At 38.2% G+C, this 70,426-nt stretch overlaps 6 protein-coding genes across 10 annotated transcripts in view; 3 read left to right on the top strand and 3 right to left on the bottom strand.

The window, feature by feature from the left end:
- Nucleotides 1-298, top strand: part of LOC143849803 (Thioredoxin superfamily protein) — a 4,670-nt gene extending 4,372 nt beyond the window's left edge. The window contains exon 2 of the mRNA XM_077359009.1: nucleotides 1-298. This exon is cut by the window's left edge and continues 96 nt beyond it. Within this exon, the coding sequence (XP_077215124.1) occupies nucleotides 1-158 (158 nt within the window). The 3' untranslated portion in view covers nucleotides 159-298.
- A 1,618-nt stretch (nucleotides 299-1,916) lies between these two features.
- Nucleotides 1,917-9,352, bottom strand: LOC143860691 (sister chromatid cohesion 1 protein 3-like). 2 transcript variants are annotated; one of them, XR_013239785.1, is made up of 14 exons: nucleotides 9,199-9,352; nucleotides 8,244-8,505; nucleotides 8,112-8,158; nucleotides 7,953-8,002; nucleotides 7,783-7,850; nucleotides 7,331-7,704; nucleotides 7,066-7,177; nucleotides 6,639-6,775; nucleotides 6,066-6,541; nucleotides 5,891-5,927; nucleotides 5,656-5,698; nucleotides 5,423-5,558; nucleotides 4,182-4,338; nucleotides 1,917-2,153 (listed from the first exon to the last, which is right to left on the bottom strand). XR_013239785.1 is itself a non-coding variant. In XM_077371477.1 (14 exons), exons 1-13 carry the CDS (start codon nucleotides 9,320-9,322, stop codon nucleotides 4,240-4,242), a joined length of 1,965 nt encoding a protein of 654 aa, XP_077227592.1. In that variant the 5' UTR covers nucleotides 9,323-9,352; the 3' UTR covers nucleotides 1,917-2,153; nucleotides 4,191-4,239. The 2 variants fall into 2 exon arrangements, 1 of the variants encoding a protein (XP_077227592.1); XM_077371477.1 differs by having other exon boundaries at nucleotides 4,191-4,338.
- A 2,641-nt stretch (nucleotides 9,353-11,993) lies between these two features.
- Nucleotides 11,994-23,627, top strand: LOC143860674 (dehydrogenase FPY6-like). Of its 3 annotated transcripts, none has more exons than XM_077371455.1 (13): nucleotides 11,994-12,040; nucleotides 15,153-15,294; nucleotides 15,803-15,943; nucleotides 17,737-17,785; nucleotides 18,137-18,154; nucleotides 18,549-18,664; nucleotides 18,759-18,872; nucleotides 20,871-20,921; nucleotides 22,135-22,223; nucleotides 22,323-22,395; nucleotides 22,533-22,610; nucleotides 22,803-22,913; nucleotides 23,257-23,627. In XM_077371455.1, the coding sequence occupies exons 2-13, from the start codon at nucleotides 15,175-15,177 to the stop codon at nucleotides 23,374-23,376; spliced, it is 1,080 nt and encodes a 359-aa protein (XP_077227570.1). In that variant the 5' UTR covers nucleotides 11,994-12,040; nucleotides 15,153-15,174; the 3' UTR covers nucleotides 23,377-23,627. The 3 variants fall into 3 exon arrangements, with proteins under 3 accessions (XP_077227570.1, XP_077227576.1, XP_077227561.1); XM_077371461.1 differs by lacking the exon at nucleotides 11,994-12,040 and adding an exon at nucleotides 13,347-13,486 and having other exon boundaries at nucleotides 18,759-18,791; XM_077371446.1 differs by lacking the exon at nucleotides 11,994-12,040 and adding an exon at nucleotides 13,347-13,486 and having other exon boundaries at nucleotides 23,257-23,626.
- A 4,054-nt stretch (nucleotides 23,628-27,681) lies between these two features.
- LOC143860666 (uncharacterized) lies at nucleotides 27,682-29,591 on the bottom strand. Its single transcript, XM_077371436.1, has 3 exons — nucleotides 29,341-29,591; nucleotides 28,882-29,022; nucleotides 27,682-28,752 (listed from the first exon to the last, which is right to left on the bottom strand). The coding sequence occupies exons 1-3, from the start codon at nucleotides 29,419-29,421 to the stop codon at nucleotides 28,597-28,599; spliced, it is 378 nt and encodes a 125-aa protein (XP_077227551.1). The 5' UTR covers nucleotides 29,422-29,591; the 3' UTR covers nucleotides 27,682-28,596.
- A 1,178-nt stretch (nucleotides 29,592-30,769) lies between these two features.
- On the top strand, nucleotides 30,770-44,621 carry LOC143849780 (NAD(P)-binding Rossmann-fold superfamily protein). 2 transcript variants are annotated; one of them, XM_077358980.1, is made up of 13 exons: nucleotides 30,770-31,051; nucleotides 31,568-31,709; nucleotides 32,225-32,365; nucleotides 32,986-33,034; nucleotides 33,393-33,410; nucleotides 33,804-33,919; nucleotides 34,015-34,128; nucleotides 41,516-41,566; nucleotides 43,165-43,253; nucleotides 43,353-43,413; nucleotides 43,553-43,630; nucleotides 43,825-43,935; nucleotides 44,310-44,621. In XM_077358980.1, the coding sequence occupies exons 2-13, from the start codon at nucleotides 31,590-31,592 to the stop codon at nucleotides 44,436-44,438; spliced, it is 1,077 nt and encodes a 358-aa protein (XP_077215095.1). In that variant the 5' UTR covers nucleotides 30,770-31,051; nucleotides 31,568-31,589; the 3' UTR covers nucleotides 44,439-44,621. The 2 variants fall into 2 exon arrangements, with proteins under 2 accessions (XP_077215095.1, XP_077215086.1); XM_077358971.1 differs by having other exon boundaries at nucleotides 30,772-31,051; nucleotides 31,575-31,709.
- Nucleotides 44,622-47,012: 2,391 nt separating this feature from the next.
- Nucleotides 47,013-67,500, bottom strand: LOC143849774 (uncharacterized). Its single transcript, XM_077358958.1, has 9 exons — nucleotides 66,989-67,500; nucleotides 65,920-66,060; nucleotides 62,164-62,586; nucleotides 55,990-56,094; nucleotides 53,663-53,803; nucleotides 52,961-53,164; nucleotides 52,651-52,743; nucleotides 52,095-52,206; nucleotides 47,013-47,189 (listed from the first exon to the last, which is right to left on the bottom strand). The coding sequence occupies exons 1-9, from the start codon at nucleotides 67,454-67,456 to the stop codon at nucleotides 47,146-47,148; spliced, it is 1,731 nt and encodes a 576-aa protein (XP_077215073.1). The 5' UTR covers nucleotides 67,457-67,500; the 3' UTR covers nucleotides 47,013-47,145.
- Between the last annotated feature and the right edge of the window lie 2,926 nt (nucleotides 67,501-70,426).

Raw genomic sequence — 70,426 nt, 5'->3', positions numbered from 1 at the left:
GGAGGAATCCTAACCATCCATGGAGAGTCGATGCAAGGTTCAAACTCAGGGGAGTTCCGACGCTCATCCTGTGGGAGGATGAGTCTGTCAAAGGACTCCTTCAAGATCATGAAGCTCACATTGAAGCTAAAATAGATGCTCTCATTGCTGGCAAATGATTTTATTCACTACTTTTTTCCCCATTGCTATGCTATGTAATAAAGCAGAGTTGTCAACTTATCATGCAATGACTTGGTTTTTTAACATATTTGAACAAAGTAGACCTTCACTCGCTAAAGAAAACTATAACTCCATACCACACTACCTTGCTCTGATAATAGTACGCATTTTATTCAGCGCTTTATTAGAGCTCTTTTGGTGCCCACAAAAGTCTAAGCCTTCCACTAAACAGTGTTGTGGAACAAAATCAACACGCTAGAGAGAATCAAGAAGCGAGGCTTTAGCGTGGCAAACAGGTGCATTCTCTACCCATGGAGGAAGAGTATAGTGATCACATATTTATCCATTGTAGAGAAGCTTACAAGATCCGGATCCAAGCCTATGAATAGTTTGGATACTAATGGGTGGCATTGCACTCGATAAAAAAAATGTTTTGTTAGGTTGCACCACTGCTCGACTAGGTTCTATGGGTAAAGATTCTTTGGTGCATCGTACCATTCGTGGTTATGTGAGATTTAACTTGAAAGAAATGCTTGAATTTTTTAGGATAAGTGTCTCCCAATACTTTCTAGCTTGGAAAATCAAATTCATTATTGGGGGAGGAGGTTTCCACAAAGCCGATATTTTCTTCTTCTCAGTGGTGCCTAATGAGGGTCGTCTTCCCATTCCTAATAATGACTCCACAGAGTATCCTCAAAAGCAGGAATTGGAGGAGTGTTTAGCGAGAATTGGAGTATTTAGAGGTTGTGACGTCATCATTTACGTGTTTTCATGGCCGATTGGATTAATAGACTCCACAGAGGCCGAGGTTCAGGCTATCCAACTCGGTATGAGCATATTAGGGAGCAGATGAAGAGTAAGTTAGAGGTGGAAGATGATTCGGTAAATTCCATCCTGGGCTCAAGGTAAGAGTGTAGGTCCTTGGAGACTAGCTAGGTTTTTGGAAAAAAATTTAGTAAGGTATGAAGAAAGATTTCTTTCTTTTCTCCATGTTCCTACTAGTGCCAACAATCTTGCAAATTGATTGGTCAAATCAAGAGCCTTGCAGGATTACTTGCATGTTATGCAAGCTTTGCCCACGGACCTATTGGAATGAGTGATTAGGGGCACAACCTCGTTTAAGTACAATGAGGTGTGCATCCCAGCTCAGTTTGATCCAGAGCGTCCATTTTATGGGCCTTGCTTTGAATCTCATATGGATCAAACATTACGTGAATCATGCAATTTGAATGCCAATTAAGTAGTATTTTTTGTTGCTGAATATGTACCCATTGCCCATATGTAGTTACTGACTGACCGTTCTCTTCTCATTAGATATTGAAAGTTTTGGGGATTGTAATACCTTTTGAAAGCTTATTTAAAAAGTGTGAAACAAAGAAAGAGTGGCACATCCACAATAGACCTCACCATCTCAAACAAGGGTCCGAAAACACACTATTTTTGGGCATTTCTAACAGCAAACTAATGAAATTCCTATTAGAGATAGAAGGATTTCAACCACTACTCGGTGAATTCGAATCTAAACTTATCAGAGATTGATGGATTTCAACAACCACCCATAAATTCAGATCCAACTTACTCTTGAAGATTTGAGTTTTGGAAGGAAAAACTATGACATGAGGATTGTATTTCATGTTGCTTGAAGCCACTTTCAACTCGAACATAAATTGCTGAAGAGATCCGAACGATGGATAGGCCACTAGCATAAACCATGCTGGGTGTTACTTGAGCTTTTCACTTTTTTTAATCTAGTAGACTTTATTAAAAGGGGCAACATTGTATTTACAGTAAACGATATATAAATAATATGAACTGGTCCTTCTTGGAGAAGGCCATCAGTTCTACCAGCAAGTACGACATTTTGATAAAATAAACAGATAATTATGGTAATAAGCATACCTTCTGAAGTACTGGACTTTTCCCTTCCAGAGAGCTCTTTAAGTTAACTAAAAATTTAGTGGTGTAGCTTGTTCATATTGATGAATAGAAACCAACTGCAACACAAAGCCAAAGAAAACTTGTATCAGTCTCAAGTTCAACCAGAAACAGGTCTAACTTCTAATAGCAGAACGAAACTGGTAAATTTGAGGGAGGACCCATGAGTACCCAGTTGTGTAATGCATGGGTCACCCACTGAACCATAGGTGGCTCCCATCATTTCCACCAGTTGGGCTGCAGTGTACTTATGCTACTGCTCGACCAGATATCATTTATATACTTGCATTCATGCGTGCACCCCCAATATTTTGTATTCATGCCAGTGGATACGCAGGAATTATCCATACCATTAAAAAAAACACAGTATCTAATGTTTATACCCAATACCAATTAAAATGATGCATGGACACAGCCATTTGGATAACAATAAGATAATGGACCACCTCAACTAGGTCCTGATTGGTGGATTCCACACTTCACCTCAGGCAATGTTGCATGAGTACGGGTATGAGTGTCGAAATCCCACAGAATCCCAAAAGGGTACTGAGTGTCGGAATCAGATTCAGCTGATCTCAGAAAAAAGGATTCGTGGATTCACTAATATGTTTTAATCAATTCTAATTTTGTATCTTTGCATGATAATATGGTTATAATAAGTAACATATTAGAAATTTTAGTATGTTAGGTAAATATAATGCTTTATTTCCATATAAAAACTTTACTATTAAAATAGATAAAACTCAAAACGCGTGATAATGATAAATTTGTTATAATAGTATTTTTTTTTTTTAAATTAAAAGAGGTCTAGAAGTGTCATAGTGAATCCTGAAGTATTGGAATCCAACATGTATCTGACATAGGTACATCATCCATTCAGAACAATCCATGTAACATAGCTCTGAGGTGAGCCTACCAACTAATAACTGTTGGCTCACAATCTTAAAGTTTAATATTGTGTAACACCATGTAATCAGCACTTAGATTATTAACCAGATCATTCCTCTGCAGATCTGCATGCATGCAGCCTGTGGATATGCTTGCTTAGTCACAAAAAAGCCACTTCTTGAATGGGTGACAAAGAGACGAATTGGAATTACATAATAAACATCCTCAATAGGACGTCCTCATCGTCATTCGATACAAATACTACAAATGCCCAAATTGATTCTGACATGAAGCAGCTGTACTATCTCTTCATGCAAGAAAGAGAACTGATTCTGCTCCTATGAACGACCAGTCTTGCCACTGAATGTAAGCAAATCCCAAGGTTCTTTACCACCCAACAAATCAAATGCACATTTTATATAGAGAATTTATATGATGCCCGACCGTGAAAATCACAAGGGCTAGGTTTGACGGTCGGGCATCATATAAAAACTCTTATATATATATATATATATATATATATATATATATATGCTTTAGACAAGAAAGCAGTGAGGATCATGAGGCCTTACTGCTTATGATACACAACTCTGAAAATCTATATACTATTAGTTATAACAATGAGACGTTTCAAGCGGATATGTAAATACTCTGAAACATAGGTACCACAAAAGCTAATATCAAAATGGAGGCACAAACCCCGATATGGATCACAACTCACAAGGGACATATTCAATTTTAATAAGCCACACTAAAAGAAGCTTAGAATTCTGAACTCCAGTTCTGTTTTTCTTGCTGTCTACAGTTCTGTTTTTCTGTTTATTTATGTTTTTCTTTGTATCTCTGATGGTCCATCTCGGCCCGTCTTCTTATATATATAATCATTTCAAAAAAAAAAAAAAATTCTGAACTCCAACAAAATTGTCTTCTTAGGTCCTAAAATTATGAGAATTGGCCGTGTTGGCAAGTTAAGGCAATGGATATGGGTTTAAAATCAAACTCAATACACTGATTTCAATAGGGGTTCAGATTGGATTAGTGGTCATCAATGGAAAGGCATTCGGATCTAGGTAAGAAGCTACACAGTTCTTACAGCCTAAAAAGAAAAGCAAGCCCGTGTAGATTTTCCACAAAAAAACTAAAATCAGACATGGCATATACCCAACATATTGCTTAAAAGATGGAGGATTGTCTATTACCAGTTTCACCTTTGTATATGATGCAGCCAGCGCCTAGCAAGTTGGAAAAGGAATAACTTTAGAATTTGGCTTTCGAGAGTGCAGAGGTCAATGAAATAGTAATATCACCATAAGCTTCTTCTTGTTGCACATTGATAAGCCCATAATTCTTCAAAACCTACATTGAACCAACTATAAGCAACTAATAATCTTCTAAAGTGACAAATAGCATACTTTAATATGCTTCTATTGCAAATGGTTTGGAGAGGACCTCTAGCAAGACTTAGAGTTTTGCAATCAATAAAGTGGAATGTGGAAGTTAAAAAAAGTATGAATAGATTTCTGAATGAAGCAGACCGAAATGATTTGGAGATTTTGTGCTGAAGAAAACTATTGAAGCTAACAAGGTGACAACAAGGTGATGAGTTCTTCCAGAAAACTATTCCACTTCATAAAAATGAAATGGGAGAGCTAGGAGTGAAGACCAGTTATAATTGGTTGGTAACAAAATGAAAGATGTTTGGCTTTTGTTGCATAAAAATGAATTGGGAGAGCCAAGAATAGAAGACCAGTTATAATTGGTTGGTAATGAAATAAGAGGTGTTTGACTTCTCAGTATAGAAATATGTCAACAGGGGCATTTAGGGCAGTGAAACATTCAAACACAATAATAAGTAAAAGACTGCCAAGAGGTTGTTTCAGCAACCGTACAAACATACAACGGAATACCCATGAATAGAACAATAAAAAAAAGTTCAATGTCAGTATGACATGTTAATTTCAGGTTAGAATTCTATGAAAAAGAAGAGGCCTTTACGAAGTGGAACTCCAAATTAGAAAAGATCACTTCACTAACACAAGCCAAAGGTTACTACAACATTAAAGAAAATTTCAATTTTGGCATTTCCAATAGTTTCATTTTTTTCTCTCCCAACTTTTTATCTTGTGGGATACTGGGATTTAATGGGCCTTATAGAAAAGTGCTGTTAGTTTTTATTGATACAAGCATACAACGCAGTGTCGGTAATTTGTATTTTGAGAAACGTTTTACAAGCATGCAATTCACTTTAAGAAAAAGGAAAACAATGTACTTCGATAAACTTTTTAGGAAATAAAAGATTGAGACCATGACAGGGCCTTTTCAAACAAATGATCCGACTTATTTTAACAGTAATGCAAAACTTTAATGGGAAAAAAAAAGCATGCTAGAAATTAGCTCCAAATGACAGTATTCAAAAAGGACTAATAGCCTCAGAATTTACCAGAGTTTCGAAAAACATCCGCGCACATTGTTTCCTTGCTTTTCCTTCTAAGATCCTGTTCAAGCTTAGATTTCCTGATTGGGCTTTCGAAATTTGAGTTTCTGGGGATTTCCTTTTCAGATATTGTGCCACAGCTCTACAACAAAGGCATACATTTACTAAAAGCACACCTTAAGACCGGAAAGTGCAGTAAAACTTATTCAAACATGAAAGCTCTAAAAGAAACTGCTTACCTGGTCCTCACAGATAACGTATTAACTTCATTTTCTCCGTGCCCTATTACAAGAAGGGAATTTTAAGCACCATATTAATCCTTTGAAGTCAAAATTAAGAACAATGAAAATGTTTAAATATTCAATTTAATAGTATTTGATATAACCAAAGCAACCAAGAAAATAAACAAGATTCAGAATATATAACATCATCGAAAACAGAAACTATGACAGAATGAAATCTTTTACACTTTACCAGCTTGTGTGCCATCTGCTTCCAAAAAACTTAGCTCCTACAGAGATAAGGTTGAGAGTCAGGACCATACAGTTTTTACATACAAGAAAAAAAAAAAAAAAAAACTAGGTGTTTATTTATGAACCACTGACAAGGAAGAAACTCAGACATCAGTATTTTCAAGGAGAAATCTCACTTCTGTTAGAGGAGAATTCAGCATTTCTGGAATCTCTGGAAGACTCGTGTCCCCTATAGATACTTGCTCCCCTAAAAAAGCTAGTGGTGTTTCACGCTCAAGGTCAACTGGTTCAGTAGAGGCTGGCATCCCAGGTGTCAGTAGTATTTCAGTCTCCTGAAACTTTTCTGTTTGAGACACTGATCCCAAATTGGTGGTAGTGGGTGTGTACTCTTCTCTTCTCAATTGAGATGGCCTGAATTCAGGTACACCATTATCAACTTGGGCTTCTACAAACCGAGGGTGTTCAATTTCCATGGCATAGGCAGGCATTCCAGCAGGCAATTGTGCAAGTTGGGCCTCTGTAAGAGTGAATTCAGGTATACAATTATCAACTTGTGCGTGCTGGGGCTCTGGAAGAGTCTCTGTGGGTATTGGATCAAATTTGGAAGCGAGAAAACCTTTCTTGAGAATTTCTTGGAGATTGGTACAGATTCCTGCAAAAGATGCACATTGTGTTCACACTAAACCAGTCCCGCACTCGAATGCAAAAGCTCTGAGATATTTACTGCACAAAGAAAATCTTCTCCTCACCAGAAATTGAGGGATCGAAAAAGATTTGCTCCATTCGCGAGCTTGTGTGGGACTTCCAAACTTGTAAAGTGGAGCAAGGGAGCTTTCTTCTTTTGCGAAGCAACATACTAGCGTCTTGGAGCTGTTTTTTCATGAACCTGTAAAATCCATGTATGACTAAATGCTTGAGCAAATCGCAAATACTACAGGAGTAGAGAACTTAAAAGAGCTTGTCATAATTAGTAAACCTCAAAGAAGAAAAAGGCCTGGATTTAATTTACTTCCTAGAGAAGCCAAATATATCATAGAGTGTATTATTAATTGATTAAAGAAAACAACCCTTCTATGTTTACTAGTTGACCATAAACATATACCTAGTTCATATGAATCATATCAAGGAAGAACCTTTCGAAGGGATAAAAGTAACTAAGATATCAGAAAAACTTACTCATTGGTTAACACCAAGCATTTATCAAATAACTGTTTTCTCTTCCTTGGATTTGGTCTTTGCTCCTCCACAGGTGGACTTGGTTGTAGCAGCATTTCAGGTGACACAGGTCCTATATTATGAGAATCACGAGTTAGGAAGCCAATGAAGAAGCATGTGGTTGTCTCAACAATAATCTATAAGATAAAGGTGAGGAATTGCAAGAGTATAATGTTCCAGATTTGAAAGAATATAAAGATACATTAATTAAAGGCAAGAAACCAACCCAAAGAAACCCTGGAACCAGAACTTTCAGGTTCTCCAACAGATCTAATTGTTGGAGAAATTGGATTTGGCCGAGATAGTAAAGATGCTCCCTCAGAAACAGACAACTCTTCTATAATTGGAGAAAGGTTCTCTTTATCAATCGTGATCTGAACATAAGGTTGGTGCTGTTCAACATCTTTACCAAAATCCAGAAATTCTAAAGGGTTTTCAGAACCAGAAGGTTGTACAGCATCCCGTAAAATCTCCATATCTGGAAGCCCCTCAGGGAAATGGTCCGCATAATGGTTTGGATCATTGGATCCTTCTGCATGATTACTCGGACCAGGATCTTTAACACCCACAACACTGTCCTCCAAATGTGTAGGATATACACTGGAAGGAGCAATATTGTTAACTCAAGTTTCTCAAATAAAAAGGTGACAAGAAAATATTCAAAAATAGTGAGCTTACTCTTCTTCCATTGGATCAAAACGTAGGTTTGACGGGCCTGTCTGAGGAGAAATACCCATCCCCATGTCCTGCAAAGCATAAATAATTTCAGGGATATAATGCAGCCCCAACTACTTGGGAATTTTGAAGAACAACTACTAGCAAAGCAATTGGTAACAATCGAGTTTGACCTCATCGATAAAGAAAGCAACATATGGATTTCCTTCCCCAGGGATCTGCTCTGTATGCATGACAGAATTCAGACACTCACAAACAAGTACATACAACACGAATTGATCGAAAAAAGGAAAAATAACCTACACTGTGATCACAAAACAACAGACACGTACCTGTTATTGTAATTTGCTCAGGAGTTTTGAGATGATTATCTGGAGTCCTGAGAAATAGAAAATATACAAATATATAAACTTAGAAGTAAGATTAAACCTCATATTAATGAACCAAGCATTGGAAACTCTTACTCTGGCAGGTGCATCACGTCATTCAAATCTAACGCATCAAGTTCAAATGTCTCTGGCAGAGTTACTGCGTGGAATGGTGCATGGGTCGCATCTTCTGGTAAATTGACTTGTATAGAGGTAAAGATGGTCCTCATTTGGGTTAGAAACATGTTGCAGTCATGGTAAAGGTAGTCAACTTTTTTCGAGTATATACGAACAACACCCAGTAGAAGGTATGCAGTCAACCTCAGAGCAATTGGGACTTCTGGGAACATGATGCAGTCTAAAGAAACCTCAAGATAAATGCAAGGGTGTTATTAAACATATTGAGAGCCAGATCAGGAAAAAGAAGAACAACTCTAAAAAGAAAAAGATAACATCCAAATCCCCGGGAACAAAATTAAAGAAACTGACCAAGATCAAAATTCTGAAAATCAAACACAAAAATGCCAGAGGTAAAACTGATAAACTGATTTTTATTTTTTTTTAACAAAAATGAACAGAAACGATTCCGACTCTAACAGAATCAACCTATACAATGAAACTCTATTCATTGATAATTAATTGCAGAAGAAAAAAAATTCTCACAGGAATCCAAAAAATTATTCAAATTTTCCAACTCTAAAAATAAGACACTGAAATTAAAAAGTATATTCATTGAAAATGAATAAAAAAGCATATCCATTGATAATGATCGAATAAAACTAAAATCCACATAACCCGACTGAAATCACGAACAGTTAAATTGGACACATAATTAAACAAAAAAAAAAAATCGCATCTTGGAACGGATTCTTCCAAGACGAATTAGCCTAGTCATCAAAAAATTGAGTCTTGGTCCAGGATGGAGCAATAATCGCAATAAGATATATAAAGAAGGAAATGAAATTATGTGCATAAGAATGAGATAAACAATGAAATGAGATTCTTTGCACATATTACTACATCGAAAAGCTAAGAGGAAGAGAAATCGCACAGATGGAGGTCGAGATATCGGCGAAGGAGACATCGGATTTGCGAAGCTTGTGGTGGAGATGAGCGGCCATCCAAACCGTTCCAGGAGGGGTTTTTCTAGCCAGGAGAGTGCGAGAGTAGAACATATTTTTCTTCTTAGTATTCTCTGATTTTTGGAAAATGGAGTTGTAGAAGATGTGTAAAAGTTATTATAGAAGCAGTGAGAAGGTGAAGAAAATGTGGAATGGCGGGAAATGGCATTTGAAGGTACGAGATATTACGAAAATCTCCTTCTATATTGAGAGATTGACAAAGGCATTCCTCAATCACTTGAATTGACACAAATGTAAGTGTTAGGGGGATTTTGGTAATTTTGCCAGCAAAGAGTTGTGAAACATATTACATGTCCTGGCAATTAGGATTAATTTCTTTCCCTTGTTATCCTAATCTTTCTATGTTTTATGACTTTTAGCCCTCTTAAGTGTTCCATATAAACATTTATCGTGGCCTAATTGTAACTATCATGATCAATAGAAAATCTTGTATTCCATGGTTAGAAAGGTGGTTTTAAGGAGCTTGAAATTGCCTTGCACTTGGCATTTGAGGCATGTGTTATTTAAAAGGAGAAATTATATGATGAAAGGCCATATGAACACGTAAAGGTGGTACAACAAAAGTACCGCCCTTGATATTTTTGATCAGATATCAAGGATGGGAAGATGGATGGGTACCATACGGCCCTCCATCACATAATTTCTCATTTAAAAGCGAGAAAATGATACTTCCACCCTTTTTCGAGCTTCCCTTATAGTTGGCCCAACTATAAGGTGGATCAAGAGCCTAGGTTCATCTCATCAGTCATCAAGATGTTCTCGATAGCATTTGGCTGGCCCTATTGTTGCCATTCGGATCAGCGGATTTGATCATATCAATGAGACATAAGCACTACTTAATATGACTTTCTTTATGCATTTTTATTTTTTTTTTAAATGGCCAACATTTCCACTTTCAGTCTTTCATTAGGAATACATCCATCGATCAAAACGCAGATACGGGCAAAAACTCAAACAAAGCAGATTTTTGTCGACTAGGCACAATATGATACATCGACTCATCGAGTATTTGGTTAATACAAATTCAATTGACGCAATCATAACTCAGGAGAATCAAAGGAGTTTTTATTGATTTTGTAAGTCAGAAGTATTTTTAAACATTGTCACCCGGTGTGAACCGCCATATCCCATGTACTAATCCAACCCAAAATTGTCCTTATAATCGGATCATGCCCGGATCTAGACTATTAAGCTATGATTGAGTCTCCTCAGCTTGCCCCTAATCGGCATCCTATTCCGATTTTACATATTTGTCATTTAATTCAAAAAAATAAATGGAATTAAGGTGACACAGAGGTGAAATTAAAAAGGGGGAAAACATTAAAAGCCATTTACCATCCCAAGAGGTGGTATTTTTATTCTGTGTGGTCAGAATGAGATTTTTATTGGATTTTTTAATTTTTTTATTTTTTTTTATTTGTTCATTCAATTTCCAATACAATCATACTAAGAATTGAAATAAAATGCCAATTTCATTTCTTAGTTTCGATAATTCCAATTCTTGATTTTGATAATCCAAACACAATCAGTGTAAAATGAATGTCTCAAGAAGCATAATAAAAAGTACACATTATAGAGGCCTCAACATTATAAAATCCCAAGTAAATTTTCCAGTTTACATCATCCGAGTAGATGGGCCCCACTGTCCGCGTGTATTTGCACGCCATATAATATGGAGATGATTTTTTCGCCCCCCCCCCCCTCCCAGGATAATACACCATCCTTTTAACGTGATTTCACTGATTTTGTAATACCCAGTCCTACACCTGTCTCCATGCGAGAGAAGGTTGTAGAGGGTTAACGATAACTCTTGCTTTTAGTATCTTTTTTTATTACTGGTTTGGTAAAAAGGGCATAAGGCTGGTCAAAATTACAACTTTGCCATTATGTCCTTATAAGAAGCAGAGAACGAGTGAGGCTAAATTTGTTGTTGTATGAAGTCTCATAGGTATATCTCCAGCCCTTTTCTCCCTTAATTAGACCCCAACTAATTACAAACACGTTTGCTTCCTTAGTTATAATTTGAGCCCTACACTTCCGCCGTACATCCCCCGCCAACAAATTCGGGTAAGTTATATTATGTTTTGTATATTTTTTTTTAGTTTATTTTCTTCACTCAAATACCTAAAAGTTAATGGGTCTTTGGGCATATTAATGATCAATGAATGAATTTCTAAGATAGGATACTACAGGGGATTCATTTGTGTATTTAGCATTTGTGTATTTAGATAACTTAAGGCTCTGTTCACTTGCGTTCCCGGGGAAGCAAATCCCTGGAAAACAACATCTTTTTTCCTTGACAAGATAGAATTCTGGTGTTCACTTGCTTTCCTGAGAAAGTAACAAGTCTAGGTGGAAAATGTCAAATAATGACATGGAAATTGCCAAAAGTGATGTGGAAATGTCTCTTTTCTCGCAAGTGTGGAAAACCAAATCCCACTATTTTGGTCGGATTTGCTTTCCCGGGAAAACTAGTGAAAAAAGGTGGGCAAGCAGTTTCTCGAGAAACCTTTTCCTGTACAGTTCCTGCGTACGTGAACAGGTGCGGGAAACCTTTTCCTACACAGTTTCCTTGGATTCCTTTTCCTAATGCCACATCAGAATCCCGAGAAACCTTTTCTTTTCCTTTCCCGTGAAAACAAGTGAACAGAGCCTAAGTGAAACCTGAGATTGTAAATTTTATGTTTTTGTTTATGTGGGGTGTAGTTGAGCGTGACGGCTCACAAAAAGAGAAGGGAAAGGCCGTGGCAGGTAAGTGATGTGATGCACCTTTAGCGTGTTCTGTGTGTGCATTTCATATTAAGACAATAAAAATTTGTACTGTTTAAGCATGATGTGATAAATTGTTTCTAGCAGTAATAGTAAATTGTTTTCTATGCATTGCTGGGTATATTTGTAATTGCCATTTGTCGGTATTTGTGAATACCACTCATGGTTTGGCTCATGATGGATGATACGTGTTTGTAAGCCCGCCAATGGGATAAAAATTCGTTGGCCCCTCTTATGTCAATGGAAGTAAAATAATTGACCATGTCGACTTGTATCAGATATCAGACTGCGAGAATGCAGTGTGTTTGTTGAGGACCATGCCTATTACATGAGCATATGTTCATATTTTGCCTATTCCGATAGCATGATCAGTATTTTAATATTGTGATAGCAAAGTATTTGAGTTTGCATCCTGTGATATATACCCAGTAAACTGTAGTTTATGATTTGATAATTGTACTTGTTCTTAGTTTAAAAAACCGCATAGACCATGTTTTAGTTGTATTATGTTACTTACTGGTTTTTAAGCTGATATGCGGTTAATAAAAAAAATTCAGAACCCAAATTTGATTGTGGACTTCTTGTCATTTTGTGGATGGTGAGTATGTATAGTCGTAGAAAGACTAGTGTAGTTTGAATAGTTTAGTTGCTCTGAATACTGCTCAGGTGTATTATAAATGAACTTTTAGAATTATATGAATGTTCAAAACAGAAAGCCTTGCATGCTTGTGAAATTTATTTTGCAATTACATAGTGCCTGTCGTGCCCTTGGTTCGGGGCGTGACAGATTTGCCATAAAAAAGCGTCGAAGTCTGCCACAAATTCACATTAGGGGCGCGTATTATCATATAGTGGTGCGAAAATACCATTTCCCCATATAATATCTCCATATCCCATCTTCCTAAGAGACGTGGCGTTCCCAGCAGCCGAGTTACATCATCCAAGTAGATGGGCCCCACTGTCCGCGTGTATCTGCACGCCATATAATAGGGAGATGATTTTTTTCGCCCCCCTTATGATAATACACCCCACTTTTAACCTGATTTGCCGTAAAAAATCGTTGAAGTCTGCCCACAATTCACTTTACAAGGGGTGTATTATCCTATAGGGGGTAGGGGCGAAAAAATCATCTCCCCATATAATATCTTCATATCCCATCTTCCAAAGAGACGTGGCGTTCCAAATTTGTCATTTAAAAAAAGAAGAAGAAGTGAGACGTGGCGTTCCCTGCAGCCGAGTTACACTGAAGGGAGACGCCAAAGCGTCTTCATACCATTCTTGAAATATAACAGACCCTCCCGCGCTTCCATTAGCAAAAATGACGAAAACACCCCTGGATCTCAACATATATTTTTACACCCTCGTCTGAAACTGAAAACGGAAAATGAAGAGAAAGGTTGCCGAACGCACCCTGAGTGAGCCCAAAAAGTACGGCCATTTTTCTTGGATTTCGTACTTGTTGTTTTCTTTGATTGATCAAAGTAAATCTCTCAAACCATCTGATTAGTAATTCGATCTCTGAATTTGGATTTGGAAAGTTGGAACTCTCATTTATTTTCTATAGTGAGTTTGAAGGATTTTTCCCTTTGTTTTTTCCTTGATCTAGACATGATAGAACTCGCAATTTCGTTTGAAAATGCATGTTTTCTTTTCTTGTAATCGTAAATTACAAACAGAAATACAAGAAGAAGAATTGTTAGAATCGATTTTCTTTATTTAAGTTATTATCATATTTAGGGTTTCCTTTTCATATTTTGCTGGTTTATGTTTCTTTATTTTGCTCCTCCTATATAATGTGGATATTGTATGGCAATTCAGCAAGGAATAATCAAATTTAGTGCAATTTGCATATTGGAGGTCGAGTTTCGTTGAATTAACTCATTCTTTCCCTTTCTTTATCATCTTCTTCTCTATTTTCTTTTCTGATAGAACGGTGTTTTATCACGATTTCAATAGATATCTAAGGAAGTGTTGAAGAATTTAGGCAGTCGTGAGGAAGCCCTAGCTTATAAAAGTTCGAGGTTGAAAGTTTTATGAATGAATGATCTGATCTGATCTTAACTTTCCTATAATTTGGGGATTCTTTTACTTTTTGGCATTTTTGGCAATTTTAGTACATGAGTTCTTTCAATTTTATCGAATTGTGTCGCGTTTCTTCGGATTTGATCGGATCTGAACTTTCAGGTACCAATTGTCAAGTTCGAATTAGGTTTATGCTTCCCATAAAACTTTATTTTTCTTCTTGTTAAATATGTGGCATCATTTTCTTTGTATTTTTTTACTCCATTTCAACCAAGCAAAAACACTCACTAGTTTAGTCTCAAGCCTCGTTCTTTCTTTCTTTCTTCTTCTTCTTCTTTATTTGGTTGGTGGCCTAGTCAAATCTGTTTTGGTTTGAGTGTTAAGTGGACTATGAAATGTGATCTATCTCTGTGTTGTTATCTTCATATTCAGTTTTGTTTAGAAATTACCTTGAACGGGTCTTTATTTTCTAATTCCTTAAGGCCACGTTTGGATACCTCGTGTTTTTGTATTTAGATTTGGATTTGAGTTTTGGATACAAAATTCATCAATCATCCTCTTGCTCATGTTGTATGAGAGGGAGGGACGCCTTGCTGTTGCTGCAGCAAGGTCGAGGAGCAGCGAGGGTGAAGATAATTGCCACAAATATTGATTTCCAATAATGTCTTGCAGAACAGATTTGCAAATCATTTTTTTTTTTGGAAATGATTTCAACACAGACATATTTTGATACAAGACGCTCATGTTTCTTGTCTTTTATATTTAAAGAGCTGTAAAGGGGTTTTAGGGCCCCCAAAAATCACTTACTGACAATTAAATGCTAAAAGACAAGATACATGAGCGTCTTGTATCAAAACATAGTTGTGCTGAAATCATTTCCTTTTGTTTTTTGCTGTTGTAGCTGATTTAGAATTCTAAGGATCTGATCCAGTTCCAAATCTCAACTGCAAATGTGAAAAATCCAAACCTAAATCTTGTGGGTATCCAAACATGGCCTAATGGAAATTTTGATTATATTTTACAATCTAATTTTATGCTTCTAATATGTGGTAATTGAGCATGGAAAAAATAGGTTGAAGCAGGCTGCACCGGAGATGACGCTTCCCCAGATTGCGCTACTTGGGGCTGGTATGTGTGCCCGCACACATTATATTCCTGTTCTTAGACAGATGGCCGATATCGTGGTTATTAAGACAATTTGGAGCCATACTGAGGTATGTGATGTTATTGTACTTATGGTTCTGATCTTATTGAGTAAATTTGATGAGCTTCAAACAAAGCAGTCATTTCTCTATTACTATGTATGTAGAATTTCCAACACTAGTACTTATCAAATAGCTTATCAAAAGTCTAACAGAAATGGTAATGCTTTCTCTGACGTCATTTAATTATGAAACTAGGAGTGATAAAATGTTCAAATTTAATAAATACTGTTTTCCATCAAAGCCAAAGTTATTATAAGCATCATATTTGTCTGAGATAGGAATCCAGAAGTCACGAGTGTGCCCAGCAGCCTATTTTCTTTTCCCAATGTTCAGGGATGAATGCAACATGCCTTGAGAGTAAGCCAACTTTTGTACAAAAACAAACAAGATTTCTACTAGGTTATGCATTAACACCTTATAAGAACATTATTCACTTTCTATCAGTTTGTTGCTGAATCTTTTGTTCAATCTTGTAGTTGAATGCCTTTTATTTTATTTTCATGTGTCATTTATCTAGGAATCTGCCAGAACGGCTATGGAAGTTGCACGCGATTTTTCCCCTGAGATAGAGTGTAAGTGGGGTGACGAAGGTCTTAATGAAATTAGTCGAGATAAGTCAATACATGGAGTTGCAATTGTTCTTGCGGGACATGTTCAGGTTTGATCAACTCTAGTAATCAACTGTTGCTACAGTTTTTTATTCCTTTGAGGTTTTCCTTTTCTTCATTTCTTAGGTCGATCATGATGAACTATCTTTTTTAGCTTTGTACACATTCCATGGCATAATCACCCTCCAAAGATAGGAGAACCATTCTTTTCAAGTAATCATCTCCTGTTTCACAAGGTCTTTTTTATATAACCTGCTGTGTCACATCTTACTTTCAACTTGAGCACCGATGAACTTTAGAGATAATACAATTTATCAACTACTTGACCACCATATAAATGCTCACAAATATGGCACAGACTGGATGTCTGCTCGTTCTCAATAGCAACAAGTAGACCCAACCAAGAACGAGGTTACTAAACAATATATTTGTGATAACATTTGAAATCATAGAATGTACACACACACACACACATGAAAATTCAAATGGGCCTTCGTCAATAATCAATATATGGCAATGACTTATTGACTTGTACAAGTACAACTGTAGGTGTCACGCCCAGAACCAAGAACACGGCCAGGCTCGTGACAGCACCGCATGCCTGCAAGGGGAACCTCACAAACATGCAAGGCTTTCCATTATCATGAAACATCGAGCCATTCATCCAAAATAAACTTTAATCGAGAATCAGAGCAGTTAATGTCTCATAGTGTAACTAAATCAACTATCAAGTTTGGCTCATAACCTCAAGTCAAGTTATTACAACCCATTTTAAACTGTCCAGATCTAATGAATACTCTTACCGGAAAATAAATTAGTGCTTAAGCGAGCTAAAACTCCCAAAGCTTAAGATTGTCGGACTCCTCAGGTCCCACGCGCAGTCAAGAATCTGGACCTGTAAAAATTGGCAAATAATCCACGTGTGCTCGAAAACCGGTAAATAACACAGCTCTACCCTTGTTGGGTCTAAGCATGCAAGAATAGAAAAGCTAAACATGGAGGCAAGTCGTAGAAGAAATAATGGGTGTAGTTCTGTAGAGTCATCATCCCGAAACTCTACTTTTCGGCAGATGGGTAACACCATTCTGGATCATACATAATCATATACCACCTGGTAATCATAGTAGGCACAGAACAGAATTCTAGAAACCTCAATAGCGATAGAGTCATCAAGAATTTGAGCATAATCATGCATAGGCAAATATAGGTCTAGGTAGTATCATGGCATAGCCAGAACAAAGCTGAATCAGATCAGGACATGAAAATGCACAACCTTAGTAATCATGGGCATGCACAGAAGGCTAAGTCAGAAATCCCAGTAATAGCAGAACCGATGAAATCAGAACGGGATTAAACATAAACATGAACTGGCTTAAGCAATCCCATGGCATAGCTTTGGATTACCACACGGAATCATGGGGTACATAAAGTACCAAATATCATGGGGTACGTGAAGTACCAAATATCATTGGGTACGCGAAGTACCAATAGCGTGGGGTACACCGAGTACCAATAGCATGGGGTACACCGAGTACAATAATAGCATGGGGTACATGGAGTACCAATAGCATGGCGTCCAACCTGTTCGTCCGTTTCTCTGAATCTTGATTTCCAAGCAGCTAAAACCACTGAATTCTTGTAAGTGGAGAGGAATCGCTCCAAGTGATACTTTTCTGCCCGTTTCACCCACTCTAAAATGCAGGGAATGAGAAGCTCAAAGAATGCAACCATAATTTTTGAAAATTTCCTTTCTACTATCCTACGTCTTCATCATAGCTGTTAAATTTTGATGGGCTCCACAGTAGGAACAAAGTTCCCCTGACACATCAACTTATGTATGCAGCTTGGTATTTCTCTTAAGATGCTAAAGGCCGGGAAGCACGTCCTTCAAGGTATTTTTAACAACATTCAAAAAGAAGGCTGATTTTGCCCCCTCGTTCTCAAGGCAGTTCCCGTAAACTTCTGCAGGTTCAGATAGTTCTGCTACTGGAATTTTCTGAACTGAAATGAAAAACTCTCCTTAAAATAGAATTCTTATTATAGTTCAAGGAATTTGACCTTAAAACCATTTAGTGATGATACAACTATCAAGGCTTATAGCTGCATCCATAAAATTGCCATTCTTGGTTGCTGCCATCAGAAAAGTTTGCTTTGCACTATTTCTCTCCTTTACAGAAGTAATCAACGCGACTCTAATTTATATTTGTCTACTGTATTGCTTGATTGGCTCGATGAATCTGAAGAGAAACCAGCTGGTGGCTGTAAGTTACATTCAATTTCATTTTGCTTTATTATACATGTCTGAAGCCATGGTTTTAAATTTTGACCGAAATCCTAAATTTCGGACTGAAATCAACAAACTCCTAAATTTCGGAAATTTACCAAATTTTGTCAGAATTTTTGTTAAAATGAATTTTTTTTAAAAAAATCCAAGATTTCGCCCGAAATTACTGAAATTAAAATGAAATTTGTTTTTTTACCCAATTTCGACCAAAATTTTGGTATTTCGGCCGAAATTTCAGTATTTCAGCTGAGCTTTCGGTTTCGGCTGATTCTGAAATTGATATTTAAATCCATGTTTGAAGCTTAAATTTAAACAAAAAACGGGCTAATGAATATCATGGACTAAACCGTTTGTGTTGGTTAATTATATAGTTGTTACTGTGGCAACATCTGCACTGTCGTGCTACAAATCATATTTCACCAATATCTCTCATCAGCCAATCTGGGCTGTCGGAGAAAATTATCGGTTTGAGCCTGCTTTTGTGGAGGTGCATATCTTTGGTTCTGTTTATTTCAAGTTATAGTTCTTCTCGGCTTCATTGCTTTTATAATGAACCATCACTTCATTTCTGAATCCCTCAGTCCAGGAAACGTGTGAAGAACATTGGCGATATGGTGAGTGTCCAATTCATTGTTGAAACATCATGGACAAGTTCAATTCCTTACTTCTCAAGCTCTTGGAGGCGAAATTTCACAGTATGTGGTTTGTCCAATAATAGAATTTGAGTATTATTGTCTGGAGGGTCGTGAAGGTTGGCAGATCTACTATTGTTATTTGCATATGTTGCTCATTTCCGACTTCAATATTAATGTGCATATTTTCTATTTAGGTGATTATGAAGAGCGCTTCCGGCATGCTTCCTCTTGATTAAGACTATGCTTGGAATTTAGCTGATTATTTTTTTCCTGAAAAAGCATTTTCCCCTTTTAGTAGTTGCAAAGGCGTGTATTTAAAATAATAATAAAAATCATTTTAAGTTTCAAATAAAACTTAGGTGATTTTCTTTTCCAAAAACTTAACATGAAAGCTAAAAGAATAAAACATCATGCCTATAAAACTATAAATCACTAAAACGTGTAATTCAAATCAGTCCTTGTTAGCTTGAATTATGGAATTCTCAATTGAGGGGCTTTCTTCCATTCTCTATTTCATATAACCCCTCAATTCCCACTTCTATTTCTCGTATTGCATCTCACATTCTCTTTTAACTATGGAAACTGTGATTGAGCCCTCAAAAGATTGAGCAGTCGCATCCAAATGAATGTTCAAAGCATGGAAGCCCCCTTCCTTTGTTGGTGTTCCTTCATGAATGTCCAAGCCATTCCATACATCGATCAAAAGCTCCCATACCCCTGGGTCAAAGATGGGAACCTGCTCCATCCATCACTTCCACACTGGTCCTGGCAGCCCTCGTAGCGCTGGCCTGGCCTTGCATTCAGATCACACCTTCCCATATGCTCTCACCATGAACAACCCAATTTTTGCAAGAGGTATTCATCGCCACCAAATTCAATGGTTCTCTATCTTTCTACGATAGAGTTGATGAGAACGGTAGTTTAGGAGCTGTTGAGTGTCATCGTGCTTAAGCCCATCAAATCATTGTGCCTGAGGGTTGAGGTGCTGAGGTGGCTTAGAATGGCATACTCTACATGGAATCTTCAATGATCATAACCCCTGACCCCAACATTAAGGATGCCTTGGAGGCTATGAACGGGATGCCGGACTGAATGAAGAAGTCATTTTGGTCATTTAAGCCAAACTTAGCTTTACAGATCACCAAAGTCAGGAGGGAGCAGTCGATGAAAACTGTGTGAATTTGCATACTCCTTACTAAGCGTCTTGATTGAATGCAGTCAATTCCACCACCTTGCATAAAATTAAACTTTTTAGTTTATCACCAGAATGGTATTACTCAGCCATGAGTGTGCACATCTGATCATATATCTAAACCAGATATGGAGATCCTAGGCATTGAGCCACAAAAGTAACCAAAGAAGCGTCAACAGGTCAGGAGTCTATTCTTCATGCATGGGAGAGCTTCAAAAACAAAAGGTCAAGTGAAACATACACTATGCTAAAATTTGGAATAACGTTGTCGTAAAATACAAGTATGCAAAATAGTCACATTTTATTTTTGAATGTATACAATAGAGTCACAATCGATACTAGCATTGTTTTTGCACCAATTTTGTGCATGCTTAACGTTTGGATGGTCTGATTTCAGGTAGCAGTAGCATAGCAGACAAAAAAAATAGGAACATTAATATATACCGAAAGTTTATTATGAATAAGACAATCAATGAATTCTTGCAGACGTGAATGGCCCTAAAACAACCACTCTCAGAAACCTCAAATTATACTCCATTGGTTCAAGAATTTAGCAACGCAGTTATTTGAAGATTTAGACTTTACTAGCTAAACCGATACATTTTTCCAATGTATTTATTCCCTATATTATATCAGGAATGTGCATGAATGAGTCAATGTTTAAGCCGTTGTGAGCATCTCGGGTTATGTCATACACTCTTCCACTATGGGTGACTATAATTGGAAGTGCAACAGTTTCCCACGTCATTCTTTAATGGTTGGATTAATTACTAAGGACTTCCTCACCATGTTTAATATGTTTTGTTTTGAAGTGATCACTAATACGAAGTGGAGACTATGGCTGAATCTAGGCTTCCATTTTGCAGGGAGGTTTCATTCTAGATTTAGGGGTACGCTACATTGCAGGATTAAGAATGGTAAGCTCCCTTGTTTTTATCTCTTTTTTTTTTTTTTTTCTTTTTTGAATGGTTGTAAGCTCCCTTGTTATTGCCATGCTTTATTGTCAATTGCTTTGGACAAGTTACTTTTGGCACTTATGATGGCATATCCACCCATGGGGTTTTGGGCTGATGAACTAGTGTCGTCATAGTCCTGTGGATGACCCTTCTTGGCAGCATAATAAAGCATATGATGCTTAAAAGCTTATTATACGATGTGCATTGTAATTTGTATTCTTAAGCTGATGTGAAGAACTTTCCCAAGAATCAGTAAATATAGCTACCATTTCCTTTGACAAATACAAAAATCTCCAAGGGTTTTGCCATCAATGTAAAAGCGTAAGACTGCATGAAACTTTTAGGAGTACTTGCTCTAGTATGACCTCATCTGTATTGGCAGGATAATGACGGGGACTTTATTTGAACAACAGTTACCATTTCATTATCATGAAGACATTAGGTGTAATCCATTTTCGTGGGGGCATTAGTTGTCTCAATCTCTGTTGGTGGATTATAGGCATTTCTTTGTAAACTGTGCATTTGCATCCGTATAGCACAACAAAAGAATAATTTATGTCATGATTTGGTTGAATAGTGCAGTAACAGTCAGTAGGGTTCAAACTAGTTCGATTTGTTCAATCTCCTCTTTGATGAAGGAGGGAAAGGGTTTTTTGATTCGTTCAATTCATTCAAACTGCTTCACTTCTCCTTCCATGTCTTTTTCCTTCTCACAAGAGGATTTTGGAATGTTTCTTCTAATGCTAAAAAGAAACAGGGTATTTCAAAATAGAGTCCTATTTTCTTTTATACAAAACCTAATTAGGATAAATCGCATGAACAGTACGAATCCTATGATTTACGATCAAATCAAAAGATTCAATCGAAAATTGCAAGATTCTTACGAATTAAGATTCAATCATGGTGTTCAAATCGAAATCCATATGATTCTAATAGAAATCCATAATATTTGATTTGAGTCGTAAATTGTAAGATTTTCAAAATAATAGATGCAGCAGCTTTTACAATTATAGCTGAATTCCTTACTATCTAACTAATTCTACATTCGATAGTTTGACACCATGAGATGATAGGTAAGAATGGTAAGCTTTTTACGTGTACACTGTTTTGTTTGACATCCTTGTGAACAATTCTCTTCATGTCGAATTTGATTTTTCCTGTCACACTTAAACAGATCATTGGGTGTGAGATTACTGCAGTTTCTGCTATTTCCTCTCACGTGGATAAGACTTTGCCTACGCCAGATAACATTTGTGCTCTTCTGTAAGTTTCTAAAGAATTTATTAAGTTTCCTGAGCAAAATTGCTTTGAAGCCATTAAAAGCCCACTAGAAGTGACATAGTGGACATTTCCTATGTGTAGTCAACTGGAGAACGGTTGTGCAGGTGTGTTCGTAATGGCGTTGTCTTCTAGATCAAACAAGGTGCCAAACAAGGTGCTAAAGTGATAAATTTTCCTCAAAACCCTATATTAATGACATTGGCACCCAGATAAAATTAATATGTGATTTTTGCACGACATAAGCTTCTAAAGTTGCACTTGTTGACCATCCTATGGGTTTGGTGTTTTTAGATATACTGGAGAGTTGTTGGCTCACAGGGTACATTGCAAGTTGAACAAGTGACGATAAATGGGATGTATGGCTACATGGTAAAATAGATTTCAGCTGTTTAGTATTGCATTTTCTTATGCATTGTTTGGTTCTACAGATAGGAATTACTGAAACATCTATTTTTAATGTTGGAATGAAAATCCTGTCATTGCTTGAGTAGCATTCGAGTCTTACTGGAGTTCTTTAGAGAAATGATAATTTTGTCGCAATCTCTTGTGATGTCACTTCAGGTATCATTTTGTAAAGCCAACGGCCATTGGGAAAGAAGCTTCTCTCCATCATCTGGGTTGGACGAAGAATTAAAAGCTTTCATTAATGACATTTCGCTTGCCACCCGTAAGGTAACATAATGTTTTGAAATAAACTTGCACTTTTCATGTGGTGTGCCTTAAATCTTTCCAATTCTAGTGAAAAACCAACTTGCTGCTGACATTGTTATACAGTTATATGTTGATATTAATTAGTTCATGTGAGTGTAAAATTCTTAAAAAAAGGAGTTTTTGGAAAATGGGTTGACCTTGTCACAAATACTTTGATTCATGGGGCCATATGCTTTTAAATGACCGTGATAGTCCCAAATTATCACTTACCAAAGTACTTTAAAATTAATGAGTTTTTTTCATGTGGTTTCAGATTAGTTTAGCAAAGATTCTCACTGACATTTGATTTGAATGCCTTGAACAGGATGGTGAAGCTGAACCACGCAGTTCCTTCATTGAAGCAACCCGAGATCTCGCTGTTGTAGAAGCAATGCTTGAATCTGGTAAGAAGCACGGAGCCCAAGTTCATGTCAAAACAGTCTAAACCTTTGCAAGAACCCCCAGGGGTCCGATGTACACCAATTTTCTACTTCAAGTCCATATGTAGTGAATATTAATTCCATCATCAGATCAAAGGCACATGCATCAATCTTTTAATATTCATCTATGTTTCTGTCTAATCATGACTTTATTGTTGCCATATGAAAGAATAAGAGGAATATTATCTTCTGAAAAAGAAAAAGATATACGAAAGTTAGACCCAAAACAGGTGGCGTGTTTGATTCCATTTGTGAATTTAGACTGATATTCATTTCAAATTTGGAACCCTGCAATCTAGCGGAGAAGCTATCCCCAAAATTCCAACATATGAACAGGTCAGCCAATGGGTATGCCGATGAGGACACACTACTGTGGGTCGAAGCTGAAGCAGGACTGTCACACAGAAAGATGCTGCAGAAAGAAGAATGGTTTTTTATCTCTGAGGTTAGCGGTATCAGTCTTAATGGAAAGCACTCATGCATAAACATGTCTGATACATCGTGATTGGCTTTTTTCCTGCGTGGCATCTATGTGGCGGAAATGTCCCCCCCCCCCTCTCTCTCTCTCTCTCTCTCTCTACAAGCCTCTATATTGGTAATGACACCTCTACATCTTCCACTAATATTCTAGAGGATTGTCCCCCAACCAAACACTACTTACCACTCTTCCACTAATCTTCTACGCATCTTCCACGCTTGTCTACTTCCCTTTGACTTCTTCTACTAATCTCCCTGCCACCTTTGAGCAACCAAACAAAGCGTAGGGATTGATTACTGCAGGTCCATGTTTTATACTTTTTTAACTAGCTTTTGAAAGCTATTGCAATTCCCAAAAACTCTTAACAGCCAATTACTTAAGTTTAGACTAAGTTGTGTCATTATCAAAACATAGTCGTGCAGATATTGGTCCCCTTTTCTTTTATAGACAATTTTTTAACTTGGCAAAATCCATAACGATAAAATTATTATTTTAGAAATGGGATTTGCTAGCCATGTAAATAAGTTAAATAAGAGAGAAGAATGAAGAGCAAAAAACCAGAGATAGTATTCCATTGATTTTCCTGCTGATGCATACAACCTGATTTTAAATAAAAGAAGGCTAACAACTTTCCTACAAATAAGCCACTACTACTTATCTTAAAGAACTACTTCCTATAGATATGCCACTACTAACAAATTAAAGAAACACACACACACATAACTGACATGCTCCATCATTATCTCAACCAAACCAAATCTGGAAATCTCCAGATTGGCTGAATAACTTGAGCCTTATTAGCCAGAACCACTAACTGATCCTAAGCAATGATCTCATAACAGCCCCTCTCATTGCTTAGTTGATGTCAGCATCCTTCATCCCCAAGCTTGTCTTGAACCTGTTAAACTTCTCCACACCTAAGGATTTGGTAAAGATATCAGCCATTTCATCATCCGTTGGTACATATATCAAGTCTACCTCCTTGCTCAGGACCTTTTCTCGTATGAAATGATAATGAATCTCTGTATGCTTTGTACGGGCATGAAATGTTGGATTGGATGCCAACATTGTGGAACTGATACTGTCACTCTTGATTTGAACGCTATAATCAACCCTTTCACCAAGGTCTTTAAGCAATTGAGTCAACCAAACACTTTCACAAGTGGCCAGCATTGCAGCTCTATATTCCGCTTCTATAGATGAGAGTGCTACAGTAGGTTGTTTCTTACTTGCCCATGATACAACTCATGTGCCCAAACTGAAACAGAATCCGGATGTTGAGCGGCGCGTGGATGGATCTCCGGCCCAGTCTGCATCTCAATAACCTGAAAGCTTGATTGGAATCCCGCATTTGTAGAAGACTCCTTCATTGATCGTTCCCTTTACATATCTTAAGATATGTTTGATAGCTTCCATATGAGATTTTCTTGGGTTTTGAATGAATTGGCTCACGATTCCTACTGCACAAGCCAAATCTGGACGAGTAATTGTTAAATAGATAAGGCTACCAACAATCTCTCGGTACAAATGTGGATCATCTATGAGTGCTGCTTCATCTTTTGTCAATTTGTGATTCACTTGGTGTTGACACTGGATTGGAATCCAACATTCCAAACTTCACAAGCAGATCTAAAGCGAATTTCTTTTGCATGACTAAAATGCCATGATCATCTCATACTACTTCAATTCCAAGGAAGAATTGAAGCTCCCCCAAGTCTCTTTCATCTCAAAACTTTCAGAGAGATCATTCTTTACTTCGACAATTTTAGAATTACCCCCCAAAATAATGAAATCATCAACATATCTGGCACATATTGACAATGATTGTGGAGAATTGTTGATAAAAATGCAAGAATCAGCATGTGAGGCAATGAATCCATGGGAGTAAAAGAATTCATTGACCTTAGCAAACAAGGCTCTTGGAGCTTGTTTCAGTCCTTACAGCTCTTTTGAGAGTTTGCAAACATAACTTGGCTTTTCATGATCTTTGAATCCTTCTACTTGATCCATATAAATTTCTTTGTCAATTTCTCCATTTAAGAATGCATTTTTCACGTCCATTTGATGCAGTTTCCATCCTTTTTCAGCTGTGATTGACATGATAACTCGAATGTTTGTGATTTTGGCAACAGGGCTGAATGTCTCATCATAGTCATCACCATAGGTCCGAGAGAATCCTCTTGCACTAATCAGTAGTCCCAAAGTTATTCCCTTTTTTTTGTGCTGTGATTCAGTTTCAGCTTGGCTAACTTTCCATGTATAGTTTAGGTTGAGCACTTCTGTTTCTTGATGAAAAAATGCATCCCCTTGACACACTCTAAACATAAGATATTGTACTGAGAAATGAGTCTCATTAGGATTATTTTATTAGGATTGAGTTCTACGCTAGTCTTCTGCACTGACACCAGGCAGTAATTTTTTTTTTTGGGTCGGTAAGCTGGGATTGAACCTCCGATCTCAAGGTCAAATAACAAAGCCTTTACCAATTTAGCTAGAGGCTCAACCCCAACACCGGGCATTATTTGCTTCTTTGTTTTGTCCTTTTGACCTTCTTTGTTTATCATATATCAAAAATGATCAATGGTGCTACTTTGATCTTTGGTAACAGAACCGTCTTCTCTACAATTCCTGCGTAGAGAAACTTTTACATAAAATTTATCAAGCAATTTGGCTAATCTTACCTTTATTTCTTGTGCTTGAACCAAACAATCACCATCATAATGTCATCCTTGACCTCAGCCATTATGATCTCGAACTCAAACTTCACATGTTAGAGCCTCTAGTTGATGATAAGGGTTGATGCTGTTGACTGACGTGTCCTGCATCATTCGACTTCCCCTGGACACCATCTTCATTCCCCAACATAGTTATCAATCTTGTTTCGTAACAGATTAAACATTTTGTACCAGTAGTAAAACTGATACAGAAACCTTGAACGAAATGACTCAGTCAAAAATTCGTTCTATAACGGTTTGTTTCGCATCGTCTGAAATCGTTTAAAAAAAAAACTAAACTAAAAATGCCCTCCCACTTCTAAAAGAAATTTATCAAGGAATTTGGATAATCTTACCTTTATTTGTTTTGTAACGGATAATACATTCTGTATGAGTAGCAAAACAATCTTGTTTCGTAACGGAGAAAACATTTTGCACAAATAGGAAACCCGGTACAGAAACCAGGAACGAAATGTCTCGGTCAAAAATTTGTTCTATACCGGTCTGTTTCGTTTTATCTGAAATTGGTTTTTTTTTATTTTAAAAATGTCCTCCAGCAGCTCTTTTTTGTATTTTTACCTTTTGACCTTTTGACTATTTTATAGTCGTTTGAAGACTATTTTAAGCCGACCCCAACTAGTTTGGGACAAAGGCTTAGTTGAGTTGAGTTAAGTTGAAGAATATTTTGTGCCTTTTCTACCTCCCCAAAGAAATGAGGGCTATAAGAACCCATCAAATCTTCCATTTTCTTCACTTCTTCAACAGTACTATCATCCTCAAATCTTTATATTGTCATCATATTAAGTTTATTTGCATTCTTTTTTGTGTTTCTTCTACTTCCAAGGGGCATTTCTTCTACTTGCAAAAGGTATTTTTCTACTTCCAAAGGATTCTAATTCGAATTCTACATGAAGGTAAGACTTCAAAGTGGAGTATTATTAGCTAAGAAAGGTATTTTTCCATCGTAATCATGCAATGGAGGTATCATGCCCCTTCTGTAGCATTGTATCGAATGATATATATTTTCGTTTCTTATGATAGAAGACATCAAGTAAAAAACAAAATATTGACAGACATCAATCATCAGACTTTATTAAACTAAGAAGGAATATGGGTGATCCCGTTAACTATAACAAAATACCTCAGAACCGTTGAGGGTTGGATCATAAAATTAAGTACAAAATGCTAAAAAGAAAGTCACTTGTACACTCTTAAAAGACATTGGGCCCCATTTCAGCCTCGTGTAGGTGAACAGATCTGTTGATCTGAACAGAGCCATACGTATGGCCAAATGCTGTTAAGAACGCCTTGACTGGATGATCCTAGGCCCTTGATCCATCAGCCTCATTTAGGGTTCCGCAACGAAAAGTTAAACCATTGATTTTTGTACTCCATCTTACACATGGGATGTCCATTCGGGATAGGACCAAGACCATTTGGATCACCTAATGATGCTCTACAAGATCAATGGCCTCGATTTCACATACATGTCCACCTGTGGGGCCCAAAGATTGCCTTTTAGCAATGTAGTTACATTATAAACTGACACCTACAGACTCCGGAACAATCTATCTCCAAATCTAGATATAAATGAAAAATACACAACAACTGCAAGAATATGATTTTTTTTTTTTTTTGTTTTGAAAATGGTAGCCAATAACTGCAAGAATATGATGATATACTCATAGGGAAACTCTGTTAGCATGTACAGTCATCCATGACGTGTAATTTTTATCAATGAAAAGGTCCAATGATTTAATCCTCACTTTTACTGAACATCCTTTGATATCAGCTGCCTTCTTCACAACAGACGATTTAGAGATTCCATCCACAAATGTCTGACTCCTAAAATATGCAGCATTGCTATGTATGGAAGTTCCACTCAGTGGAGAACTATTTTGGTCCTTAAATGACTTGCAGAAGCGTCGGCCATAGTAACATCCAGATCAGAGGGAGTGGTTGGGCCAGTTTCTTTTGCTGAAACTTTCTCAGCAGTGTGTTCCAAAGAAGCCACTTTATTTTGTAGAACCCAGTCATGAACTTGTGCAGCCGGAACAGGGACGGCGGGCATGTCTGGATCTAAATTTGCAAAAAAGGGGTGCAGCCTGGCTCAACGGATTTCTTTCAGATCCATTTTCACCAAATTGAATGAGAAATCCAAGGTGCTCAAACCTTTCCAAGGTCAAAACCTACACAAAACACCAGAGTTAGTAACTCAAAATAAATGTATAACTGCATTAGAAGTCTGAATTTAAAACCACATTATGCTAGAGATCAAGGCAAAATGGGGAAAAAGTTAGGACCCTAATTTTACCAACCAGAGATTCATCTTCATTGCCTTCCAAAGGTTCTGCCAAAAGAGCAAGTATGTTTGCCAAGTGCTTCTGTAAATAGGATAACTGATGAGCCTCTTCATCGGCTTGTGATGGCATAAACCTACGACTGTTGCTGTGCACAAACTGCAAATCAAAGGGAGGCCATGTTTATATTAGGGTTAAAAGCACCCAATGAACTCGACAATAACCCAAGTCTCCTGATGAAATATGAAATTACCATTATTACTAAACATTGCAGGTTTGTAGGAAAAATCAGTTCCAAATGATTACAAAATCAAGTCACAATAACAATTAATTCCAAACATCGCTGTTGACTGCTGATTTTGCATTTTTTCTACTGTATCTGTTCTTCCTTTCTGCTTTCCATAAGTAAAATATGAAATATGAAATATGAAATATGAAATATAAAATATAAAATATGAAATATGAAATTAATGGCACCTCATCGCCTTTAAAAATGCCTTCACTCTCATCTGTCCCAAGTTTCCCAAAGTCCTCTGTCAAAATACAACTCGATGTCATTGGGTTCCACACAACTGTCTTCTCTTTTGGGTGCCTTCCATTTAAGAGCTGATCTCTGAATAGAACATCAATCTACTTAATAGAAGCACCTACTCGAACCTATGGGTTGTAATGTTTGTATCCCAGCAATTGGGCTGTCATATGTTTTGCAGTATGAGAGTATAATTATGAGATGCCCACTCAGATTGGCAGATTAGATTAGGAGGGCAATAAGAATCTTAAATAATACTTTGTAATGGTATTCAGGTCTGACAATTTTAGTCATAAATAATAATAGAAATTAAGTTCTATAATACACGAGTTACGTGCATATGAGATACTGAACAAGAATATAATACACGAGTTACGTGCATATGAGATACTGAACAAGAATATAATACAAGAGTTACGTGCATTTGAGATACTGAACAAGAAAATTTTGTCCGAATTAAGAGCCTAGAGGGTGGCACAACACGATCGAGTATTGATTGAGACACAATCGTGAGTCAAAGGAGTTTTGATTGATTTTGCAAGACCCTGCCCATGTACTAATATGACCCAAAACTGTCCGAATTCAACCCAGATTTAGGCTATTAAGCTAAGATCAAGTCTCACCCACTGACATATTGTCCCTAATCGGCATTCTATTTTTTATTCCACAACATTCTGGCATTTTATTCAAAATAAATAAATAAATGGAAATAAGGAGTGAAATATAATAATGCTTAAAAGAGAAAATTATTGGAGTCTATTTTCCATCCTAATAGGTGATTTTTTGTTTAATGTTGGTTGGAATGAAATTTTTATTGGATTGAATTTTTTATTTGATGGATGAGATTCATGACATAGTGGGGGCATAGATTTATTTCATATCGTCATGTCAGAAGGACGGCAAATGGCGAGCCTGATGCTTTGGCTCGTGCGAGGGTGACTGGACCCAATTTGGAGACTTTTGACTCTCATCCCCTCGAGGCTGTAGCGGTTTAATTATTGATGTTCCCTTCCCTTATTTCTGTTTTTTCCTTCCATCATCTGACTATTTCATCTCGTTCTATGTTTTTTTATGTCTAATATTGGGAAATGAATTCAACACAAACATGTTTTGATACAAGATGCTCATGTTTCTCGTCTTTTATATATTTAAAGAGCTGTAAAAAGGTTTTTACTGTCCCCAAAAAGCACCTGCTGACAATTAAATGCTAAAAGACAAGATACATGAGCGTCTTGTATCAAAACATGGTTGTGTCCCTCAATACAACTTTAACACTTTTTGACGTCAAATCACGCTATAAGGGGAGTGTGCAAGTAATGCAGGGAGTGAAAATATCATCTTCCCAATATAATTCCTTCATCATTCAAGAAAAAGAGATGATAAATTCACCCCCTGTAGGAATTGCTGCCCGCGAATTTCGTCAAAAAGTGTAAAAAAAACGAGGGTATGCGGCAGAGTTTAACGCTCTTTGACGTCAATTCACTCTAAAGTAGGCGAATTATCCTATGCGAATTTATATAAATGAGTTACACTTGAGGAAGACGCAAACGCGTCTTCATAGCATTCTTGAAATATAACAGATCTTAGCATATGTGTTTTTAAACACTCTTCTCATATCGGTGCCAGAAACTGAAAACGGAAAACGAGTGAGCTCAAAAGGTACCACCATTTCTGCATTTTTTCGTGCCTCCGATTTGCTTGGATTTCATAATTCTTGATTTCTTAGATTCGCATCATTTAATTGATAGAGTAAATCTCTTAAACCTATCTAATTAGAAATTCGATCTCTGAATTTGAAGTTAAAACTCTGCATTTTAGTTACTCGTAAGGAAACCCTAGCTAATAAAAGTTAGAGATTTGAAGGTTTTATGAATGATCTCATCTTTAACTTTCCTATAATTTGGGGGTTCTTTTCTTTTTAGGCATTTTAGGCCATTTTAATAAATGGGTGCTTTCCATTTTATTGAATTGTGTTGTTTTTCTTCGGATTTGATCTGATCTTTATGGACTCTGAAATGTGATCTATCTCTGTGTTGTTATATTCATTTTCAGTTTTGTTTAGAAATTACCTTTAACTAGTCTTTATTTTCTAATTCCTTAATTGGAAATTTTGATTATATTTTACAATCTAATTGTATGCTTCAAATATGTGGTAATTGGGCATGGAAAAAATGGATTGAAGCTGGCTGCACCGGAGATGACGCTTCCTCAGATTGCGCTACTTGGGGCGGGTATCTTTGTCCGCACGCAGTATATTCCTAGGCTAAGAGAGATAGCTGATATTGTAGTTATTAAGACAATTTGGAGCCGTAGTGAGGTATGTTTTATTATTGTACTTAATGGTTCTGATATTATTTAGTAAATTTGATGAGCTTCAAACAAAGGAGTCATTTCTCTATTAGAATGGATGTAGAATTTCCAACACTAGTAATTATCAAATAGCTTATCGAAATTCTAACACAAATGGTAATGCTTTCTCTGAAGTCATGTAATTATGAAACTCAGAGTGATAAAATGTTCAAATTTAATAAAGACTGTTTTTCCATCAGAGCCTAAGTTATTATAAGCATCGTATTTGTCTGAGATCGGAATCCAGAAGTCACGAGTGTGCCCAGCAGCCTATTTCCTTTTGCCAATGTTTAGGAATGAATGCAACTTGCCTTGAGAGTAGAGTTAGCCAACTTTTGTACAAAAAGAAACAACATTTCTACTAGGTTATGCATCAACACCTTATAACCACATTATTCACTTGCTATCAGTTTGTTGCTTAATCTTTTGTTCAATTTTGTAGTTAAATGCCTTAAATTTTATTTTCACTTGTCATTTATCTAGGAATCTGCCAGAACGGCCATGGAACTTGCACGTGAGTTTTCCCCTAACATAGAATGTAAGTGGGGTGACACGGGTCTTGATGACATTATTCAAGATAAGTCAATACACGGAGTTGCAATTGTTCTTGCAGGGCAAATTCAGGTTTGATCACCTCTAGTAATTCCACAGTTGCTACATTTTTTTATTCCTTTGAAGTTTTCCTATTCTTCATTTCTTAGGTCTATCATGATGAACTATCTTTTTTAGCTTTGTACACATTGCATGGTGTAATCACCCTCCAAAGATAAGAGAACCATTCTTTTCAAGTAATCATCTCCTGTTTCACAAGGGCTTTTTTCATATTACCTGCAGTATCACATCTTACTTTCAACTTGAGCACTGATGAACTTTTAAGATGATACAATTTATCAAATACATGACCCCCATAGGATGCTCACAAATATGGCACAGATTGGATGTCATACATAGATCCAATATTTAAACTTCAGGTTACATACAAAATGAGCAGAAATAATACCTCTCAGCTGGCATTAGAAATCTGGTTTTGTAAAACCCTTTAGTCCTTCGGGGCTATGTCATCCACTAAAAGTTGGACTGATAAAGAAGGACGGACAGTCCGTCGAGTACTACGTCAAAAGCAAAATCATAATTTTTTGAAATTTTCCTTTCTACTTTCCTACCTATTCATTATATCTGTTGAATTTTGATGGGCTCCACAATAGGAAGAATTTCCCTCCTAACACATCAACTTATGTGTGCAGGTTGATACTTCACTTAGGATGCTAAGGGCTGGGAAGCATGTCCTTCAAGGTATTTTTAACAACATTCAAAAAGAAGGCTGATGTTGCCACCTTCTTGTTCTCAAGGCAGTTCATTCCGTAAACTTCTTCAGGTTCAGATAGGTCTGCATCTGGAATGTTCTGAACTGAAAAGAAAAATTCTCCTTCAAAATAGTGTTCTTATTATAGTTCAAGGAATTTGACCTTAAAACCATTTAGTGATGATACGGCTATCTAGGCTTATAGTTGCATGCATAAAACTGCTATTCTTGGTTGCTGCCATAAGAAAAGTTTGTGCTGCATTATTTCTTTCCCCTGTAGAAGTAACCAATGCGACTCTAATTTGTATTTGTCTACTGTATTGCCTGATTGACGTGATGGATCTGAAGAGAAACCAGCTGCTGGCTGTAAGTTACATACTTACATTCAATTTTCATTTTGCTTTATTACACGCCTTTGAAGCCATGGTTTTAAATTTCAACTGAAATCCTAAATTTCTGGCCGAAATCAACAAACCCCAAAGTTTCGTTAAAATGCTTTTTTTTTTTTAAAATTCCAAGATTTCGGCCGAAATTTCGTTACAAAAATGAAATTTGATTTTTTTTTACCAAAATTTGGTATTTCAGCCGAATGGTTTCGGCTTTTTTTTATGAAATTTTGGTATTTCGGCCGAAATTTTGGTTTCGGCTGAGTCCGAAACTGAAACTGAAATTTAAATCCATGTCTGAAGCTTAAATTTAATAAAAAAAGGGGCTAATGGATATCATGGATTAAACCGTTTGTGTTGGTTAATTATATAGCTGTTAGTGAGGCAGAAAATGCACTGTCATGCTACAATTCATTTTGCACCAATGTCCCTCGCCAACCAATCTGGGCCGTCGGAGAAAACTATCGGTTTGAGCCTGCTTTTGTGGAGGTACAATATATTTGGTTCTGTTTATTTCGTGTTATAGTTCATCTCAGCTTTGTTGCTTTCATAATGAACCATCAGTTCATTTCTGAATCCCACAGTCCAGGAAACTTATGGATGACATTGGTGATATGATGAGTGTCCAACTCATTGTTGAAGCGTCAATGAACAGTTCAAATCCTTACTTCGCAAGCTCTTGGAGACGAAATTTCACAGTAAGTGGTTTGTCCAATAGTAGAATTGAGTATTATGTATTGTTGTCTGGATGGTCGTGAAAGTTGGCAGATCTGCTGTTGTTATTTGCATATTGTTAACTTACCAACTTTTTTTTTTGAAATGGCAATATATATTGAAAAAGGAAACTGAGAAGGTCACCAGAAATACAAAAGGGAAAAACAACAAAGGACGGCAAAAAATACAAAGGAAAACAGAGCCGAAACTTCTCACGGGGGAATAAAATCAAACCACTCCAACCCCTCTTTGTGTACTCCAGATCGAGCAAGAGAATCCGCTTCACCATTTGCTTCACGTCGAACATGCTTAAAAACCATGGACGCCCCTGAAATGAGATCAGAAATTTCCTCAAAGTAACTAAGGAATCTCCACGGGGGAACCACTTTCCCTGATAACCAACTAATAACATTTGAAGAATCCCCTTCCACAATCACCCTGTCATAAGCTTCAGCACTCAGTTGCTTTATTCCCTGATATGCCGCCCGAACTTCAGCTTCAGATGAGTCACTCCTTCCAATGGGACCTGCAAAAGCCCACGAAACCACCCCTCGAGAATACCGACATAGTCCTCGAACCCCAGCTGGGCCCGGATTACCCAAGCAGGACCCATCAAAATTTAATTTACTGAAACCTTCAGGAAGAGCTTCCCATTTTTTACTTCTCTTCTCTCGCCTCAATCCTTCAGCGCACACAATGCTCCACCCCTCCCACAGATCGAATGCTGATATAAATTTGAACAGAGGGATGTTCTTCACCTAATAAATAACCATGGTGATAATTTTGTTAAATAGCCAATACGATGACTTAGCTACTCCTTCGAAAACTCTTTGATTTCTTTCCTTCCATATGACCCACCACAAAGCAATTAAACATAATCTCCACAGCACCTTTCCTTTCTTTTTCCAGGGCGCGAAATCCCAACTCGAGAATAGATCTGCTAGAGACTTTGGAAAGACCCATAAAATACCAAACTTTTCCAGAATGAAACCCCACACCTCCCTTGTTACCTTGCAATGGATGAAAAGGTGATCAATCGATTCTCCATCTTCCAAACAAAGCGAACAATGGTCCACCAGGCACATACCCCTTTTTCTTAGAAACTCTATGGTCTGGATCCTCCCATTACACACGGCCCAGCTGAAGAAAGATACCGATGGGGGGCCATGAAACTTCCAAACCTCAGCAGAGATATGTGATCCAATAGCAGGGAGCAACTGGCAGTAAAATGATTTCACGGAAAAAAACCCAGATGAATCCCATTTCCATATCCTTTTATCCAGACCATTTTTTTTATATAACGCCCCTCAAGGAGATTAAGCATTTGAATGATGAACTGTAGTTCTCTCTCAAAGAAATTTCTTCTGAAAGAAGGATTCCAAACCACCGTATTGTTAATTCTCTCGAAGCAATCACACACCATCACATCTTTGTCCAAAGCCACCAAGAACAAAACGGGAAAAAGCACCGCCAGCGGAACAACAGAGCACCATGGATCCAACCAAATCTTTATACGATCTCCTTTATATACTTTAAACTGAATCCCAACCTCAAAGCTTTGCTTGAACCTCAAAATATTACGCCAAATGGTCCCTCCTTTCTTTCCATATTTATCATCTGAACACCAGTCACCATGTAGGAAACCATACTTACTCCCAATGATTTTTACCCATAAAGAAGAATGTTCCACACCAATACGCCACAACCATTTCCCCAAGAGAGCACGATTGAACTCTTTCAATCTCCGGATCCCTAACCCTCCATTCTTTATAGGGACACAAACCTTATCCCATTTTACTAACGGAATGCCTCCTTTATTGCTTGACCCACGCCACAAAAATCTTCGTTGAATCTGTTCAATTCTCAAGACGACACTCATCGGACAGTTAAATAGAGACAGATAGTAAACAGGTACATTAGCCAAAACCGCTTTGACTAAAACTAGTCTACCACCCTTCGAAACAAGGTTTCTTTTCCAGGTTTCCAGCCGTCGCTCTATTCTTTCTACAATAGGGGTCCAGAGCTCTTTTCTCGATTTTCCAACCCCCAAAGGGAGCCCTAAATATGATGAAGGTAGAGATTCCAACCTGCAGCCCATCACATTGGCAAAAGCAAAAGCTTGTGAGGGAGGAACATTGATGGTAAACAAACTGGATTTCTGAAAATTTGTTCTTTGACCCGTAATCAGCTCATAGCATCCTAGCGCAGCCTTCAAATTTAAAATCTTTGTCCTATCAGGTGCACAGAACAGAATGGTGTCGTCAGCAAATTGCAAAAGCGACACTTCCACTCTATCACTACCAATGATAAAGCCCTCAAACAGCCCCTTACGACTTCCTTTCACCATTAAACGATTGAGAGTTTCCTCCATAATCACGAAGAGAAAGGGGGAGAGAGGATCTCCTTGTCTTAACCCTCTGGAAGACTTGAAGAAACCTTTTGGCGACCCATTTACCAGCACGGAAAACCATGCTGAGGAGATGCAGCTCCTCACCCAACCTCTCCACCTGTTTCCGAATCCCATCCTCCCCAACAAGTAATCCAGACAATCCCAATCCACTCTATCATAGGCTTTTTCCATGTCTAGCTTACACAACACACCCCCATATCCAGAATTTGCCTCTTACTAACAAAAGCATTCTGACTATCTGAAACTACGAAAGGAAGCACTACTTTGATACGGTCAGCTAGCACCTTGGCCAAAACCTTGTACAAACATCCAACCAGGCTGATCGGACGAAAATCAGATACCTTAGAAGCTCCTTTTAACCTTAGGAATTAAGGATAAAAATGTAGCCCCTGTACCCCTATCGAGTGCCATTCCATCATAAAACTCCTTGAAGAAACGAAGGATATCACTTTTCACCGCTGGCCAACACGCTTGAAAAAAGCCTAAATAGAAGCCATCCGGGCCAGGTGCTTTATCTTTAGAGATCGAGGACAAACCTTTCTCAATTTCTTCTTCCCCAAGTGGTTGTTCCAATTTCGTGCTTGCCTCCAAATTCAGACTATTGAACTCCACTCCCTCAGGAATAGGACGTAAACTCCCATCTGAAGCATATAATGAATCATAGAACTCAACATTAGCCGAAGAAACCTTTTCCTTAGAAGTCAAAAGAATACCATTCACTGAGATAGACTCGATCCTATTCGCTCTTCTTCTAGCACTAGCCATTGCATGGAAGTAAGCTGTATTCTTATCTCCCTCCTCCAGCCATTGCACCCTGGACTTTTGTCTCCAAGATATCTCTTCCCGCAACAACAACCCTTTATGTTCCTGCTTTGCTTTCCCCAACTCTTCCCATTCTACGTCGGAACTTAACCCACACTCCTCCAGAGCTAACAATTCTTTTAACCAATTTTCCAGCCACCACTTCCTACCCTGATTCACATGATTTTGTTCCTTGGACTATTCTTTTAATTTATTCTTGACAAATCTGAGTTTTTTCCCAATCACCATATTTGCAGGACCCTCCACACTACACGAAGACCACCAATTTCCCAATCTGACCTCCAAGTTAGGATAATTAAGCCAAGCCAATTCGAATCTAAAAGGAGGAGGGCCCCACGACCCAAGACGCGAATCAAGGAAAATAGTTCCGAGACCGAATGCACCAGGGCTCTATTAAAGCTGTCAGGGACCAAGGCAAGCCATTCAGCATTAACAAGGAATCTATCAAGACGACTCCTGTTAGGACCCCTAGACCAAGTAAAAGAAGCTCCTGCTGAAGGAAGATCAATTAGCTCATATTTTGCAATAAAGTCCGCAAATGCTTGTATGTTTGCATTAGATCTCACACAACCCATTCTTTCTCCCACTTCTTTAACTTCATTGAAGTCCCCCCCCCCCCCCAATACACCAAGGCAAAGAACAAGACTCCCTAACCTTCTTCAATTCCTCCCAAAACAATCCTTTCTCAGCTCTAAGGACCGGCCCATAGACTCCTGAAAACAACCACATCGAATGGTCGTCCTCCTTTTTTAAGGCCACTGACAGAGAGAACCTACCCCTCCATTCATCTTGTTTTCTCCAAACATTTTCATTCCATGTTACTAAGATCCCACCAGAAGCTCCAGAAGATCCCACAAAAGAGAAATCCCATTCTGCCTGCACTCCCAAATCTCTGACAACTCCTCTATTTACAACCTCCATTTTTGTCTCCTGTAAACAAATAAGATCCGGTTTTAACTTTCTAACCAAGTCCTTCACTTGAATTCTCTTATCCTGATGGTTCAGGCCGCTAACTTTCCAAGAAAGAATCTTCATCACAAACCAGTTTTCACATACCGCTTCCCCCTCCTACCATTTGGGGTTCTTCTCTTCTGATCACTAGACTCCTCATCCACTTGCACTTCTCTATCGAAGTTTAAAGCCATCCTCAGCTTCTGTAATTCTCTAATTTTCCTCCTTGAAGACTCTCCAGTTCCCTTGCTCAGCGCCTCCTTATTCGCCGAATCTCTCATCTCAGCTGCTTGAATTTCAGAAATAAAATCTGCCTCGGGTCCAGCATAAATCAACCCCAATTCCTTGCTAACCTCCAGAGTATGACTCACAAAAACATCGACCTCCTCCTTTTGATAAATAACCCTTAGATTCTCACCCGGAGAGTCTTCAGATATCTCCAAAAAATCCATCATCGAAGCCCTCGCCGGAAAAGGGAGGTCAGGATGTGCACCCTTTGACAAATCCTGAGGCAATTGATTGGCTTCCACCTGACAAATTTTCTGATGTCTGGAGAAATTTCGGACCTTTTTTGGGGTACCTCTCCCAAAACCCATCACCTCCATATCATCCGATTGAAGATTTAACCGGAGCTTTGCTTCTACGGGCAGTGGAATAAAGGTACAATTGCGGAAGTTCTCCAGATCAAAATATACAAGATTATCCACTCTGATAACCAAATATGGCTTCCCTATTTCCCTGATATTCCAAGAAGCGCCGCATCCCACTATCGCAGCCACCCAAACCCCGCATCGCAGCCAACCACTAGATACGATCTGGTTAACCTGAGCACCGGCCTCCTTTAAAACTTCAACGGACAAACTCTGACCCCCTTGGAAGCTTCTCCCTTCGATTCCTTTTTCGATCGTCCTGAGGCTATCATCCTCCGCTAACTTCTCCAAAAGCTTAAGCTGTTGGAGAAAGGCGTTATTTATCTTTTATACTTTAACACTCCCCCGTACGTGTGGCCCACTTGGCAAACATGTGGCACATGTGGTCCAACTTTGGGCCGACCATCGCATGTGGATTTTTGCTATCCGGGAGGTTTGAACTCTAGACCTTTGGCTCTGATACCATGTTACGTTACCAACTTCTCCAAAAGCTCAAGCTATTGGAGAAAGGCGTTATTTATGTTTTATACTTTAACACATAGCTATTTCTGAGTTCGATATTAGGGTGCATATTTTCTATTTAGGTGATTATGAAGAGCGCTTCCGGCATGCTTCATTTTGATTAAGACTACGCTTCCAATTTAGGTGATTTTTTTTTCCCAAAAGAGTGTTTTCCCCTTTTCGTAATTGCAAAGGCACGTATTTAAAAAAACTCATTTTAAGTTTCAAACAAAACTTATGTGATTTTCTTTTCCAAAAACTGAACATGAATTCTAAGAGAATAAAACATCAAGCCTGTAAAACTATAAATCCCTAAAACATGTAATTCTAATCAGCCGTGAAGTCCTCTTTAGCTCTTACAACCCTAACCTACATCAATCCGTGCTCTCTAGCCTACTATAATCCTATCTCTTTTATACACTTCTCTATTTTTTATAACCCCTCAACTCCCACTTCTACTTCTCACATTTGCTTCTAACCGTGGAATCTGTGGTTGAGCCTTCAAAAGTTTGAGCAATCGCATCCAAATGAATGTCCAAAGCATGGAAGCACCCCTTCTTTTCTTGGTGTTACTTCATCAATGTCCAAGCTATTCCATACATTAATCAAAAGTTCCCATACCCATGGTCATAGGTGGGAACCACCTCCATCTGTCACTTCCACACTGGTCCTAGCAGCCATCAAAGCTCTGGCCGGGCCTTGCATTCAAATCACACCTTCCCATATGCTCTCACCATGAATTCAACCCAAATTTTGCAAGAGGTATTCATCACCTCCGAATTCAATGGTTCTCCATCTTTCTACGACAGAGTTGATGAGTAGGGTAGTTTTGGAGCTGATGAGTGCCATTATGCTTAAGCCCATCAAATCATTGTGCCTGAGGATGGAGGTGCTGAGGTGGCTTAGAATGACATACTCTACATGGAATCTTCAATGGGCATAACCCCTGACCCCAATATTAAGGATGCCTTGGAGGCCATGAACGAGATGCCGGACTGAATGAGAAAGTCATTTTGGTCATTTATGCCAAACTTAGCTTTACAGATCACCAAAGTCAGGAGAGAGCGGTCGTGGGAAAACTCTGGGAATTTGCATACTCCTTACTAAGCGTCTTGATTGAATACGGTCAATTCCACCAGCTTGCATAAAATGTAACTTTTTAGTTTATCACCAGAACGGTATTACACAGCCATGAGTGTGCACATTGATCATAGATCTCAACAAGATATGGAGATATTAGGGGTTGAGCTACAAAAGAAACCAAAGAAGAGTCAACATGTCAGGAGTCTATACGTCATGCATGCAAAAGTATCAACGGGATTTGGGTAGCTTCAATAACAAAAGGTCAAGTGAAACATACACTATGCTAAATTTTGGAATAATATTGTCGTAAAATATAAGTAAACATTTGAGGCACATTTTTTTTGAATCATGTATGCAATAGAGTCACAATCGATGCTAGCATTGGTTCTTCAGTTTTTTGTTCCAATTTTGTGCATGCTTAAGATTTAGATGTGCTGATTTCAGCTAGCAGTAGCATAGCAGACAAAAAATAGGAACATCAATATATACTGAAAGTTTACTATGAATAAGACAATCAATGAATTCTTGCAGACGTGAATGGCCCTAAGACAACCACTTGCAAAAATCTCAAAGCTGAAGACTTATATGATCAAATTATACTCCATTGGTTCAAGAATTTAGCAACTTAGTTTTTTTTTTTTTTTTAATGGCAATTTAGCAACGTAGTTATTTGAAGATTTATAGACTCGCTAGCTAAACCATTACATTTTTTCCAATGTATTTATCCCCTATATTCTATCAGGAATGTTCATGAATGAGTTAAAGTTTAAGTGGTTGTGAGCATCTTGGATTATGTTATACACCCTTCCACTCAGGGTGACTATAATTGGAAGTGCAACAGTTTCCCACGGTGGGATTAATTACTAAGGACTTCCTCATCATGTTTTCTCTGTTTTATCTTTGAGACGATCACCAATACAAAGCGGAGACTGAATCTAGGCTTCCATTTTGCAGGGAGGTTTCATTCTAGATATGGGAGTACACTTCATTGCAGGATTAAGGATGGTGAGCTCTCTCTCTCTCTCTCTCTCTCTCTCTCTCTCTCTCTCTCTCTCTCTCTCTCTCGCTCTCTCGCTCTCTCTCTCTCTCTCTCTCTCTCTCGCTCTCTCTCTCTCTCTCTCTCTCTCTCCTCTCTCTCTCTCCCTCCCTCCCTCCCTCCCTCCCTCCCTCCCTCTCTCTCTCTCTCCTCTCCCTCCCTCCCTCCCTCCCTCCCTCCCTCTCTCTCTCTCTCTCTCTCTCTCTCTCTCTCTCTCTCTCTCTCTCTCTCTCTCTCTCTCTCTCTCTCTCTCTCTCTCTCTCTCTCTCTCTCTCTCTCTCTCTCTCTCGAAAATTGACTTTTATTAATCATACGAGATACAAAACAGGGGACAAGATGTCCCGAACAATATATATCCCGCCCGAGTTACATAGTTAAAAAGACAGTTGACATTGATGTAAATATTAAAGGGCCACATCAACCATAATATTCCGGTACAGCATGAACAACCATTGATTCCAGCATTACTCCTTGCTCTCTTGTAACTGCCATGCGTCATTCTCAATTGCTTTGGACTAGTTAGTCTTGGCACTTATGATGGCATATCCACCCATGGGGTTTTGGGCTGATAGCTACCATTTTCTTTGACATATACACAAATCTCCAAGGGTTTTGCCATCAACATAAAAAGGTAAGACTCTGCATTTTTTTTTTTTTTTGGAATACTTGATCTAGTGTGACATCATCTGTATTGGCTTGCTAATGCTGGGACTTTATTTGAACAATAATTACCATTTCGTTATCATGAAGACATTATGAAAAGAGATGAAGTCCTTTTTTGTAGGGCATTAGTTGTCTCAATCTCTGTTGGTGGATTATAGGCATTTCTTTGAAAACTGTGCATTTGCATCTGTAAAGCACAACAAAAGAATAATTAATGTCATGATTTGTTTCTGTAGGGTTCAATAATGCAATGATCAGTAGGGTTCAAACTAGTTCGATTCGTTTGATCTCCTCTTTGATGCAGGGGGGAAAGGGTTTTCGATTCGTTCAAACCGCTTCACTTCTCCTTCCGTTTCTTTTTCCTTCTCACGAGAAGGTTTTCGAAGGCTTCTTCTAATGCAGAAGGGAAATGGGTTATTTCGAAATAAAGTCCTATTTTCATTTTTTTTGGTAGGTAAGCTAGGATCGAACCTCCGAACTTCAGGTTGAAGAACAAAGTCTTTACCATTGAGCTAGAGGCTCAATCCCTATTTTCTTTTTTACAAAACTTAATTAGGATAAATTACGTGAACCGTACAAATCGTATGATTTACGATCAAATCAAAAGGTTCAATTGAAAATCGCAAGATTCATACAAATTGAAATTCAATCCTGTGATTTAAATCGAAATCCATAATATTTGATTTGAATCATAAATTGTAAGGTTTTCAAAATAATAGATGCAGCAGCTTATATATTTATAGCTGAATTCCTTACTATCAAACTAATTCTGCATTTGATTAGTCTGACACCATGAGCTGATAGGTAAGATTGGTAAGCTTTTTACGTGTACACTGTTTTGTTTGACATCTTTTTGAACAATTCTCTTGTGTCGAATTTGATTTTTCCTGTCACACTAAAACAGATCATTGGGTGTGAGATTACTACAGTTTCTGCAATTTGCTCTCACGTGGATAAGACTTTGCCTCCACCAGATAACATCTGTGCTCTCCTGTAAGTTTCTAAAGAATGTAGTGAGTTTCCCAAGCAAAATTGCTTTGAGGCCATTACAAGCCCACTAGAAATGACATCTTGGACATTTCTTATGTGTAGTCAGCTGGAGAACGGTTGTGCAGGTGTGTTCGTAATGGCAGTGTCTTCTAGATCACCCAAGGTGCTAAAGTGATAAATTTTCCTCAAAACCCCATATTAATATGAAATTGGCACCCAGATAAAATTTATATGTGATTTTTCCACGACATAAGCTTCTAAAGTTGCACTTGTTGATCATCCTAAGGGTTTGGTGTTTTTAGACATACTGGAGAGTTGTTGGCTCAAAGGGTACATTGCAAGTTGATCGAGGGAACAAAGATGGGAAGCATGGCTACTCGGTAAAATTGATTTCAGCTGTTTATTAGTATTGCATTTTCATATGTATTGTTTTGTTCTACAGATAGGAATGAGTGAAACATCTATTTTTAATGTTGGAATGAAAATCATGTCTTTGCTTTAAGTAACAGTGAGTCTTACTGAGTTCTTGAAGGAGATGATATTTTTGTAGCAATCTCTTGTGATGTAACTGCAGGTATCATTTTATACGGCCGACGGTGATTCCCAAAGCTACTTCTATCCATTTTCCGGGGTGCACGACGAATTAAAAGCTTTCATTCATGACATTTCTCTGGCCACCCTTAAGGTAAGATAATGTTTTGAAATAAACGTGCATTTTTCATGTGGTCTGTCTGGATCTTTCCCATTCGAGTGAAAATTAAACTCATTGCTGACATTGTTATACAGTTATATATTGACATTAAAATATATGTGTACTTATATAATTTCATTTGAGTGTAAAATGCATTAAAAGGTCTTTTGGAAAATGGGTTGGCCTTGTCACAAGAACTTTGATTCATGGGGCCATATTTGTTTAAATGGAATTAATAGCCCCAAATTATCATTTACCAAAGTACGCTTACAAATTTTTTTTAATTTTTTTTTCTTTTTGTATTTTTCATGCGGCTTCTGTTAGCAAAGATTCTTTCACTGGCATTTGATTTGAATTGCGTTGAACAGGATGGAGCTAGTCATGAAGCTGAACCTCGCAGTTCCTTCATTGAAGGCGCCCGAGATGTGGCTGTTGTAGAAGCAATGCTTGAATCTGGTATGAAGCATGGAGCCCAAGTTCATGTAAAAAAATTCTGACCCTCTTTCCAAGAACCCCCCAGGTTGCGATATACACCCATTTTGTACTTCAAGAGTCCATATGTAGTGGATGTTAATTCCATCATCATCGGATCAAGAGTCCATCTTCTCAAATTTGTCTATGTTTTATTGTTTAATCATGAGTTTATTGTTGCCGTAGCAAATAAGAATGGGATTTGCTAGCGTGAAAGGCATTTCGTGGACGGTCTGCTTCATGCGATGATTATTATCAAAACATAGTTGTGCAGTATAGACAAATTTTTAACTTGACAAAAAACTTTAGGGCAGTGATAAATTCATCCCTTGAATACACCCCCTTTTAACAGAAAACGTTAAGTTTCAATGCTTTACACTTTTGGAGTTAACGCTTACTCCTCCCGCCGTTGCAGATATCCTAACAATTTCAATTAAGGGGGGCGTATTCTTCGTTCAAGGGGGTGAATTTATCACTGCCCAAAATTTAACGATAAGATTTCCGCAGAAAGCCATTTCACGGGTGACTTTTGCATGAGGAAATGGCTTTCCTTTCTTAAAAATAGTCACGAATAGAAATCAGCCAAAATCACTTAGGCCAAGAAGATTTAGATTTGGATTTCTCACATTTGCAGTTGAGATTTTGAACTGGATCAGATCGTTTAGATTTCCAAATCAGCTACAATAGTGAAAAAAATCCAATTTGCAAGTCTGTTCAGCAAGACAATAGTTGGAAATCAATATCTGTGGCAATTTCCTTCACCCTCACTGCTCCTCAACCTTGCTGCAGCAGCAGCAGCGATCTCTCTCTCTCTCTCTCTCTCTCAACATGAGCATGGGATGATTGATGTATTTTGTATCCAAAATTCAAATCCAGATCCAAATACAAATACACGAGGTATCCAAACGTGGCCTTAAGAAAAACACGTACTTTATAATGATTAATTGGAAAATTTTAACTGATAAAGGACTCATGACAATCCATAGGACGTATACGAGTCCCAAAAAATGTTTTTTTTTTCTGTCACGTTTGACTAGGGCTGCAACTCGAGCGGGGTTTTACCCGACCCGCATCGACCCGACCCGAAAGTAACCTGGGTCGGGTTCAGGTTTCATGGGTTTCGGGTCGAGCCGGGTTGAGCATTCAAAAGCCCGCATGAATCTCGGGTCGAGCCGGGTTTGAAGGGGCCCGACCCGAGTTACATAAGTTATAGTATGTACATTTTTTTCTATTGTTAGTTGCAAGTTAAAAGTGAAAACCCACGCACGCACTGTTATTGTATGTGAGTGTAATTTCTGCTTCTATGAGTTGAGTTGATTCAAGCGTTTGATTCAGCATTGTTTGATTGTAATTACAACATTGTTTGATTACGGCATTGTTTGATTCAAGTGTAATGTGAGTGTAATTACATCATTGTTTGATTCAAGTGTAATGTGAGTGTAATTTCTACTTCTATGAGTTGAGTTGCCTTGCCAAACAAGAATTTTCCTTAAAAAATTGCGTCAACGTGAAAAAACCCGACCCGACCCGAGATAATTCTCGGGTAGGGTTGGGTTCTCCAAAACCCGACCCGCCCGACCCGAGTTGCAGCCCTACGTTTGACCATACTATTTCCCTACTAGTTTAAACTCTAACGTAGAAAAAGGATCCTGGATTTCTCTACTGGTTTAAGACTTCAACATAGAAAAAAGATCCTCGATTTCTTACTACTTCAGGACTTTAGCCTAGAAAAAAAAAATCCTAGATTCAACTCAATAGGCAGGAAAAAGTAGAGGCTGTATCTAAAGAGAATAGTTTGCCCTGTGGAAAAGAAAAAGATATTGATAATGGCACAACCTTACTTATGGATGAACCAAACCCTTTCAGCAAGCAACAGCAGATCTCATAGCAGAACCACCCAAAAAAAAAAAAAAAACCTCACACTGGAGAACCAAAATGCAATTATTTTGCCAACAATATCTTGGTCAAACTCAAACCTCATTGAGCAAAATCGATACCCATAATTTCTGTCTAAAACCTTATTTGATTGAAACCGACGACCAATTGACCATACAATTTGTCTATTATGCTCAAATAAAATCAAACTAATTCAAATTCATGCAATTATCAGAAAATTGGCAATGACTTGAGAACGAGCAAAGAATGCTCCTGTGCTAATCAGTGGATGACACAATAAGCTTGGAACAGAGAAGAGTGTTACCTACTGCAGAATTATTGCTGATATTTGTATCTTCACTGGGATTTCCTTAAACAGGAAGCTCCCCAATCCCCCAAAAACAACTCGTTCTAATTTCACAAGGTCTGGAACCAAGGTGAATAAAACTTATGGGGGGAGTTGCCAACATATTCACATTGTCTTTTCGCCATCTATCTGTGATATTTGTATTTTCAGGGGGGTTAACTTAAATAAGAAGCTCCACAATCCTCAGACAACTTGAGATAAATGCACCCACGCTATTAACCACCCTCATTTTAATTGCACAAGGATCTGGACCAAGGCGAATACAAATTATGGGAGGATTTGCCAACGTATTCACATTGCTTTCTCTGCAACTATCTGTGAATATAGCTGTGTCGATATGCATTTGGAACGTGATAAATGATTCTCTGCAGCCTGCAGTCTCAAATAAGAAAACAGAGTTTGGGCAAAAAGGTAAGGAGTTGAATTACCAGAGCTTAATTTACAAACTCCAGAAGAGCTGGGATCAGAAGACCAAGTTAACACAGTACAATTCAATCGCCTTGTAAACAGTAGAGCTGACGGATATTCCCAGATGCTGCCACGTAACATAAAAATAATCCAGTTAGTGCTTTTTAAAATTTTCCCTACCATAAACAAGTTGGTATAACAAGGCACATGAACATACAGACAAGAACTTCATATTTAAGGTGAAGAATCATGGATAAGGTGCTCCTATATGGGCACCATATATGCAAGACAATCGGCATTTACATCAGACTCTAACAACAGAAAAAAAGAAAATAATTTTCATTCCACAAACATCTAAAATCTTATCCACAAAAGTGGCCAAGCGCCGAGGCTCCACGAAGTAATGAGATGCCCAAAAGATCACACTAGCTGAGTCACTTTCCACCCACAAGTCACAAATAAAATCTTCATAAAACAGCAGCAAACTTGAGAGAAGATCTCTCTCTCTCTCTCTCTCTCTCTCTCTCTCTCTCTCTCTCTCTCTCTCTCTCTCTCTCTCTCGTTAGAGTTCTTAATACCAGTTAAACCAAAAAATGCCTTAACAATCTCACCTCATCGCCTTTAACTGTCACCCTCGTATCTGCTGGATATGGATCTGTGGTCTCTACTGGTTATGCTTAAGGAACTGTAACTTAGTCAACAGGTTCTTCGTTCTTAAACTGGAAAAAGAATGCCACCACTCTCACCTGTCCCAAGTTTCCCAAAGTCCTCTTGTCAAAATTCAACTTGATGACATTGTGGGTAGCAACAGTTCCATATAACTGCCTTCTCTTTCGGGTGCCTTCCGTTTAAGATCTCTTTCATTTTCTCAGAAGATCTTCAGTGGAGATTGCTCACAATTCTATTTTCCAAGTCACCTGACCTAAGATGAGGCATTTGATTTCCAAGCGTATCTTAGTCATCAAAAATGCTTCGTCATTCAAAATCCATGGTCCAAAGGATACAACCTCTATCTCCAAGGTTCCAAGACTGCCACTCCTAAAGACGGATAAAGATCCAGGAATACGTCGAGAAACTCCTGGATTACACTCCATTCTCCTCACCACCATGTATGGAAAAATGGTTGCTTGACTCCATGGCCTCCTTGCACCTGCGCATTGATGGCCAACTTAACTTCCTTCCTTTTCAAATGCCTGAAGTGCTTTTTTCTAATGGCAAATAGATTCATTAAGGCAGAGACCGAGGAGGACTCTGGAGAGATGTACAACCAAAATAGTGATTTAAAATACAATAAGAACTAAGGAGGAAGAAAATCGAACAACTCGAGGCTTTCTTTGTGAACCACTAGACTATCTGCTTCACCATCGGCAGATCGCCTAACATGCTTACATGTCATTAATGCCATTGCAAATTTATCAAGAATTTCATCAAAGTAGGACCCAACCAAATCTCCAAGGAACCTTAGTACCCCAAAGCCATCTAATAACGTTAAGGGAATCCCCTTCCACCACAACCTTATTCATGTCCACATTATGGAGCATCTTGATACCCAGATGGATTGCATGATCATTTGCATCTACGACTCCAATGGGGCCTCTAAATGCCCATATCACTACCCCCTCTTCGTTTCTCAACAATCCTCCAATGCCAGATGGCCCAGAATTTCCCACGCTAGACCCTTTAAAGTTCAATTTTAGCATTCCTTGAACCGGTGGGACCCGCCTCTATCACTTTGGATTCATTTCTATTCCCCCCACAAATCTCTCTCCAACCATGCCATAGGTCATACGCAGATACAAATCTGAGGCATGGTAATATTTTCACCCAAGATATCGTTAACGCAATTGCTTTATTGAAAAAGAAACGTGCTCACTTAATATGACCTTTGAAGATCCTAGCATTTCTTTCTTTTCATAATACCAAAATAGTAGCTAGAAAGGAAACCTACAATAGAATCTTCCCTTTACCCTTCCATGGTGCCATCGCCCAACTATCGAATAGTTCCAAGAATTTTTCTGGGAGTACCCAAGCAATCCCGAATCTATTTAACAATCTACCTGATACCTCTGTGGCGACTTTACAATGTACGAGTAGGTGATCCACTGTCTCACCCGATTCAATGCAAAGAGCACAATAGTCAATAAACCACATGTTTCTGTCTCTCAGGAAGTCAATAGTGTAGATCCTCTTGAGAAGTGCAGCCAATCCAAACAGGCAAACTCTGGGTGGCGCTTTAATGTCCCACACTTTGGCTGCTTTGGAGGAAACGGGGCAAGGTAGAAGTTGATGATAGAATGATTTAACCGAGAAATCCCCATATGAGTTCCAGACTAAAATTCTTTTATCTTCCCCATCTAACTTAATATAGCACCTATCCAAAGTTTGCAGCAATCTTCCCACCAATTCCAATTCCCTGTCAAAAAAGTTTCTCCGAAAGGGTGGAACCCACACTATCCCATTTTCAGAACGAGAGAAACAATATTTTATCACTACTTCCTTGTTCGATGTTATAGCAAGCAACTACGGAAAAATCTCCTTCAAAGGAATATCAGTACACCATTTATCCCACCAAAATCTCACTTTTTCTCCATAATATACTCTGAATCTAACCCCTTCCAGAAACTATGCTTTAAACCACATTACGTCCCTCCATATTGTTTACCAGGTTTCCTTGTCCTCTATTTCCCAAATGCCTGAAGTGTAGATCCAATGAAATGACAGCATCCAACAAAAATCTTGCACTCTGGGAGGAATAGAAATGTGCCTTCATGAGAAAGATCTCTCCCTGACAATAAAACGTAGAAAAAGGGTTCTTACAAAGAAATTTTGATGCAAGCGAGGGGCTGATAAATAAATTAAAGCCATCAACTCATGACAAATCCCAAGATTAATTTACTTGCTAGAAATTTCTGAATGTTAATTTATTTCAGATCAAAAATTGTCCCTATCAGTCCATAAATATAAAAAATTAATAATTTAGGTTTTCCTATAAATTTTGATACAAAAACTTCAACCTTGATCTATCGATCAAGGTGCTTATCTAAAGATTGATGCCAATGTCTCTTCCAAAGCTGCCAAGTCTCCAACTGGCAGCCAATGATTGATGCCGTTTGTTCCATTGGGTCGGGGTATAGGGCATCATCTTATCACGGCCTAAAGGGGAGATTTTGAAGAACACCGTACAGTAGTTGGAGGAGTATTTGGCTAAGGTTGATTTCTCGTGGAAATTCATGAGTTGTCTTGTCATGGTTGATGGTTGGACTAACATGAAGCAAAGTTTGTTGATAAACTCTATGGTGGTTTGCCTGCCCCAAAGGAGTACTTTTCATTAAATTAGTGGATGAATCAAGGATAGTAAGGAACTCCGATGCTTTGTAATGGAGAAGTGAGCCTAATTTTTTTTTCTTTTTTTGTTGAATATTAGTAAGTTAGCCTAATTACACAGCTGCAAGGAAGAAGTTAGAGATTAAATATGACAATTTTTGTTGGTCATATGTGCAACACATTTCATAGATCTTATGCTTGAGAACTTGGTTAAAGCATATGAGTTCCCCATCATTGCCAATATCATAGAAAGAACTCGCAAAACAACCGTGTTTATAGATAACCATGGATGGGTGCTACAACCTACAAGAAACAAGTTGAAAGATCCCGAGTAGCAACTTGCTCTCGATAAGGTAATTGCTATATTTTCTTTCCAACATCAAGAAAGCTCCTTATAATATAATAGGCAGGCAGGGTATGAAAGATCCTGAGTAGCAAATTGAAAATAGTAAAACGATTGATTTTGAGTCCAATAATTGGTTTTGGACTCACGATCCGTTGTCAAAATCTAAAACGAACAGGGCGTTAGAATTATTTAGCAACACTAGATCACACTACAATGTTTATCAAAAGCATTGTGTTTAGTATGGACAGATGCTCAATAGGGAGGATAGATAGCAATCACCAATCAACTTCTAGGTATGAATTGCTACTGCGTGAGGTTTGGTCTAAGCAGGTTTAAATAAAAAAATGATGCTTCCGCGAACCGCATCAATGTACACATGGGTTTAAACTTAATATTCTCAACAGCTGGCACAGAGTACAAAAACCAGCTCCCAAAGAATAGGATTACTCTTGAAATTTCCATCACGGAAAAGTATACGAAACTCTCACACATATGTTACGGAAATTTAATATATTCAAATGTCGCCACTTTAAGAAACCCTTCACGTCCAAACATACATCATAAAACAAGTTAGTCAACGGACAATTTTTCAGAAATCAAACTAAAGGTTCTGAGATTACAGTAAACACATGGTTGATGGTTTCGGCTCTAAGAGCATCAATTTTAAGGGCATGTTTAGCTACCATGATTTTTTTTCCCTGATAAATCCGGGGTCTCCATGTAAGATGAGGGTGAAGTGGCTAAAAATCGGGAAACATAAAATAGGAAACTAGTGTCTCCGGTGATGAAAAGCGGCAAAAATCGGGAAACAGTCAATAGGATTTTGAGTACCAGTTTGACGGTATTAATGATATCTTTCCCTACAGTTTCCAGAGGCAAAGAAGTGAGAGTGACAAGAAGTCGAAATTAGGCCACATTTAGTAGAGCATACCACATCTAGGAATCACAAGATCTCAAAGCAAGAGCTGATCTCTGAACAGAACATCAATCCACAATAACTGCCAGTCATTTGAGTGGTTTGCATTGCTGTCTAGTCATTGGAGCATTGTCATTTGAGGGCATTCTCAGCTTAATAGAAGCACCTACTCAAACCCATGGGTTGTTATGTTTGTATCCCAGTAGATGGGCTGTCATATGTTTTGCAGTATGTGAGAGAATAATTATGAGGTTCCCACTCAAGTTGGCAGATTAGGAGGGCAATAAGAATCTTAAATAATATTTTGTAATCGTATTCAGGTCGGGCAATTTCAGTCATAAATACTAATACAAATTAAGTTACATAATACACGAGTTCCCTGCATATGAGATACTGAATAGGAAAATATAAATGGTTAAAGGAGAAAAAGGGAAACTGATTGATACCATATAGCCAGTCTTTGAAGTATACATGGAGGGCAGATGCTAATTCCCGTTTCCGATTCTCCTCAAGTTGCAGATCCCTCAAAGCTTCTTTGATATCATTTAAAACCAGATGCTGCCAAAAAAAATAGCATTCAATATTTCCATGGAAAAGAAACATAATCAGCATGGGACAAAACTGCCAAAGTGGAGGGACCAGCTTTGCCAGATATAGAAAAACACGCAAAGCTCTATACAATGGTTACAAATATTGTTCTCGAAAATTTATTGGGAGTATTAGCAATTTAAATTGCAGTGATACTATCAATAAATTATCGCAATAATATACAACTATATGAACCCCTCACAATAAATTCAATTCATCTGGAAACTATAGTGATACTATCATTTCCAATATCATGACATCATCAGGATAAATTCAATTCGTGGCGATAATCATCACATATGTAATGTTGAAAGCAGAAACCACAACAACTTGTGTACAATACGTAATGTTATTTAGTGAAGCATAATAAAAGAAGTAAAACAGCATCCTTATCTGCACAATCAAGCCACATACATTTTTCCTCTGGGATGCGATATAAATTTCAGGCAGTGGGAACGGGTTCTGTTTTGTCAACTGGGCTGATTCACCTCCAAACCAGTTAGGGATCTACACGATGACATTAAGAGAGAGTATGTGAGATAAATTCACAGAAGGTGACAGGACATGTAATCTTGAAAGTTGAGAGAAAACAATTACATTTGATCCCTTCCAAGAGATTTAATTAAAGGAATAGATAGACCCAAGAAGAAAATGGTAAGCAAAGCAGAAAGTATGACCTAATTAGTAATCACCAGTAGAGTGACCAAACAAAGTATGAGCATACCAAAAAATCAGTGAACTGATCAGGATCAAGGCATGTAGATGACTCAGCTTGAACATCAGAAACCCCTGCAGGATGAGATAATGAATCATGTGGATCAACCATTCCCAGCACCAGGGGTTGATCCCATCTGTTGACAGTTGCATCAATCCCGACTTGAGTCATGTGCTCCTCTAATTGTGAATAAAATGTATTGTATGGTGCCACCTGATGAAAAATTTACTCATAAATTTTCAATCTTTGGATGATGATGATCAGATAAGATGATAAAAATAATCATTGGCCTAAGCAAACTAGCAAAATTTATATAGAGAAGAACATGTGAATGAAATATCTATCACTTAGGAAGTTCGAAACTGAGATAGCAAGCATCTAGACTCTAGAGCAAAGCCATTTACCTTATATGTTTTGCAGGAACCAGCTCAAGAGGTTTTTAGTGCCATAAACATAAGAATGATAGACAACATGTAAAACTTATGAAAACTTGACACAGTAAGAGTGACTGACATGACTATTAACTGATGCTTGAAAAGGGGGAGTAAAGGACACTTATCCAGAGCGACAATCAATAATACCATAACACATGAATTATTGTCAGATCCAAAATAACATTTGATGTCATTATGAGGAATAAAAGTATAAAACACAAGTGCAGGCAAGTAAGGTCAAAAGCATTTTACATAAAAGTTAAAACAGTACTCTAACCTGCAGTTTATGGTTATCACCGAGAATAAGTGGTCGCTGATTAACCCCCAAGAAAAACACACATTCGCGACAGTTGGCAATGCAGATGCGTTTTGCAGCTGTTATCACGTGTACCCGTTCACAGTGCTCCACTCTTACAGACTGAAAGTACATGAAATGTGCATATCATGCATTAAGATCCAACTAGAAGCTAACAACATGCACGATACATCACATATTAAATCTAAGCGAATGCTTAAGATATTGATCAATATCATGCATTAGTAGCCATCAATTTATTCAATAACTTAGTAACATTAACATCTTTGTACAAGGCAATTATTTTAGGTAAAGAAATAATGTGACCATTGCATGAATCAAATTCATATGATATTTAACTGACATTTGGTTGCCAAGCAAATCAATCACCCACCATAGTGATCTAGATAAACTAGTACAGCTGAACGTCAGTAATTGAACATCATTACAATCTAAGTCTGATTGTCGCAAACCATCTCGAAACAAAATACATTTTATTTATTTATTTATTTGAATGGTACAAAATACATTTATTTTATTTAAATGAAGGAACAAAATACATTTTACAGTAAAGAAGAAATTCTCAAGCTAAAGAAAATATAAGGAGAGAGTTTGAGGGTTTCCTCCCACTACTTTTTTGAAATGGAGGTTTCCTCCCACTACTAATAAAGGATATATTACCTAATGAAGTTATCGATTGTTAGTCTCTAATAACAACTAGATGTGAAACCTTGAAGTAGGGATGTGACAGATTCTCCACTGGCTGCAGGTAATCCATTGATCCTCAGTCGTTCACTAACAACTAAATGGGCCACCCCCAGATGTGCCTTACTGGTTCATTGCCAGCCTCTACCCTTAGTCACTCAATTGACACAAGTGGACTCTAATACATTGTCATCATGTCTCATCAGAACAATAAATATTTAAAATGGTCAACACTGGAGCAGGCTCAAACTTCAAACATAAAATAACTCCACACTGCAAAGTTATGTGTGTTAAGGTCCTAGTACTTTATGGCTTATGCATTCATTTTGCATAAATGTACAACAATCATAATCATTTTTGAATAAATAAAAACTTACTAATAAATCTAAATATAATTAAAATGACCAAAAGAATAAAATCTAACTACTAAATGAATCCAAATAATGGGGTTTCCTCCTTTTTTCAATATATATCATCATTAAAAAAATGAATCCAAATAATTATGCAAATCAAAGTAAAATAATTGAAACCACACACGTTAATAGTATGTACATTGCAATAATTTTTTACAGTATGTTACAAACTTCTACTAACTGCTTAGTCTTGACTATTGGGACAAGGCTCCGTGATTGTTTAGTTCTATTTCTGGGGAAACTTATAGCAAGTGTAACTTTAACAATATTGCCGCTTGTTGGCCATTTTTTTTGGCCAACTTAAATTGAGTATGAGCAAGTGGACATGCTCACAAAGCATGTCAGATACTCTAACCAAAACCTACCGTTCCATTTTTCCCTGTCCTTTTGCTTGATAAATGTATAGAGAATCAGTTAAGATAGAAACACAGATTATTTATAATGTCACCAGCTGAGTTTTTTGCTTTTCAGTTAATTCAAAATCCATTGCGGGGCTGTTTGGATGCAGCGAAAATTAATCATGGAAATAATCCCATGAAAAATGGCGTTTCCGGCATTTGGGTAACTCATTTTCCATGGAATTTTTAAAATTCAAAGTCAAATTTTTCTCTTTGAACTAATTCCATGAAAATTGTGGTTTCCGGCATTTGGTTAACCAATTTTTCATGGAATTTTTTTCCAAATAAGATTTTTTCCTTGTTTTCTAGGAAAATGGCAAACCTTCTAGACCTTCGAATTTTATTTTCCATGGAATATTTTTTCACAATTCTATTTTCACGGCCCCTACTGTTTGGATGCAGTGAAATTTTCTCCATTTAAAATGAGTTTTCCAATGTTTGGATAACTCATTTCCCATGCAAAAAAAAAACCCAAAATACAAAATTCCCTGTTTTCTAGGAAACTTGCAATCCTACTAGGCCCTGGAATTCTTTTTTAATGGGAAAAATCCATTGTTTTTTCCCTAGATCTCTCTCTCTCTCTCTCTCTCTCTCTCTCTCTCTCTCTCTCTCTCTCTCTCTAAGATCACATCACATCAAGTAACCTACAAAAGTTAGCTTCTGATATTGAATATACATACTTCACAAAGAACTAGGAAACCAGCAATAAATAAATAAATTAACAAATTTGTTGATCTAGAAAAGTCATGATTTTAGAAGTTAACATGTCTAAGTCAAGAATTATCATTCATACCTTACCAATGGCTCCAAGAACAATAGTTGCATCGGAACATCCATAAACAGTGGCATATCTTAAAGGTGCTAGTATGTAAATCATTGAATCATGACAATTTATGACCTGTAACAAAACAAATTACCATTATAACGAGCCTTCTTTTGAAGCTAGCCATTATAACGAGCCTTCTTTTGAAGCTAGCAAGAAAGCAAGGAAGAAAGTGAATAAAAAAGAACATGTGATCGAAAATATGAAACAAATAACTGTCACCCTGTAGACATATGCATACATCATGATACAGTGTAAAAGGCAAAGTACAAAACAGCAATAACAAGTGTAATTATGACTAATGCAGGCAAGGAAATCTCAACCTTTTACCATAATTCCACAGCAATAGAAACTTCATTCCCCAAACTAGAAACTATACGATCCGATAGCTATGAAGGAATAGGTCAAAAGGACGAAACAAAGGAGCAAATAATGCCCAGCGTCAGTGCATAAGACAAGTATAGAACTCAATCCCCATGGTTGTATGCCATTAATAAAATAATCTCGATGAGACTCATTTCTTAGTACAGTATCTTATGTTCAGAGTGTGTCAAGGGGATGTATTTTTCCATCAAGAAACAGAAGTACTCGACCTAAAACTATACATGGAAAGTTAGCCAAGCTGAAACTGAATCACAGCACAAAAAAAAAGGAATAACTTTGCGACTTCTTGTTTTCACAATGATTTTGAATTCATGACATGTCGACCTCAACAATGCAGGTAGAAGAAAGTTCCAAATGAAGAACCATCTGCGGAATCTTAGAGCCTTCACACACACACACACACGTGTGTATACTATTCAATATATTGTCCACTATCTGCCCATTTTTTGGCCCCACAAATGGACACCCTAAGGTGATCCAATGGAGCTGATTTTTGGTGGACACCCTATCCATGAAAGGGCCCATCAAATGAATGCTTTGGATCCCACAAAAAATGTGCCCCCTCCCCCCCCCCCCGTTTCTGGGCTCGAGCGCAGAAACTCTCTCTCTCTCTCTCTCTCTCTCTCTCTCTCTCTCTCTATATATATATATATATATATATATATATATATATATATATATAGAGAGAGAGAGAGAGAGAACGGTTCCTACACACGTGTAGATAAGTTATCTACACACTAGCTTAAAATACAGTGGGGGCCACATTATTTGGGTGATCCAAACCATTCATTTTTAAGGCCCTCACATAGATAGGGTGTCCACAAAAAATCAGATCCATAGGATCATCCTAACCATTCGAACTGTGGAGGATAAAAATGGACTAATTTGTGAAGGTTTAAAGACATCCATTTTACCTCCACAAATCATAGGGTTGGGATGATCCTATGGATCTGACTTTTTGTAGACACCCTATCTATGTGAGGGCCTTTAAAATGGATGGCTTGGATCACCCAAACAATGTGGGTCCCCACTGTATTTTAAGCTAGTGTGTAGAGAACTCTCTACACATGTGTAGGAACCGTTTTCTCATATATATATATATATATATATATATATATATATATATATATGAGAAAACGGTTTCCACACACTAGCTTAAAATACAGCGGAGGCCCACATTGTTTGGGTGATCCAAACCATTCATTTGATAGGCCCTCACATAGATAGGGTGTCCACAAAAAATCAGCTCCATAGGATCATCCTAACCCTTCGAACCGTGGAGGCAAAAAATGGACAGATTTGTGAAGGTTTATACACGTCCATTCTACCTCCACAAATCGTAAGATTGGGATGATCCTATGGAGCTGATTTTTTGTGGACACCCTATCTATGTGAGGGCCAATCAAATGAATGGTTTGGATCACCCAAACAAAACGCCCTCCACTATATTTTAAGCTCGTGTGTAGATAAATTATCTACACTAGTAGAAACCGTTCTCTCTCTCTCTCTCTCTCTCTATATATATATATATATATATATATATATATATATAGAGAGAGAGAGAGAGAGAGAGAGGAAAAGGATTGTACGCTCGACAGTACCTAAAGTTAGGTACGGTAGAGTGCCAAATCACATGGGTCCCCCATTTTTGGTGGGCATCTAAACTATTCAATTGCAAGGCCCCATCATAGATAAGGTGCATACCAAAAATCAGCTCCATAGGATGATCCTAACCCATCCATTTGTGGAGGCCAAAATGGACAGACAGTGTTTGTCCACAAATCTGCCCATTTTGGCCTCCAGTTTTGGAGGGGTTAGGATGATTCAATGGTGTTGATTTTGGTATGCACCCTATCTATGATGGGGCCTTGCAAATGAATGGTTTAGATGCCCACCAAAAATGGGGGACCCATGTGATTTGGCACTCTACCGTACCTAACTTTAGGTACGGTCGAGCGTACAATCTTATTCCTCATATATATATATATATATATATATATATATATATATATATATATAGACACACACACACACACACCATTGATGCAAGTAAACTATTTTGATTCTTGGAAGTGATAAGAACGTCTTTTGAATCAACATACACTCTACACTTTCTTCCTATTAATCATATATTAAAAAAGATCAATGGTGCTGCTTTGATATTTGTAAGAGAAACGTCTTCTCTATAATTCTTGCATAGGGGAAATCTCTACATGAAATCTCAACTTTATTTGTAAGCCTCCATTCCATTTTTTGTGCTCAAACCAAACAATCACCATCATAATTTCGTCCTTGACCTCGGCCATTACGACCTCAAACTCAAATTTCACATGTTTGAGCCTCAAGTTGATGACAAGGGTTGATGCTGATCTGTTCTGCATCATTCAACTTCTCCTCAACACCATCCCCGTTCCCCAGCATTGTTATCAATCTTGTTTCGTAATGGACGAAACATTTTGTACCAGTAGTAAAACTGATACAGAAACCATGAACAAAACCACTTGGTCTAAAAATCGCTCTATAGTGGTCTGTTTCATTTTATTTCAACTGAAATCTTAAAAAAAAAAAAAAAAAACTAAAAAAAAACTCACACTTCTACATGAAATTTATCAAGGAATTTGGATAATCTTACCTTTATTTGTAAGTCTCCATTACATTCTCATGCTCTGACCAAACAATCATCATCATAATTTCATCCTTGACCTTGGCCATTACGATCTCGACCTCAAACTTCACATGGTAGAGCGTCAAGTTGATGAAAAGGATTTATGCTGATGTGTCCTGCACAAGGTAACAGGATTCGTTTATCCAGGTGGGGAATCGCGAATCCCCGATTCGCGAATCGGATTCAGGGTTCGATTCGATTCCCCAAATTAAGGGAATCCCGAATCGATCTCATCGGAAACGCGATTCCCTAATTGGGAAACGCGATTTATTTCCCACCGGAATCGCGATTTATAAATTATAAATCCGCGTTTCATAAAGTTATAATTCGCAATGTTTAAAAATAAGAATCGGGATTTCTTACAGCCTTAAATTCACGAATCCCATTCCGCATAATACGTTTTTATGTGAAATTACTATTTAAACAAGTTTACAAAGAACAGGGGGTAAAAATGACTCGGGGCATTTTTGTAAATTTCATATAAAACCTAAAAAATCGTATAAAAACAAGATTTTAGCTGAAACCGAAAAACCCTAGCCTCTCTTTCACCGTTCTCTTGTGTCTGAAACCCTAGCCTCTCCGTCACTCCCTCTCCGTTCTCTGGAACCCATCCCGACGGCTGATAGAAAGAAGAAGAAGAAGAAGAAGAAGAAGAGGAAGAGGAAGAAGAAGAAGGTATTTTTCATTTTATTTTTTCAAAAATGAAGTAATGAAACCCCCTCCCCCGCCCCCCCTTAACAGTTTCTATGTGGTTCTCACAGAAACCATTCTCTGAGAATGGTTTCTGTAAGAATGATTCAGAATGATTCACTGCTTGAGGATGAAGTGATGAACCCCACCCCTCTTTAACGGTTTCTGGGTTAGGGTTTCTCACAGAAACCGAGAATGTTTCTGGGTTAATGTTAATGGTCTTGTTGATTTAGCTTGTAATGGTTAATGGGGTTGGGTTTCTGTGATTCTACTTATTTCTGGGTTAATATGGTTTCTGTGATTCTGCTTTTTCTGGGTTAATGGAAAATTTTATTAGTGTAGTTTTTCTGTGAGAATGGTTCTGCTATTGCAAATTTACAAGCATCTAAGTGTTTGTTTTTACTGTGATTCTGCTTATTTCTGCAATTCCTTATTTTTCAGCATCTAAGTGTTTGTTTTTACTAATATTTTTAAAAGTCAGGTTTTATTTTTTATTTCTTTAATTTGTTAATTATTCTCTAATCGACTGAGATGTTCATGCAAAGTGGTTGGAGATCAAACAACTGAACCTGAAAGAGCACATATCTCCAGAGGGATTATTTAGCAATAAACCTTTTTTATTGCAAAATAAAGTAATAAACATGCAAATCTTAGATTTTTCCAACTCATAATCCAGAAAATTAGAGAAATGAAGTATTTATTAAGGTTTTTAATAAAAAAATATTAAGGTTTTTAAATTTTATCATTGATTAATTTTTTATCGCTCTCTGGCGATTCCCCGGTGAAAATTCGAATCCCGCTCCCAACCCTCCCGGGAGCCTTCGAATCCCGCTTTCGAATCCCGTTTTCGATTCCCGCCCGCAACCTTGGTCCTCCTGCATCATTCAACTTCCCCTTAACACCATCTTCATTCCCAGCATAGTCATCAATCTTGTTTCGTAACGGCCAAAACATTTTGTACAAGTAGCAAAACAATCTTGTTTTGTAACGGACAAAACATTCTACACAAGTAGCAAAACCGATACAGAAACCAGGAATGAAATGTCTAGGTCAAAAAACCGTTCTATACCAGTCTGTTTTGTTTCATTTCGTCTGGAAATGTTTTTTGTAAATGCCCTCCAATGGTTCTTTTTTGTATTTTTACCTTTGTGACCTTTTGACTATTGTATAATCGTTTGAAGAATATTTTGTGCCTTTTCTACCTCCCCAAAAAAATGAGGGCTATAAAAACCCCTATCAAATGTTCCATTTTCTTCACTTCTTCAATAGTATTATCATCCTCAAACCTTTCTATCGTCATCATATTGAGTTTATTTGCATTCTTTTTTGTGTTTCTGCTACTTCCAAAGAGCGTTTCTTCTACTTGCAAAAGGTATTTTTCTACTTCCAAAGGATTCTAATTCGAATTCTACCGGAGACTTGAAAGTGGAGTATTATTAGCTAAGAAAGGTATTTTGCCATCGTAATCTTGCAATAGAGGTAGACAGTGAGCCTTGAAGCAATGGTAAGGTTGCTCCATTATGACCTGTTGGTCACGGGTTCGAGTCACGGAAACAACCTCTCTACAAAGCAGGGGTAAGGCTGCGTACATCTAGCCCTCCCCAAACCCTGCAATGGCGAGAGCCTCATGCCCTTTTTAATCATGCAATAGAGGTGCCATGTCCCTTTTGTAGCATTGCATCGAATGATATATATTTTTGTTGCTTAAAATAAAACACATCGAGTAAAAAACAAAATATTAACAAACATCAATCATCAGACTTTATTAAACTGAGAAGGAATATGCGAGATCCCGTTAACTGTATAAAATACCACACAGAACCGTTGAGGGTTGGACGTCATAAAATTAAGTACAAAATGCTAAAAAGAAAGTCACTTTTACACTCCTTAAAAGATACACAGTGGGCCCCATTTCAGTCTCGTGTAGGTGAACAGATCTGTTGATCCGAACGGCAGCCATACATAGGGACAAATGCTATTAAGAATACCTTCATTGGATGATCCTAGGCCCTTGATCCATCAGCCTCATTTAGGGTTCCACAAAGAAAAGTTAAATCATTGATTTTTGCACTCCACCTTACGCATGGGATGTCCAATCGGCATAGGACCAAGACCATGCGGATCACCTAATGACGCTCTACAAGATCAATGGCCTCGATTTCACATACATATCCGCCTGTGGGCCCGAAAATTGCCTAAAATTGCTTTTTACCAATGTAGTTACAATATAAAGTGACATCTACATACTCCAGAGCAATCTATATCCAACTCTAGATATAAATGAAAAATACACATTAACTGCAAGAATATGATGATATACTCATAGATCAACTCTGTTAGAGTTCAGAGTCATCCATGACATGTATAATTCTATCAATGAAAAGGGCCAATGATTTAATCCTCACCTTTACAGAACATCCTTTGATATCAGATGCTTGCTTCACAACAGACGATTTAGAGATTCCCTCCACAAATGTCTGACTCCTAGAATATGCAGCATTGCTATGCATGGAAGCTCCACTCAGTGGAGAACTATTTTGGCTCCTTAAATGACTTGTAGAGGCATCGACCATAGTAACATCCAGATCAGAGGTAGTGTTTGGGCTAGTTTCTTTTGGCGAAACTTTCTCAGCAGTGTGTTCCAAAGAAGCAACTATATTTTGCAGAACCCAGTCATGAACTTGTGCAGCAGGAACAGGGATGGCAGGCATGTCTGGATCTGAATTTGCAAAAAAGGGCGCGGCCTGGCTCAACAGATTTCTTTCAGATCCCTTTTCACCGAATTGAATGAGAAATCCAAGGTGCTCAAACCTTTCCAAGGTCAAAACCTACACAAAAGACAAGAGTTAGTAGCTCAAACTAGCCAGCTTGAAAATATACTGACATACCACCTTCAAAACGCTAAAATAGAAACAACATTCATAAAGGGCACGTAAGTAAATTTTTTCAAAAGGAACGTTTGAGGAAGGTAGACGAATGGCAATATATATCCAAGGGCGAACTAATTATTTACCAAAGAATAAGAAGGCACAGAACTTGCAAACAAAGCTGGCATAGACAAGAAGACAACTATAGAACCATTGATGCATTTAAGAAATAAGAATTATTTAGTATTTTACTAAACCATAATCAGATGTATAGTTGAAGTGGAAGAGGAAGCATGATTCAGGAGTTCTGTGCGATCGTAAAATACCTACTAAGTTGAAGGGAAGGTTTTATAAGACAGCTGTGAGGCCAGCCATGCTGTACGGCTCATAATGTTGGGCCACCGAGAAGCGGCATGTGCATAAGATGAGTGTAGCGGAGATGCGAATGCTTAGATGGATGTGCAGCCACACAAGGTCAGATCGAATTAAAAATGAAGACATCCATAAAAAGGTGGGGATGGCACCAATTGAGGAGAAGATGAGAGAGCACCGCTTAAGATGGTTCGAGCATATCCAACGAAGGCCTTTGGATGCGCCAGTGAGAAGAATTGACTCGTGCCAAGTTGATGGAGTAAAAAGAGGTAGGGGCAGACCGAAAACAACTTGGGTAGGAACATTGAGGAAAGACTTGAGGGCTAGGAATATAACAGAGAACTGACCTTGGATGGGATAGAATGGAAGAAAATGATCCATGTAGACGAACCCAACTAGCGTCAGTATTAGACTTAGTCAATTTGAGCCGGGTAGATCCTTTCATCTTCTTCATGAAAATTTTCTAAAGGATTCATTAGCCGAACCTAACTAGTTTGGGACAAAGGCTTAGTTGAGTTGAGTTACTAAACCAGAATTATGAGAATAAAGAACACCAGGCTGCTGATTCATATAAATCTTTTCTGGGTGATTCTGCCTTTTCTTACATTCTTCATTTTAAATATATATGGTTACCTTCTTATAAGGAAAGAAGAATCAAGGGCACTACCTCCCACAAAACATATATTTGCACACAAGTTGCTATGATCTCCCCAAATATTTGGAAATCATATGCAGGAATCAAGAAGAATACATGAACAATTTCTTATTCTGAACTGAAACACTAGACACAAACAACATTTCTGAACCACCAAAGAGTTCAATAAGTATCAACTTTATTGGTGCATGCTATGTCGTGTAGGAAGCAAAAGAAACATAAATATTCACCAAGCAATCAACAGCCACTTCCACTTCCCTATTAATGTTTGAGATAGAAACTATTGATAAAAACAAATGTTGCTTCCCTATGAAAACGCACAAAGAAAATGTTGGTTCCCTATTAATATACACACCGCATTTCACATGTGATTCATATAAATATAGTTATGTTACACACACTAATATGTCAACAGCTTTGGTTTCGATATGCGTTTTGATTTCATTATTGTTTTGGTAGAGATGGAAACAGAAACATTTCGGCCATTTCGTGTCACTTTCGGCGGAAATTTAAAACCATGCTCATAATCACCATCAAGTCACTGTTAGACTAGATCACCTCCCCACCCAAGGGCAACCTGCTATATAATAATTTCTATCCATGATTCAGATAAACCTGGATGCTGATCCACACGAATGCCGGTTAAAATATCATATATTCGTATTGGAGACAACTTATAAGAACATTGTTATGTAATTACTAGGATGAACTGAATTATTGCATAATCTTTGCATAAATGCCAACCCCTCTAGAAAATGCAAAATGAAATAACTTAAAGTTGGAAAGAGGAATGTCATTTGAGAAAATTTCAGCAACATTATTTTTTGTATCCTAAAGAAAACAAGAAAGATATTATAATAAAGGAAAGGTAAATAAGCATACGACATTGATACCAGCAATTTTAGATGCCCTTAGAACTTAAAACAACCAATAGAAGACTAATGATCATGGAACAAATAGGGTGGGTAGGCCCAACCACCACACTGCACGTATAGACGCGAACCCCCCTTGTTACCGTACGTGCGACTCTCACCGCATACGACTTGCTTGCGAGAACGAAGACAGACAGATATGTTGGTTATGAAATAGCTTAGTTGGTTGAAGGTAAGTGAAACTAAGGCCTGTTGCCTCCTGGACCTCAGTCGCCTTAGGGGGGCACCTCCGCTTGGCTGTATCCTTTCTTTTAGAGGTGCAAAATCCATTGTAGCATTTGGGGATGCAACAACAATAGTAGAAGCTGGAGATGCAAGAATAGCTTCCGCAGGAGCTGCTTTCGAGCCCCGTTATTATTATTAGTAAGATAGTTGCTTCTCCCTGTAGGTCCGCTAACGTAAAGCAAGGAGTTGAGCTTGAAACGGTGAACTGAAGTCACTTTCGGAGTTAGATAATAAGGGCTGATCTCATTGGGATATCGGGAGTCAGATGCTCCATAGGAACGGGAAATAGAAAAGCGAACCTTCTACTACGAGTCGCTTCTCCCCTTCTCCACTCTCTCTGGAGGAGAAAGCTCTTCAAGTTTCCGGGTGAGCTTACCGCTCATAGCCTGCCACAAGAAGGGTGGTTTACGATCAGCTCCCTATCACCTAGAGCAAGACTTCTGTTTCTGTCTCATATGACACGCTAACTAAACTAAGTCATGAAATATTAGAGCTCTATCCGGGGGTGTACCTTACCTATAGAATAGTTGCAACTTATAGGATTCATTTCTTCCTCCCTAAGCTCTGGCTTCACTCAAAGGAAAGCACTTGAAGATAGTCCCTTACTCAAAAGTGGACGCATTTATCAGCTTCAAGCAGATAAAGAAAAAAAAGAGCGCTTCCCACCCAAGGCACGACAAGAGAGAGAAGCCAGAGTGAGAGACGCAAGAGAGAGAGGGAAGGGCAGAGCGAAGGGATAGCTGGGTAGCTAGCCCAAGCGGTCATTTTAAGATCCTTAGTTAGTTCCATATCCCTTGTTCCTGTAATGAGGGCCATTATATCTACGTAGCTCCCATTGTCGCATCATTTACGGGTAGGCGCCTCCATTCCTTCCGGATAACCTACAAAGGTGGGTGCAGCCTACCTAAGAATAGATAGGTACTTTCTGATTTGAATATAGTGCCTTATTAAAATGTATAATATGGGATAATACATTGTGACCCTAATAATTTATAGTTCAGCAACAAAATAAATGCATAACTGCATTAGGAAGGAGTCTGAATTTAAACCAAATTATGCTAGAGATCAAGGCAAAATGGGGAAAAAAAGTAGAACCCTAATTTTACCAACCAGAGATTCATCTTCATTGCCTTCCGCAGGTTCTGCCAAAAGAGCAAGTATGTTTGCCAAGTGCTTCTGTAAATAGGATAACTGATGAGCCTCTTCATCGGCTTGTGATGGCATAAACCTACGACTGTTGCTGCGCACAAACTGCAAATCAAAGGGAGGACATGTTTATATTAGGGTTAAAAGCACTCAGTGAACTCGACAGTAACCTAAGCCTCGTAGTGAAATATGAAATTACCATTATTACCAAACGTTACAGGTTTCTAGAAAGAAAAAAATTCCATTTCCAGATGTTTACAAAATCAAGTCGCAATAACAATTAATTCCAAACATTGCTGTTGACTGCTGATTTTGCATTTTTCTACTGTATCTGTTCTTACTTTCTGCTTTCCCTTAGGGCCCGCTTGGATGCCTCATATTTTGTATTTGGATTTGGAATTGAGTTTTGAATACAAAATGAATAGATCCACCAGCTGATGTTGAGGGAGACGGAGAGGGAAGGGGGTACTTCCTAGTGGAAGGGAGAGGTTGAGGAGCAAAGAGGGTGAAGGAAACTGCCAGATTTGTGGATTCCCAATACTTATTTCCATAGCATATTTGGAAATCTGATCTTTTTAACTGTCAGCCGCTGATTTGGAAATCCAAGGATTTGGTCAGGATCCAAATCACAACACAAAAAGGGCTGCAAATGTGAGAAATCCAAATAAAAATCTTCTCAGCATCCAAACGGGCCCTTATTGAATTTGACCATCTCGGTATTCGGGCCTTGCCACTTTGCTTTAATATAATTTCACCACTCAGAAAAAATAACAATTAATTCAAAATTTTCAATTCCATGATGAAAAATTCTATTGTGCCACTAGGGATTCAATGTTTGAGGGTAAGAACTGGAAAGCTAGGGATTCAATGTTTCAGATCCGAAACAACAGTTATCCAACCAGATTGTTCCACAGAACTAACCAACCAGATTTGATCCAGAAAAATCAAATCTTTTAACTCACCAAACACGAAAAATTGGAAACATAAAAAAGAAAACAATAACAACACAGAAAAGATAAATTAGTAAAATCACCTGGAGCGGGGAGAGGGCGGAAAGGCACCCATCGAACGCGGACGTGGAAGGCCATACATCTGCCACGGCAGCAGAATCCTTATGCGTCTTCGGAAGGAGCCTTTTGTAGGATTGGATATAAAGAAAGAGGATTAGGTCATTGATATTGGCACCCACGGAATCGATCTCTGGATCGGAATCGGAGGGAAGAACGGAGGATAGGGTTTCGAGGATGAGATGGGCGGTCTCTATCGAGATCTGGAGGGTTTCGGAAATGGTGGAGGCATTAATTCGAGAGGATTGGGAAGAGGAAGATTTTTGGAGGAGTTTTTGCTTGAGAGGAATTAGGGTTGATGTGGCGTCTGAGAAGATGAGTTTTGGGATTGGGAGAAGGCCGTATTCGAAGGGTTCTCTTCGAGCATGGAGGAGAAGGGGTTCTTTTGAAGAGGAAGAAGGAGAAGAGGCTGAGGGTTCCAATCGTTCGTTCATCGTCTGAAGAAATGGAGAAAACACGAGAGAGAGAGAGAGAGAGAGAGAGACTGTGTTTTAGTGTCTTGGTTGGGAAAAAGAATGTCAGAATGCTACGTGGCATCGGTGGATTGCGTTTGTTTATGGAGCGGTAGGATCGCAGTGCACGGGACCAGATGTAGGGCTTGCGTGGATCCTATCTTCTCAACGGTCTAGATTCGATCATCTTTTTGGGTCTTGGCCCATTGATAGGGGTGGCAATGGTTCGGTTTCGGTTTGGTTCGACCCCCAAACCGAACCGAACCGAAATTTGAATTGGTCACGTTAAAAAAACTCACATAAAGTTGAGTGGTTGTCTTCGGTGACTTCCAAACCACAGGGTTTAAAGCGGAAAATGGCCAAACACAGGAGCTCTATATGTAATTTTCCTTCTTTTTTTTTTTTAAAGGTAACTATTTAAAAAACACATTGCTTCCTTATAAAATACATAATGTCACATGAAGAATGTAAAACCTATTTCAAGGAAAACTTTTCAATATTTTTAGCTTTTAGTAAATTTGAAACTTTAAGGCCATGTATGGCAGTCATGAAAACTTATGTCATGGAATACTCCTGCGCCCAATTGTGTGAGAGGGGAGGAGGGAGAGACTTGAGTTGGTACGAGGGGAAGGAGCATAAATATCCCTACAAAATAGAGATAAAAAAAAAATTCGTACTTAAAATTGGGCTATTGGTTTTCCTGTTTTTAGGACTTTTTCATGCTCACATTGCTCTTACCCTCTCAAGTTTCTCCCTCTTTCGCCCATATATAGGGGTGGCAAAATTGGCTGAACCGAGCCGAAACCGAACCGAAAATGGGTCAAACAGAACTAAACCGTTGCCCCTGATTTCCAATGAATATGAGGGGCGGCGAAATTGGCCAAAACCGAACTGAAAATTCAGTTTCAATTTGGTTAAATCAAACCGATTCAAATTTCGGTTCGGTTTGACCCCAAACCGAAACCGAACCATTGCCACCCCTACCCATATATCTCTCACCGCTGGCCCCACAAATAATCCATGGAATATTTTTTAAGGTTGGCAAACATGGCCTAAGCTATTGCAAAATCAACGACTGAAACGCCCCGTACGTAAAGTGCTTTTTTCTTTCAAGTGGATGGGGTTTCTTTGGTGGTGATAGGTATATCAACGCCTAGCCCAACTTTAAATCAGGCCCAAAGGTGAGTATCTTACTTGGGCTTTCGGGCTGGCCCATCCCAACTTTACTCCATGTAACATATAACAGACCAAGATTCGGGCTTGAGGCCTTCTTGGGTAGAGATCTCAATATGGGTAAAAATAAAGCTCGAGAGGATGTGCCTCCACTATATTTTTCGTATAAAATCTGGGAAAAAGTAAAAATAAAACTTATTAAATGACGGAGGTAGCCCACTGCAATTTGTCTTATATAGTTTGCTTTACACTTTCATATGTATTGGTGAGCAAGAAAGAGAAGGCGCTCCACTCCTATTTCATACTTAAGATGTGCCTTACCATTGAAAGTGCACGCACACTTCCGTTTCACGAGCTTCCTCTAGGGGCATTCTCCACAAACGGGGTACGTGGATTTTAGAATCAAGGTTTTTAGTTTGAAAACAGTGTAGAAAGAGGGTTAGAGACAAGAGAAGAAGCGGACCCGCCATCGTCTTTGACTCATTTTTTACTTTTTTCTCTTCTTTCCATCAGCAAGAGAGTAGCAGATCCTCCTATATTTCTAGGTTTTAGAAATCTTAGGATGCAGGAGAGATTTTAAAACCTAATTTTTTGCTTAAAATTCAAAGCCTGATCATGAACCATCTTTTACACTGTTTTCAGACTGAAAACTTGGATTCTAAAATCCTTATATCCAACCGGAGCCCTGGTGGTGATTGGACAAAATGGCATGAGTGGCAGCCCTGTATTAAGTTAGACTGCCTTTAACAACTAAAAAGCATCATATGCATAACTATATGTTTCATGGTCCAATCTAAACATTTTTAAATCAACGCAATCCGGGGGGGGGGATTAGGGGCTGTTTTGGATCTTAGGGCATGTTTTGCAATAGTGAAAAAATAATTCCATGGAATATTATTGGGGCCAGTTGTGAGAGATGGGCTGAGAAGGAGAGACTTGAGATGCAGTGTGACGGGAGAATGAAAAATCCCCAGGGACAGGAAAAAACAACATTTTGTAGTAATGTATTTGGGCGCTGATATTCCCCCACCCCCCTGGTAGGCTATCCCTCCCCCCCCCCCCCCCCCCCCCCCCCTTGACGGCTGGCTAACGTGTTCCCACCATTTGACCGGTCTCTCTCTCTCTCTCCACACACAACAGGAACAGTTGGTGGGCCCAACAGAAACCATTGGTGGAATGGTGGGCCCACGTAGGCCCCGCCCATACCACACCATAGGATAATCCAAACCGTCCATTTGATGGGCCATAAACGTAAATAGGTTGTGTCCCAAAATATTTTTCCATAGGCGGATCCTAGCTCTCCAATCTAAATAGAAACTACATCTTATGCAACCTCTATAGATTGTAGGGTTGTGATCATCCTACGGAAATGATTTTTGAGGCACAACCTATTTACATTGTGGCCCATCAAATGGACGGCTCGGATCATCCTATGGTCTGAACGGTACACTTCATTTTCAAAAATATGGGTGGGGCCTAAATTGGTACGAACCACACCGTAGGATGATCCAAACCATGGACGGCTCGGATCATCCTATCTTGTGGACGGTACGCTTCAATTTGAAAAATATCGGTGGGGCCTACGATTGGGCCTTAATGTTAGTGTACGACCAACTCCATAGGATTATCCAAACCATGGACGGCTTGGATCATCCTATGTTGTGGATGGGCCTTAATGTTACTGTACGACCACATGATGATCCAAAACCATTCATTTGATGGACCAACCCTTTTGGGGGCACAACCCATTTACGTTATGGCCCATCAAATGGACGGCTC

Source organism: Tasmannia lanceolata, unplaced genomic scaffold (genome assembly GCF_043159265.1).
Source record: "Tasmannia lanceolata isolate RefF3 unplaced genomic scaffold, GAP_Taslan_0.1 ptg000003l, whole genome shotgun sequence".
Classification (NCBI taxonomy): domain Eukaryota; kingdom Viridiplantae; phylum Streptophyta; class Magnoliopsida; order Canellales; family Winteraceae; genus Tasmannia; species Tasmannia lanceolata.
This window is presented reverse-complemented; position numbering and strand designations above follow the sequence as displayed.

Excerpts from the sequence above, each read along its gene's own strand:
- LOC143860674 (XM_077371446.1), top strand. The coding sequence starts at position 13,443 with ATGAAGAGAAAGGTTGCCGAACGCACCCTGAGTGAGCCCAAAAA. Across the intron at positions 18,873-20,870 it reads CTTGGAGGCGAAATTTCACA|GGAGGTTTCATTCTAGATTT; the intron begins GTATGTGGTTTG and ends TCCATTTTGCAG. Across the intron at positions 22,611-22,802 it reads ATGGGATGTATGGCTACATG|GTATCATTTTGTAAAGCCAA; the intron begins GTAAAATAGATT and ends ATGTCACTTCAG.
- LOC143849774 (XM_077358958.1), bottom strand. The coding sequence starts at position 67,456 with ATGAACGAACGATTGGAACCCTCAGCCTCTTCTCCTTCTTCCTCTTCA. Across the intron at positions 52,207-52,650 it reads TCGCATCCCAGAGGAAAAAT|CATCTGGTTTTAAATGATAT; the intron begins GTATGTGGCTTG and ends TTTTTTTGGCAG. Across the intron at positions 47,190-52,094 it reads CTTCAAAGACTGGCTATATG|CATCTGGGAATATCCGTCAG; the intron begins GTATCAATCAGT and ends GTTACGTGGCAG.
- LOC143860691 (XM_077371477.1), bottom strand. The coding sequence starts at position 9,322 with ATGTTCTACTCTCGCACTCTCCTGGCTAGAAAAACCCCTCCTGGAACG. Across the intron at positions 8,506-9,198 it reads CGATATCTCGACCTCCATCT|ACTGCATCATGTTCCCAGAA; the intron begins GTGCGATTTCTC and ends AGGTTTCTTTAG. Across the intron at positions 5,699-5,890 it reads AGCAGATGGCACACAAGCTG|GGCACGGAGAAAATGAAGTT; the intron begins GTAAAGTGTAAA and ends TTCTTGTAATAG.
- LOC143860666 (XM_077371436.1), bottom strand. The coding sequence starts at position 29,421 with ATGACATCGAGTTGTATTTTGACAGAGGACTTTGGGAAACTTGGGACA. Across the intron at positions 29,023-29,340 it reads GCATTTTTAAAGGCGATGAG|TTTGTGCACAGCAACAGTCG; the intron begins GTGCCATTAATT and ends TTTGATTTGCAG. Across the intron at positions 28,753-28,881 it reads GCAATGAAGATGAATCTCTG|GTTTTGACCTTGGAAAGGTT; the intron begins GTTGGTAAAATT and ends TGTTTTGTGTAG.
- LOC143849780 (XM_077358980.1), top strand. The coding sequence starts at position 31,590 with ATGACGCTTCCTCAGATTGCGCTACTTGGGGCGGGTATCTTTGTCCGC. Across the intron at positions 34,129-41,515 it reads CTTGGAGACGAAATTTCACA|GGAGGTTTCATTCTAGATAT; the intron begins GTAAGTGGTTTG and ends TCCATTTTGCAG. Across the intron at positions 43,254-43,352 it reads GATAACATCTGTGCTCTCCT|TCAGCTGGAGAACGGTTGTG; the intron begins GTAAGTTTCTAA and ends TCTTATGTGTAG.